We start from the raw sequence: 72,089 nt of genomic DNA on the forward strand, positions 1-72,089 counted from the left end.
TATTACAGATCTGCTGGTCAGAAGCCTCTGGTGGGGCAGGACTCCGTTCTTTCCTGGAGTCTCGGGGGAGAATCTCTTCCTTGCCCCTTCAGTTCCACCTGGCCATAGGACTGAGATCTACATCTGTGTGCTGGCTGTCAGCTGGGGACCACTGTTACCTGCAGGAAGCCTGTTTGGTCCTCGCACATGTCCTCCTAATTTTCATGACCCCTGGATCCTTATCATGCTGCCGTCTTTCTGGTTCTCAACAGCCAAGGCAAGTTCTTGGATTGTAATGACTCATGGAATTAGATTTGTCCCACCTGGAAAATCCAGAACAGTCTCCCCATCGGAAAGGACTTAACCTTTATCATACCTGCAAAATTCCTCTTGACAGGCAAAGTAGCATATTCACAGGCGTGGACATCTTTGTTGTTGATGTTCAGTCACTCATTCGTGTCCCACTCTTTGTGATCGCATGACTGCAGCACTCCAGGCTCCCCTGTCCTCCGCTGTCTCCCAGAGTTTTCTCAAATTCATGTCCATTGAGTCAGTGACGCTCCCTAACCATCTCATTCTCTGCCGCCATGGATTTCTTTGGGGGAGGGGGTCATTATTTTGCTTACCCCTGAATACTAGCACCAAACAGAGACTTTCTTCTTGATAGAATCAGAGAGGGAGGAAGGGAAAGAAGAAGGAACAGAGGGAGGCCGGGAGGGAGGGAAAGAGGGAGTTGTCTGCTGAGTCTATATAATTTATAATCCTGTCTATGGGCCACTTAAAATAATTCTGTGAATGAAGCCTTGCTCGATAAGTCTTGCCCTGCCATGATCACAGCTGATAAGCTTTGGAAGTGCTCACATAGCCAGTCTTGCCCTGGCCATGTGAGTTTCCATCTGAAATAGGAAAGAAGCAATGGAGTGTCTCAGAGAGAATCCTCAAGAACTTTTCACTCAAGGCTCACATTTTCCTTGCAGACTACCTAGAGATATCCCCAGCCCCCCACAATGCTCTCCTGGCTCAGAGTTGATTCCTTCTGGGTTCAATTTCTATTTGGTTGCAAAGGAGTCCCTTCCAGCACTCAGAATGCCTGCAATGTGTCATTGCCCTGCACTACATGGAGGCTTTAACAGCAGACCTGGGAAAGACTGAGCCATGCTGCTGGGAGGCGCTGGGTGGCTGGCTTCTTTCTCTAACAGGCCTGGTCTCTCGCCCTTTGCTAATTACTTTGATCCTTTGCACTTTGTAAAAAAGCCCCACAACACCAATTGGTCCCCTCTGGCTTTAACCTTGCAACCCAGTTGGCCCTTGTAAAAGTGGGGGGTGGGGGCCAGAGGGAGGCCAGGCAGGGGCAGGCACAGGCTCCCCAGATCTGCGCAGACTGCCTTGGGTCTGTTCCTTTAATGATCGCTTCCCAGGGCTCTCACAAAAAAAAAAAGAAAAAAGACAAATAAAAGGCTTTTTACAAGATGGCAGGGCTGTGTGTGAGATTGACTCCATCAACCACCAGTTCATTCGGGAGTTTCTTTGCCTGTTCACATAACTTTCCTTCCAGATCTCTCAGCAACTGGCTGCCTCTGTCTTATTCACTCCAGCTTCCCACAGCTCTGGACAGCCTCCTTTCCCACTTCTGGCTCCAGCCTCAGGCCCTGCCCTTGGCAAATCCTCACTTTTATCCTCTTCTGCTCCTTTCCCCATTCTATGAAGCTACACTGGTGAAACAGTGTGAATTTGCCATCTGGGGAGACAGAGAATTGACTGGCAGGAACTCATGAAGCTGAATGTAAAAAAGAAGACTGTTGACTGAGATGAGGATTAGGAAGGGAGCCCTGTGGGCAGGCATACATAGGAAACAGGGGTTTTTTTTCTCCTTGGAAAAAGCATAAATGTGGCCCAAACCCCACCTATGTGTCTTTAAGAGTAGATTCTCTATCACAGACTGGTTGACACACATGTGTGTATCAGAATTAGGTTCTGTTATAACAGTCCTAAAAGTTGCATATTATTTACTTTCAGAAAAATCTACTTTCCTTAATGCAAGGTGATCCCCATTAGAGAGTATGTATAGGTCAGCTTTTGCTGCATGACAAACTACTCCCAGACTCAGTGACTACCCAAATCAGTGTTTATTTAGTCTATGAAGTCAATTTAGTCTTCTGGTCAATTTTTCTTTTCAATTAAAAAAATATATATTTTTAACTGGAGGATAATTGCTTTACAATGTTGTGTTGGTTTCTGCCATACAACAAGGTGAATCAGCCATAGGTATACATATATCCCCTCCCTCTTGAGCCTCTCTCCCACGCCCCCCACCCCACCCCATTCTACCCCTCTTGGTTGTCACAGAGCACCCGGTTGAGTTGCCTGTTTTATACAGCAACTTCCCGTTAGCTATCTATTTTACACATTGCAATGTCTATGTTTCAGTGCTGCTCTCTCAATTCCTCCCACCCTCAGCTTTTGAGCTGAGTTCAGCTGGGTAGTTCTTCCAGCCTGTGTATGTGTGTGTGTGTATGTGTGTGTGTGTGTGATTGTACGTGCACTCAATCATGTCTGACTCTGGACTGTGGCCCACCAGCTCCTCTGTCCAGGAAATTTTCCAGGTAAGGATACCAGAGTGGGTAGCAACTTCCTCATTCCCGACGCATGGACCGAACCTGCGTCTCTTGTGTCTCCTGCATTGGCAGGCAGATTCTTTCCCACGGTGCCACCTCCCTCTGGTCTGTGGGGGACTCACAAATGTGTGAGTCAGCTTCTGGGTTGGCTGGATGATGGCTGGTCCAGGGGACTTTGCTGGGACTTCCTTGCCAGTCCTGCAAGTGGTCTTTTACCCTCCAGTAGGTAGCTCAGGCTCACTCTCATTGTGGTGGTGGCCTTCCAAGGGAAGTGAAGGCATAGAAGGCCTCCTGAATCCTTGGTCAAGAATTGACACCTTGTCAGCTTCTGTTATACTTTACTGTTCAAAGCAAATCACCAGGCCAGCTTAGATTCAAAGATGGGGAAATACTCTCCAGTGCTTGCTGGGAAATGCACAGTCACACTACAAAGAGCATGGATACTGGGAAAGGAAAAAGATTGTGATCATTTTTGCAGTCTAACCCAGTTTATTTCCCATTGTCATTCCCTGGAACTCTAGTCCCAGGAAAGGATCAATAGGGACAAAAGGGTATGAAAGAATGTGTGATCAAAGAATTTGTGAAAATTTGGTCTCAACAAAGTAAATAAGGGACTTCCTTGCTGATCCAATGGCTAAGACTCCAAGTTCCCAATACAGGGAACCCGGGGTTCCATCCCTGGGCAGGAAACTAGATCCCACATGCCATAACTCAGAGTTTGAATGGTGCAACTAAAGATCCCGCAGTCTGCAGCTAAGATCGAAGATCCAGTGTGCTGTGACTAAGCCACATAAATAAATAAATATTAAAATATTTAAAAATCCCAAAACCAAAGTAAATAAGCTTTAATGCAGGACTTCTCAGAGCCTTTAACCATCACGGTGCCTGATGAGTGAGCCTTCAAGACTGGAAAACAGCAGACAGTCCAGTGATTGACAAATTCCCAATTGGATTGTTCTTTTGGAGGGAACATCTCCCAGAATTCATAGCTGTAAATTGTATTTTGGGAAATACAATTGCAATATCATAACTCATGAGAATTTGCATCAGATATGTCGTTCCGGGTAAAGATGAAAGGGGAGCCTTCACAGGAAATTCTTTCTCACCTGGACCACTCCCTGAGGTCAGCTATCATTACTGAGATGCTGTTAAGAACTGGAATGATTCTATGATTGTAGGGATTTACTCCCAGCATATTTTTGCTGGGAGAAGAGCTGGGCAGTGAAGTTCATCAAATTGGTGATAAATAATGCCATCACCAAGACTCATCCCACCCAAAGACAAATGTTCTGGAGGGATGATTCAGAATAATTCCTTCTGGTCGCTTTTCCCCATCTGTATTTATTTGCTTTATGTGGTTGACCTCACCCAAGTTTCTGCCATTTTTTATTTACAACTTCACATTACACCAGAAGCATTTTTTAAAGATCAGTTCAGGAGGAGCTCAATATTCTACCATATGGATGTAATATTTTGCCTAATAGCAGCCCCTCTCCTAATCTGGGTATTTATTCTTGCCCCTCCTATTTCATTATTTGGAATCAGAGCTTCTGTAAGAAGGGTTTCGTTGGGTTTCGTTATTTTGTTCTGTTGGAGAGCTGAAAGGGTCATCGGGGAACCGAAGGCATCGGACTTTTTATTTTCCTGTTTGTTTGCTTTTCGTGGCAAGGTGAGCATGATTGGAAGTGCAGTTAAGATCAGGTCAGTGCTCAACATTTCCATTGCTGGGGTCCCAGTTGGCAGGAGGAAGAAGAGGCTTCTTGCCGTGTTTTCAGATAAATTGCACTTGCGGTCTCGCCAAACTGCAAGCAGGATTCAGGTTTGGCTGGAGTCTGCGGTCTCTCTCACAGCTGTTAAATCCTCTGCAGACCACAGGCCAAAAATGACTGTGTTCAGGGACTCTGAATCACTTATTTCTCTCCTATTTCCTACCTACCTTGTATCCAGAAATCATAGAAGAAAATCTATTATTAGTAAATGGGTTTTCTGGTTTTTCAAAGTTAAGAGAGCTCAGGAGAAGGAGGGGAGAAGAAAAAGAAAACATAGCTGGTGTTGAAATTAGCTTGTGTTTAGTTACTTTTTCCCCTTTGGACTAAATTTGACTTTTTCCACAGTCCCTGAAGCGTGAGTTCTGTAGTAGTTTTCCACAAGTCTGATCTGAGGAAATTAGATCTTGGGACACAAATTGTGAGTCCAAAGAATCCCCTCAGGCTTGAATCATGTAAAGGCGGGTCATGGAAATCTCCCAGATTGCTCCTGTGTTCTCAGATGCCCTCGGGACTCAAGGCCAACAGTTTGAGTGCTCTGAGCCTCAGTTTCTGCATCTGTGAAATGGGACTGTGTTGTCAATAAATTAGGTGAGCTAGCTGCACTAATGTGCCAGGCTCTATTCTAAGTGCTTTACAGTGAAAACTCTTTCATTTCTGGGAACAACTTTATGACATAAGCCTCATGGGGACCCTCATTTGACAAATGAGAAAACTTAAATCAGAGAAACTGTAAAACATATTGTTCATTATAAATCAACTACATACAGACAGACAGACATACACAAAGTACTGAATTCAATTCCTGGTGCCCAGTGGGCACTCAGTATATTAGGAGATTTCTAAGATCCTGAGCCATCCCATTCATCATGATATATTACCATAACGTCTTTCTTTTTTTTCCTAAATTTAGTTATTTGGCTGTGCCAGGTCTTAACTGCAGCATGTAAACTCTTCGTTGCAGCATGTGGAATCCAGTTCCCTGACCAGGGATCGAACCCAGGCCCCCTGCATTGGGAGCACAAAATCTTAGCCACTGGACCACCCGGGAAGTCCATCTCATTGCTTGTTTAACTCTCTGATGTCTTCCATAGACAGTAAGCTCTTGGAGGGCAGGGATTGTAAGCAGTTCCCTCATACATTGTCCCCAGAATGCAGTCCAGGTCCTGGCTGGGAGTGGATGTTCCATAAATGTTCATCGAATGAACAAATTCTAAAGTAGTAGCAGCTCGGTTCCCCACTCACAGCCTGGTCAAAATTACACCTCATCCTGCCAGATCCTTACCTGATCAGGTGTTCAGGGCTTTGCTGGAAAGGAACTCACCCAAAGTACCAAAAAAGGAACATGGGAACATGGATCCTACTGAGATCTGGGCAAGGGAAAAAAACAAACAAACTCACAAACTGTTTAAACAGGGCCTTCCATTACTCTCTCTATTCTTGTTCCTGAGAGGAGAAAAATGAGATGCAAAGCCCCCATCAACTATAAACTCATGGAACAAGTCAGATCAAATATCAAATAATGAAGGTGCCCTAACTCATGAAATTCTTTGCAGAACCAGAAAGATAGTTGTAAGAGCAAGCAGAAGTTTTTGAAGACATGGCAGAAAACATATGCTGAGAAGCATCATTCACTTTTAAGCCAGCAGATGCTAGACTTGAGATGCAGTAGGTAAGGAGAGCTGATTTGGAAGAGCTGGCACAACAATACAGGAGAAGACCTGAGTTTTAAAGTGGAGGTCTCCAACGTAAGTTGGTGGCATAATGAGTTGAATGTTGAATTCAGCAAATATTGAGTTGAATTATATACACGACAGTCACCCTGTGACAGGCTGAGTTCACGAAAGTGAACAGGACATACTTTCTCCCTTGCTCTCGGGGGCTTATATCAGATGGGGAAATTTAAATGGAACTCAGACAAACTTACAGTAAACCTAGGAGTGCAGGTTGACATAATCAAAGGAAAACAAAAAAGTCTAACCACCAGGTTGGAAGCTGATCTGAAAATACAGACATAAGTTTAAAAGCAATTGGTTATTCATTCAACAAACAGATGAGTTAAATTTTCACCATATTGTGAAATGGGAAAATTTGTTCTTAAGGCTTTCCTACCTCGTGTTTCAGCACATTTTTATAGCCTCCTGATTTCTCTCCCTTTCACCTCACCAACTTCTCAATTCTCTATTGCCCTCCCTCCCCCTTCCCCACATTCCACAGTGTAAAAGTTGAACCTCAGCTCCTTCTAAGGAGAAATGGAGAAACTAATGAGGGTGCAGATGACAAAAGACAGCTTAACACACTTTGCAACTTTAGGAGTTGAGCGTAAACCAGCATTTGTGTTTAATCCTGTATTTGCTCCTCCCAAAGAAACGAATCTTTAACTGCAGAATTTCCAAAAATCGAGTTTTGTGCTGCGGGAAGACACAGGAAATGCAACCTTTTATAGCTACAGATTTCTTTTAAGGCATTTAATTCAGAGGCAGAAGTTTCAGCAAACCATTTATTAAGCTCCTAATACACGCCAGGTGCTTGAACAAGTGCCATGTTGCTTATTCCTCACTGCAGTCTCAGACCTGGGCTTTGAGACATCAGGAAGGGTTTACAGAATAAGGAGAGGCACTCTGGGGGGAGATTTCGGCTCTTGTGTAGGAATGGAGTCGTCACGGATAAAGGCACATGGGATGGGCATGGGGGTCTCGGGAAGGAAGGGAAGAAAATAGTAGCAGAGCATGGAAATAAGAAACAGACAGTGGAAAATAGCAATTATAAGGGCTGATATATGTTAATCAGGGGCCAGGTCCCAATGCCCAGCAACTGCCCTAACTCTCACAGCAGACGTTGGGATGCAGGCGCAGTTGTCATCATCATGCTTGCGGGTAGTTGAAGAAACAGACTCTGAGACATAAGGAACCGGTTGTGGGTCAGTAAGCAGCACAACCAGAATTCAACCCAAGGCTGCTTATTTTCACCCATTTATGAGTCACAGGACCCTAGCATGAGCCATGTTGGCCTTCTTCTGTAGAAGAGGAAATGGGGAACTCCCAAATGGTATTTAAAAGGTATCCTCATTCTGTGATGACCTGGAAGGGTGGGCAGGGAGAGTAGAGGGAGGTTCAAGAGAAAGGGGATATATGTATACATCCAGCTGATTCACGTTGCTGTTCAGCAGAAACTAACACAACATTGTAAAGCAATTATGCTCCAATTAAAAAATAAATTAAGAAAAGAGATACCCCCAGGTCTGTATTCTGGCATGAGAACAAGTCTAGGTGTCTGATTAGAATGATACCTCAGCTCAAAAGGTAAAATAAGAATTGGCATCTTGGTTAAGCTTGCAGAGAAACACTACAGAGTTTCTCCCATAGACCTTCCAAAGTGAAAGTTAGTCGTGTCCAAGTCTTTGCAACCCCATGGACTATCCAGTCCATGGAATGCTCCAGGCCAGAATACTGGATTGGGTAGCGTTTCCCTTCTCCAGGGGATCTTTCCAACCCAGGGATCAAACCCAAGTCTCTCGCATTGCGGGTGGATTCTTTACCAGCTGAGCCACAAGGAAAGCCCAAGAATACTGGAGTGGGTAGCCTATGCCTTTTCCAGCGGCATCTTCCTGACCCAGGATTCGAACCGGGGTCTCCTGCATTGCAGGTGGATTCTTTACCAACTGAGCTATCAGGGAAGCCCATAGACTTTCCAAAGCACTTCACAAATGGTGCCAGGTGGGAGGTCAGGAGAAGATAAAAGTCTTAACCAAAGTCTTTAAGAAGGCCTGAGTGAGACTTGGGTTCCCAGTAGCCATTTGCCTCCTTACACACTAAACCAGAGTGTTTGAGGGTGTATGTTTGTTTTTTAATATTTATTTATTTATTTGGTTGCATTGGGTCTTAGTTGCAGCATGTGAGATCTAGTTCCCTGACCAGGGATTGAGCCTGGGCCCCCCGCATTGGCAGCTCAGAGTCTTTAGCCAGTGGACCACCAGGGAAATCCCTGTATGTTTGTTCTTTCCCACTGAAATACAGACAGGGCAGGAAAACAGTGGTGGGGGACCCAGGCCCAACATCAAAGCCTTTCATCCAGGGTCCTATGTTCTACCCCTCACAAACTAGCTTTGCTCATAAGTGTTTGTGAGCCTTCAGCCTACCAGTCTAGGTGACTCCATACTGAAATATTGTTAAACGTGAACAGAGTTTATTTCCAGCCATTCATGTATATCAGTGCTTATCATTCAATGCCTTTAATTCCTAACAATGACATCATCCTCTTTCCCAAAGCAGAATGAAGCTCTGAGTTGGAAAGTGACTCCCAGGGAAGCCTCCATGGATTGGGGTAATATTCAAGCTGTTTCCTTGGGCCCCAAGTCTGAGGCAGACTAATCAGGGAGGGTGGATAATCTCTGGTATTGTCAGAGATTCCTATCTCTTAACTGAGATGAAAAGACCAGACCAAGAGACCCATTTCCCTGGCTCAGTGGTCAGTAAGAATGCATCTCATCTCACACGAACCATGGGAGCCCCAGGCCTTGGGCAGACTCCAGTGTACTGTGTCCTCCCTAACTAGGCCCCCGATGGTATCACAGACTTCCAGTAGAATGACAGAAGCCCTTTAAAATCAAATGACACTCATTCTATATGTGGGATCCTATAGCTCAGGGAGGTTAAGAGCAGTATCACAGGCCATAGAGTCACCTGTTCAGTTAACAAGTGTTTATTGAGTTCCAGCTGGGCTCCAGGTCTGTGATAGGCAGTGGTGAGGAGGTGATAAACAGATCTGACCCTGGACCTGCCCCCTTGGAGCTTACTGGCCAGTAGGAAATGCAGAGATTAAATCAACTATAATAAAGAATGAAGTAAACTTGTATCAGGGTGCACAGGGCAGCAAAGAAGAAGTTCAAGTGCCCAGGGGTGCCCTGTCTGGGGTATAGTGGGGATCCTTTCAGGAAGGCCTTCCTGAGGGGGGAGATGCATGAACAGAAGTGTGCAAGGGAGGGAGCCAGGTGATGGAGTGGAGGCATTCAAGGTCAAGGGAATGGTCTATGTAAAGATTGAGGGGCAGGAAGGGGCAGAATGTATGAGGGCCCAGAACAGGACCTGCATGGGCTGGACAAGGGAAGCTGACAGATGAGGCCAGGAGAAATCAACAGCCACTCTAGAACTGAAATCCAGGGCTCCTGGCTCCTCCGTGGAATATAATAAATGACAGAGGGGAAAAATGCAAACAGATCTAAAATGTGGACCCTGCCAATGTAAGAGATGGGAAAGTGTATTTTGAAGGTCTTCCCACCTCCCCCTTCAGGATTGAAGGTATTGATGAGTACACAGTGTTACAAGGGAAAATTAGGGCAGTTGACATTGAAGGCCTCTGGGTATTCCTGACTGGCCCTCTCTGGCCTGAGCAGGTGAAGTCTACAGGGAAGACTTGCTCCAACTTAGTGCCACTGCTCAAAGCAGCAGTGACTACACTAGAGAGAAACTGTAACATCCTGGCCACAACACCTAATCACCTTGAAGGTTACCTGGATGAACAGACTGCCACGCTGGGATCAGTGCTTCTCACTGTGTAACAGGGCTGGGACTAGAGTAAGGACAGCAAGGCACTCACCTTGGGTGTGAAATTTAAGGTAGTGTCCAAAAAGCCATCATGGAGATAAATAATATTTTAGTGCAGTATTTCAAAAATCAAAATGAATGCCAAGGACCCACAGTGAAAAATATTTCAAAAGTTTAAGTAAAGACCAGATCCAACCCTACTCATGTACAACTCAGCCTCATTTGACTCACCATAATCCTGGCCCTGGTTCCAATAAAACTTTATTTACAAAATCTGGCAGGCAGTCTACAGGACGTAGTTTGTCAGTTTCATTTTGTTAAAATATCACACTAAACTCTTATTTGCTTACTGAGGTTTTTGGTGCCCCTTAAATTTTGTGTCTAAGATCAGTGCCTCCCTCTTCAATGGACATGAAATTGAGCAAACTCCAGGAGATAGTGGAAGACAGAGGAAGCTGGTGTGCTATAGTCCATGGGGACACAGAGAGTCAGACATGACTTAGAGACTGTACAAGAATGGCAATTTGCCATTGCCTGTGGTGTGAGCTCAGGCAAATAACTTCCATCTCTGATCCTCGATGTCTTCTCATGTAGTACATGCAGTAATGGTGGTCCCAACCTCCAGAGCTGTAGTGAGGGTTACCCTCGTAAAAGACATTCGCGCAGTTACTGGCACTCGATTAATAGTGATTGCTTGTGTGGCTATAGTAAATATTCTGTTTATTGATGTTGCTTTTATAAGAGTTCTCTCCAACGAGAACCAATTCTGGGCCCTCAGGGGACTTCAGAGGACCTGGCATTCTCTACGGAGGGGGCAACTTTCTCACTTAAGAACAAGCCTCCTTTGGGTAACTGGGGCAACTTGGAGCTGCCTGCAAAGAAACTGTTCAGCCAAGGCCAGAACCAGGTGCCTCGTGGGCTCCCAGAGTTCAAAACCCCATCATAGGGTGGCCCAGACTCTTGCTATGAATTTGAACTTGTCTTGCAAAACTGAAGTGTTTCAGGACCCAGGCACGCAGTGTTGTAAAAAGGGGCAATTAAACCTATAAAACCAAGGTTTACAGGGGAATTTATAGTGTCGGAGGCTTTTTATAGCTTTTTAGATTAGTTTAAATAGAGGAAAAACGAACAGAGGAAAGAAAAAGAGAGGACTTGAAATTTGAGGAGACTTAAAAGTTCAGAAAGAAGCTTTTAGGAAGCACAGAGGGGTCATAATCAGAGGCACATTTTTCCATCTTTCTGTCTCTTGCAAATTGGAGCAAAAAAAAAAAAAAATCAAGAATAGCTGTCTCCTATCCCTCCTTTTTTGCCTTGTCTTGGCTGTTTGAGAAGACCTGCAGGGGCTGGGGAAAGTCCTGAAGAGGGACTGGAGAATGAATGTAGGATTTTGAGAACATCAGTAGGTCCCATGGTGACTTCTCTAGACCTTGGGAGGAAACTAGCCTCGCTCCATCAGGCAGGTCCATGCAGTAAGGAGTCGATGTGCAGCCATGGGAGTTTGTCATAGGAGATGGGAAACATCCTCATTAGCCGTAAGGTGACTTTGGTCCTCAGAATACAGACCACGTGGAGAAAGTACACACTAGGTCAAAGTTCTTCAGACCATGGTCTGAGAATCAGAGTTCCATCTGGCCACCACCCTCCCTCTTCTCTTTCCTCCACCCACAGTGGCCTCCTTCCTCTTTCTTGAAGCATCTGTGTTGTTTTATCCTTGGCTAAAGGCTGTTCCTCTAGCAGGAAAGCCTTTTTCACACTTTTTAGATTTCTCAAATTCTAGAAGGTCCACTTCTTTTTTTTTTTTCTGTTAATATTTGTCTATGTTGGCTCTTAGTTATGGCTATCATGATCTTTCTTGATGGCACCTGGGCTATCTAGTTATGCCACAGGGGCTTAGTTGCCCCGCAGCTATGGGGTTTTAGTTCCCTGACCAAGGATCGAACCCATATCCCCTGCATTGCAAGGTGAATTCTTAGCCACTGGCCAACTGGGGAAGTCGCTGAGGTTCATTTCTTAATGATAGAGTTCACCAAGATATTACACAAAACAAGCATGGTGCACAAAATGTAGATATAGTACACTGTACAATGGAAAAATACACAGGCAAGATTATAATGTTTTCAAATTTATCAAATTTTTGAGAAAGGACATGCAAGCCACTGTGAAATATCTGACTCCAGGAAGAAATGTGTGTGTGAAGACAGAGGAAAGAAGACTCGCTTTCCCCCCGTTTTGTAAACTCTAACTTCCATTCTGTGATCATGCAGAACTTACTCAAAATTCAGGTTAATGTTTTAAAAAATATTTAAACTCCCTTGTGGTGATCTGTACTGTAGTTTTGAAAGATGTCACCATTGAGGAAAACCAGGTGACGTGTACACAGGCTTTTTCTGTCTTATTTCTTCCAACCATATGTGACTCTACAATTAGGTCAAAATAAAAGGCTTCCCTGGTGCCTCAGAGGTAAAGAATCTACCTGCAGTGCAGGAATCACCGGCAAGAGACACAGGTTTGATCCCTGGGTTGGGAAGATCCCCTGGAGAAGGAAATGGTACCCCACTCCAGTATTCTTGCCTGGGAAATCCCATGGACAGACGAACCTGGTAGGCTATAGTCTGTGGGGTTATGAAGAGTCAGAAACAACTTTGGGACTAAACAAACAAACAAAAATTGAACTCACTTCCTCAAGAGATTTCTCTGTGTCCTCTGCTGCCCAGCGTAGTCCTACCTAAAAGGGACCCACTCTGACCCGGCATATGAGTTATTTAAGCCCTATATCAGTCAGAACCGTTGGTAGGCTATGTAGTTGTTTAGTCGCTAAGTTGTGTGCTAAGTGGTGTCTGACTCTTTTGAGACACCCCCCACCCCCCCGCCCCGCCATGGACTGTAGCCCTCCAGGCTCCTCTGTAAGTCCATAGGATTTCCCAGGCAAGAACACTGGGATGGGTTGTCATTTCCTTCTCCAGGGGATCGTCCTGACCCAGGGATCTGAAACCATGTCTCCTGCATTAGCAGGCAGATTCTTTACCACTGAGCCACCAAGGAAGCTGTTGGTAGCCTATACTGGTTGTTAAATATTTTGAATATCACATCCAGATATTTACACTCTTATGGTAACGTAGACTTCTCTTTCAAACGCACTTGTCAAAATTCAATTACATAGTTGAAAAAGTTTTCAAATTACAAACTCCATGAGCTTTTCCCGGGAAAGAATATTGGAGCAGGTTGCCATTTCCTTTTAGAGGGGATCTTCCTCACCCAAGGAAAGAATATTGGAGCAGGTTGCCATTTCCTTTTAGAGGGGATCTTCCTCACCCAAGGATTGAAGCACCTGCTGCCCCCCCCTCCCCCCGCCCCATTCACACTGCAGGCAGATTCTTTCCCACTGAGCCAGGGAGGCCATTTTAACAACAGATGCCAATGCTAAGTCACTTCAGTCATGTCCAACTCTGTGCGACCCCATGGACAGCAGCCCACCAGGCTCCTCTGTCCACGGAATTCTCCAGGCAAGAATACTGGAGTGGGTTTGCCATTTCCTTCTCCATAACAACAGCTATTTGAGCTCAAATAAGCAGCCTTCTTTTCAGTCACTAAGGATTTTCAAACAAAGTTCTACAAGAGATCATTCAATTGGTTTGATTTGACCCAGGTAGTATGCAGCACTCCTATTGGACTTTTTAGATTACCATTTCAGTATGGAGGATTCCTATTGGACCTTTTGACCACCATTCAGTATGCAGCATTCCTGTTGGCCACTCTGACAGATGCTTACGCCGGTGCTTCCAACCAGCGTTTCCACAATGGCTTCCCAGGTAAGTTCTCATCTCTTTTTCTTCCTTTCAGTTACTTAGAATGCCGATTTACCGTATTTGCATCTTTTATCTTTAGATAGAGGGCTTTCTTTGGGTGGAATCTGTCATAGAGAAGATCTGTGAGAGGAAGTAAAGGTCATGTTTAAACTCAGTCTCCTGGGCCCATTGTAGCACAGTTGCTAAGTGTGGTCTCAGAAAAGTAACTGACTTTTTTGTGTTTTCTGGCATCCTCACCAGTAAAATTGGCTAATAACAGTATCTGCGTCATAGGGCTTTTGTGAGCATTAACTGAGTTAATACCAATCAAGAGCTTGGAACCACAGCCAGATATACGTTAAGCATTTAACAAATGTTAGCTAAAAGCGTTTGGAGAGTCTTTATGACATGGTAACTGGTTGATTTTCTTCCCAAAGCTGATTTAACTCAGTTTGAATTTTTGGTTCTGCCACAAAAGTCAAATTCAGTTCTCTTGGTGAAGAAGCTTAAAGACTGCTATTTCCTGTCCTAATTATAGGCTTCAGCTGATGTCATCCTTGTTTTCCATTAAACATACTCAAGAATGTCTGGGTTGATTATTTCTTTGGCCAGGTCCTTAAAAATTATTGAATATTTGTTGAGTTCCAGGAATTCTACTAAATGCTTCAATACATTATTTAATAATGTTTAATCATAATTCTGATTCTGAAATAACCATTTTTAAAAATGTATCAAGAAGCAGTTATTGTGTTAAGGATCTTAGCTCATTTCACCCTTGGAAAAGCCCATAGAGTAGATGTTATTATCTGTATGAGATTGATTAACTTTTTCAAGATTATAGAGGTAGTCATTGATACAACAGTGATTTGAACACAGATTTGGCTGATGCCAGAGCTTGTAGTGTATTTCCAGACTTCCCCCCTCCACTGTGCTTATACAATCTTAATTAAACAATTATTGTGTGCTACAGTAATACATAAATATCATACTCAAAGTTATCCGTGATTTTTTGGGTAGTGGGAAGTTTGACAAGCATGGTTTTGGCAGATTATACCTAAAATGTGTATGTGTGCCTGTGTGTGTGTGTGTGTATCTTTTTCTCACATGTATGATATTTCTGTGTTGTTGTTTTTAATCAAAAGTTAGTTGCTGAGAGTTATAGGTACATGTCCACTTTAGGTGAATTTCTTTAAAAACTATGCATAATTTTGGGAAATTAAAATTTTAAGTAGAGGCTTTTTGAAAATCGCTCAGTCCTATCTGACTGTTTGGGACCCCGTGGACTATAGAGTCCATGGAATTCTTCAGGCCAGAATACTGGAGTGGGTAGCTGTTCCCTTCTCAAGGGGATCTTCCCAACCCAGGGATTGAACCCAGGTCTCCCGCATTGCAGGCAGATTCTTTACCAGCTGAACTACTTACATTAAAAGAATATGTGTCACTCATTTTTTGGAAATTTTTTAAAAAATATTTATGTATTTTGGGGCTGTGCTGGGTCTTATTGCTGCTCAGGCTTTTGTCTAGTTGTGGCAGGCAGCAGTTGCTGTCTGGTTGCGGTGTGCAGGCTTCTCATTGCTGTGGCTTGTTTTGTTGCAGAGCACGGTCTGTCCGGCACAAGCTCAATAGTTGTGGCACACAGGCTTAGTTGCTCCCTGGTATGTGGGATCTTCTCAACCCAGGGATAGAACCCATGTTTCTTGCATTGGCAGGCAGATTCTTTACCACTGAGACACCTGGGAAGCCCCATTTCTTTGGAAATTTAAATGAAAATTTAAGTAGAGGATGTAGGTATTAGACACTATAGTGAAAAAATACATAGCACTCATTCTTTGTAAATTAGATAAAAATTTAAGTAGAGGGTTTAGCTAACTTTTTAAATTACAGTTATTCTCGTGGGGGAAAATGATTTTTTTATTATGTTAAATCATCATCTCGGTATGTCATTTCACATCCCCCACATGCATCTGATTTTCACACTTGGATTCTCTCATATTGGGTGCATCCTCTATATGTCTTAGTAAAGAGATGCATTAGGGGGTGGGGCTTATTACACTTTTTGATATCCAGATATCCTCTAGGGCTCTGCAGTTACTATGGAATAAAGTTCAGAATATATACCCTGGTAATTCAGGCTAGCCAATACACAAGTTGATTTTTCTTCTTTGTGGTTTCTAATAGCCTTCCCTTCATCCTGCACCACTTTTTTCTGGGCAGGAAACGCAAAGGGACAGCAATCAGGAAGAGGATTCCATCCTTGCCTTCTCCCTTTCAATGGAAGTGGATAATTCAATCAGTCCACAGACGTAAGGCCTCATCAGCCAGCAAGGAAAGGCAGTCCTTAAGCTAAGTCGATTCAGTGTTCATTGTTCTCTCTCTCTCTCTCTCTCCTTCTCTTCTTTCTTTCCTTCTAAGCTAAATCTAATGGAAGACAAATCAATCCACACCAAAAGGAAAAAAAAAAAAAATCAGGCTTATTTTCACCAAAAGAAAATTTTGTTTTGTTTTTTTGGATCAGAAACACAGGTCTTCCCAAATCAAGTTAAGTGAGTCCCAGATGTGGACTCATTTCAAATGAAAAACACACCCCCATCATCTCAGGCAGAACTCTGCTTGAGGAAACCGGTGATTGCAATGCCTGACACAAGAGAATTTCTCCAGAGAGTTTGTCCCAGCCTGTGGAGAGGAAGAGGAATGGGGAAGATGAAGGGCTGGCGTGCTTCTCCTCCCCCTGGGGAGAAGAGAGACGGGATTCAGGTTAATGAGGTTGGAGGGTCGATGTGAACCAATCAGAGGAGTGGAAAGCATCTTTGAATAGTGCCGAGGATGGCAAGAATGGAAGCTGCCACATGCTGAAGGCTGGGTTTATTAATGAGAAGGCACTGAAGCCATATTACACAGCCTGGACATGTACGGCCTGAAACAAACAAAACCCAACGAGAAATGACAGTGACGCTCACACTTGTGGGCATTCTGGAGAATTCTTTTTCCATGGGAGAATGGTAGATGGCAGCTGGAATGCTGGGGAACAACGTGATGTGCAAATTAATATATTTCTTTTAAAGGCCAAGAGGAGAAGAGGGCCTTCTGACAGCCTTTGATTCGACCATTAATTTTCAAAGACTGATCGAGACACTGACATGTCACATGGACCTGCTTCTAGTGTTAGACCAAAAAAAGAATGTTGAACCATGTAACCAAAGACATCTCTTGGTGAAAGATCCTCCTTTTAACAACTGTAATTCGCATTTTCATCAATGTCATGCTGTGCGTAGATGAAAACAGTCATTTAAATGTGTTTCTTCTGTCTTCTCCTAATAAGCTTGATTTTACATTTCTTGCCATCTGGTTTGTTGAACAGAAATATGGAAGTACTTTTACTCTCTATATGCTTCTTACAGGGTTTTATCTAAGATGTGGTCTTTTCCTTTTTACTAAACTGGACTCTAACTCACATTTTTCCCCTTAGACAGGCTCTTTGGCTATTTTGGCAGGGCTCTTGCCCTTCCTTAAGCCGAACCGTTTAGCCCAGTGTAATTACTTTATGATGAGCACCTCAGCCATTTCTTCCGAAGCACATGCAGCATCCTACCTCACTGTGCATCCCCACAGCATCTCAGCAGAGTTTATTAAACTCAATTGAGCCGGATGAGTTCACATAGCTCTCCAATAATTATATTTCTCAAATTGGTCCCATAATAGCAATAATTGCAAGCATGCATTGAATGCCAGCACTCTGCTTAGCGCTTTAAAGACACTTGCCCACTGAAGCCTAATCTCAACTCCATGAAGTTAAGATTGAGTCCATTTTACAGAAAAGGAAACCAAGACTCAGTGAACAGCAGAGCCGGGATTTAAAACAGTCACTGTATTCTAAGTTCTCTGCACTTTGCTTCTATCTTATACTGTGAGTACGGTGTGGACTCCAACAGAGCACAGATACCTGGGAGGGAGTAATGCGAACTGCCAGGGAAGGTTACAGAGGGCTTTGTCATAGTACCAGGTCTGTTATGAGGTTGCCGGACCATGGTCTTGGATGGAGGCGTGGGACATGGAAACATGAGTGAGCGTGGGGCAAGGGGCACCTGAGGACATGGGCAAAGGGCTGGAGCGCTGATGTTTCTAATGAATACAAGCCAGTGTCCAAATTATACAGCTTTATCGTGTCTGAGATATGAAACTGTATTAATTTCCTGTGACTGCTGTAACAAATAACCACAAATTTGGTGGCTTTAATTTAAACTAATAGAAATTTATTCTCTCTTAGTCTGGAGGCCAGAAGTCCAAAAATCAAGGTGGCAGCAGGGCTGGATTCCCTCCAGAGGCTCTAGAGGAGAAGCCTTGCTGGCCTCCTCCAGCTCCTGGTGGCTGCTGGCTTTCTTAGCTCATGGCTACGTAACCCTAACCTCTGCCTCCAGCTTCCTCTGTGTCTGTGTCTTCATCTTCTTCTCATCCTTCTCTTCTAAGGATACTTGTCCTTGAGGTTAGAGTCCACCTGGGTAATCCAGGATGAGTCCACCTTGAGATATTATTTTGTTAATTATTTTTTCTTTTTTTTACTTTTTTAAAAAGCATTTATTATTTTATTTTAGATTTTATTTTTTGGCCATGCCACATGGCATGTGGGACCTTAGTTGCCCAACCAGGGATTGAACCCACTCCCTTGCAGTGGAAGTGCTGGGTCTTAACCTCTGCACCACCAGCAAAGTCCACACCTTGAGATCTTGAACCTTCTTTCATTGGTGGCGGTGGTGCTTTAATCGCTAAGTCATGTCCAACTCTTGAGACCCCATGGACTGTAGCCTGCCAGGCTCTTCCAGCCATGGGATTCTCCAGACAAGAATATTGGAGTGGGTTGCCATTTCCTTCTCCGGGGGCTCTTCCCAACCCAGGAATCGAACCTGGCTCTCCTGCACTGCAGACAGATTCTTTACCAACTGAGCTACTGGGAAGCCCTACTCATATTGATAAAGACCCTTTCCCCCCACCCCTCGCTACCAACATCCACATCCTATCAGACCCATCGTCAGTTCTCATTGCCTCATCTTAATCAAACCTCTCAGCATTTGTTCCAGTTGATCACTTTTTCCTTTCTTCATTTAGTTTCTAAATTTTTGCCCTTCCCTAGTTTTCTCTTTCTCCACCAGAAAAATAAAAAAGACCCTTTTTTCCTAGTAAAGCCACACTCATGGGTTGTAAGAGGGTTAGGATGTGGATGTATCTTTCTAGAGGTCCACCTTTCAACCTTCTACTACCCATATAGCAAATATTAAATAAAGGGAATCACTGAAACCTTAGGCGAGTAAAGAGGAATTCTGTTGAAAAGAAGGCAAAGACCATGGGTTAGAATTTATCCCCTCCCCTTGGCAGTTAGCCCCAGGCCTGGAGGCTTCATAAATAGCTGCCTTTTGAGGGCCAGGGCAGCCCAACAGAAATGGCAGAAGCTTCAGCAAGCCCTGGTTTAAATATAGACTCTCTCATGTTCTAGTTCTGGTTTCATGTAAATCACTTTGCTTCTTTGAGTTTCAGTCCTCTGCAGAATGGGACTGATCCTAATGCTTGCCTGGTGAGGTGAATGAGGAGAGTAGAAAAGTACGCGTTCTGTGAGTCACAGTCGTTCCTACATTCATCCATGCATATTTAGGGGGCATGTATTTTTTTCTAATTTATTTCACAGGGCTTTATTGAGCACCTGCCATGTTCTGGCCATTACCCAAGATGATGGGAATATAGCCATGAAGACCACCCGTTTCTGCCTTGATGGTGTTTGCATTCTCATGAGAGAGAACGAACAAAGACAATAAATATATACAAACACATGTATTTTTTGAAAGATCAGCCCAGAGAGTGATGAGGACTATAAAGAAAAATTTTCAAACATGATGTGTGGGATGGGGTGGGGTGGGGGGCGGTTGCAAAGAGGAGTCAGTTGAGACAGAGTGATCAGGAAGGCCTTCTACAAGATGATGGCAGTTAGCCTGCATGATGAGAAGCAGCACATCAAAGAGGAGAGGGAGTGGTGGTCTACGCAGTTGGACCCGCGAGTACAGAGGTCTGGTGGCCTTGATGATGGATGCATTGAATTGTTGATGACACTTAAAACCTTGTCTAATACTGTCTTTTTAGTAGTAGTGGTTATTAAAGCAATAGCCTCTCCTCCCAATGTGGTGGTCATTCACAAATTTGTTAAGCAAATATATCTGAATCTCTGTATTTCCTGGCCCCCTAGTACCTGAGTGGGGCATATGAAGCGGGGAAGAGGAGATTTCCCTGTCCACTTCTGGACAGGAGATTTGATTAACTGGCACCCTCCAGCGCTCTCTGACTTTAGGAGGGAGACTGACAGTTTTGAAGATGGTGGCTAATTCATTATCCTACTATAAGTGGCTACCAGAAATGGAGCCAAGGTGGCTTGGGTCCTGCTGACCCAAGATCCATATGTCAGGTGAAGTGAAAGTAGTGTGTGAGAATAATCTCTAGTTGTTTTCAGTCACTGAGATTCTGAGGTGGTTTGTTACTGCAACATAATCTAACCTACAAATCACCGCAGATGGTGACTGCAGCCATGAAATTAAGAGACACTTGCTCCTTGGATGAAAAGTAGTGATCAACCTATACAGCATATTAAAAAGCAGAGACTTTACTTTGCTAACAATGTTCCATCTAGTCAAAGCTATGGTTTTTCCAGTGGTCAGGTATGGATGTGTGAGTTGGACCATAAAGAAGGCTGAGCGCCAAAGAATTGATGCTTTTGAACTGTGGTGCTAGAGAAGACTCTTGAGAGTCCTTTGCACTGCAAGGAGATCAAACCAGTCAATCCTGAAGGAAATCAATTGTGAATATTCATTGGAAGGACTGATGATGAAGCTGTACCTCCAGTACTTTGGCCACCTGATGTGAAGAGCTGACTCATTGGAAAAGACTCTGATGCTGGGAAAGATTGAAGGTGGGAGAAGAGGGGGATGACAGAGAATGAGATGGTTGGATGGCATCACCAACTCGATGGACATGAGATTGAGCAAGCTCCTGGAGATGGTGAAGGACAGGGAAGCCTGGCAGGCTGCAGTCCATGGGGTCACAAAGAGTGAGACATGACTGAGTGACTGAGCAACAACACCACCCCTGACTAATGTCCTCTCTTTTGCTGAGTACAACCTTACATCTTCCCACTGTAGTCCCTCTACCTCTACCCCTACTGGGTGAGAACACAACACTTGGCTCAACCCCACGCTGCTGACTGCACAGAAAGGTTCTTGCACCTCTTTCATATGGGGCTGCAGGGAACCCAGAGGAGTTGTATGGGCAGCAGAAGCTCAAAGGAAACAGGAGATTTCCAGGAGAAGCAGCTGCCCCCTTTAGCTCCCACTGGCTGGATATGACCTCACCAGGGGCATGGGCTCTGCAGTTCCTCATACTCCCTCCCCCAACTTCATGAATCCCCTAGACACACCCTTCATGGGCTTAGGCAATCCCACTGTTGCCAACAAACCTGAGGGCTACAGCCAGCAGGTCTTATCCCTGGACTGTGCAAAGCACCTCCAGGGTATTAGCGTTATTCATCTCTGGGGTGGGAATAGATTACAAGCGCATCTGGTGATGGGAATGAAATGCAGAGCGAGTTTGGAGCGGCACCTTTCATCCTTCCAAACCAGACGTCTGCACGGCAAATGCTCCCAGGAGCCAGGCACCTAACCAAGATGAGTGAAGTGGGCCACGTGGGGCCAGCAGCAACATGGAGCATGTATGCCTCTTCTAAGGGTCACCACAGCTTGGGTCACTGCTGCCAAACTCCCCAGTTCTTAGATCTCTGAGCTCATAGAAATATCTGGTTACAAATGCCCTTCACTGCTTCCCTTGTAGCTCCATTGGTAAAGAAACTGCCTGCAATGCAGGAGACCTGGGTTTGATCCCTGGGTTGGGAAGATCCCCTGGAGAAGGAAATGACAACCCACTCCAGTATTCTTGCCTGGAGAATTCATGGACAGAGGAGCCTGGCAGGCTACAGTCCAGGGGGTTGCAAGAGTTGGACACGGCTTAGCGACTACACCACCACCACCAAAAATTGCATAAATGTTGGGGTTCTCACTGGTGCCATTTGCAGATATTTCTGGAGGTGGCCCTGCCCAGGAACAAGATGGACGTGCCCTTGAAGTTGGGCACGGTCATGTGACTCACTGTGGCCAATGAAATCTCCCATGACTGCCGGGTGGAAACTATAAAAGCCAGTGCAGCATCCCCTCCAGATTCTTCTCATTGCCTCAGTTACAATGGGAGCACTTGAGTGCTGAGAAGTCTGCCTCCATTCTTGAGTTACTATAATAAACCAGCAAAGGAACCACCACTGACCCCACCACCAGCAGAAACACAATGAACATGTTACAAGAGCAAGAAGTAAATGTTATTTTGCTCCGAAAATGTGGGGGCTATTTGTTGCTGCAGTATAATCAAACTTACCATGACTGATGCAAACACCAAACGGATGACACAAAACAAGTCTGTGGCCATTTCTCTGATTTGCAGTTTTGGATGAAGTGTTTTTCTCCTCTTTTTCTCTTTCCTTGCTTCAAACGTTTCCTTCTGTCATAAGCTCTCTTCATTTGGTACATCCAGCAAACATTTATGGAGACTTCTGTAAGGGAAAGCTGCTCTAACATACCACAGTAGCAACAGCAGTGAAGCCATAATTGTAAGGTAGTGGAGGTTGTCCTCAGACAACTAGCCCAACCAGAGGAGCACAACCTTTTTGGTCCACCAGGCAGAGGCAATGCAGACCTCAAAGCAGACAGGCGGCAGAAGGCCTCCCAGCCCCAAACCCACTCTTCTAAACCCTGCCGTGATTTCTTAGAGATTTCTTACAGGTCAGAAGGCTCCGTTCTATAAGAAGCATACTAACCCTCAGACCCCAAAATGACGCCTTGTGACGTTCTGCATAACACAGCCTCCAGGCAAACCAGTTTCCTTTGAAATCAGGCTAACTTGATTTTATTCCCTGCTTAGCTACTTATTCGATATGGGACTTTACTCCTCAAGTTTTTGTGGAACAGGGTCAAGCACACCTCCAGTTTGGCAGAGTTGTAATGAAGATCAAGCATAACATAGAGCAAGCACCCAGGGGAACAGCCCATAGTTGGTGCTTAGTTAATGGCAACTTTTGGGGAGACAGAGATATGGACAGAGTGAAGCAAAAGGGATATTTGGCATAACTTTAGAAGTTACGACTCTGTGGATATGGAGGGTTAAGCCTCTGGGTTCTGGAGTGTGGCTGCCTGTGTTAAAATCCTCTCATGCCAACTGGGCAACTGTGAGCAAGAAACATCACCTCTCTGGGCCTCAGTTTTCTCATCTGTGAAATAGGAATGATAATAACATTTGATTTCCTAGGGTTGCTGAGTCAAGTGCCAGGCACGTAATAAAGATAAACTACACATGCGACCTTTATGTCCTTATTATGTAAAAAGCTGACAGCAGCATTCCAAGTCCAGGTTGGAGAGCGGCCAGTGTGGTCTTGGGTGAAACCTCACTTCCCCGGGCTTCTGCAAAGAAGCCTCCTCCAGGCTGGCCCTCTGGAATTCACCTTTTGAAACAAGCACTTTACAGTGTCCCACAAGGCTTCATTGTTTTCCCCTCAGCAGGGAACCCGTGTTCCTTCTGCACGCATGCACTCGACTTTGAAGCATTTGGTTGCAGTCGCTCACAGGCTTTTCTTCCCTGGGACAGCATGGCAGGACTGCCTGGGAAACCCGATCTCCCCAACCCTCAGTTCTAATCGTGTTGTTTCTTAGACTCAGGCTCCCCTATAAATCATTTTTAATGACACTTTGAGAAGAAAGACGTCGCAAAGCAAATCTTACACGACGTTCTCATCACCAACGGCATTTAATATCCTAAATCATATGCTTTATGGCGTTGCATCACGGGCCTCAGGCGAATGAAGGCCGTCTATTATTTTTTGCTTCTGGTGCACCTCTTGTGTGCCTGAGGGTCACTCACTTTAGGGAATTCCTGGCGGTTATGCTTAGGGGATTTGTTTTGGGGGAAGTTAGGATGGTCGCACGGTCCAGCAGGAATCTGGGGGGACTTTTTTACACAATGAGGTGGCCTGTGTGGTGGTATCCAGAGCTGGTAATATGAGAAAGTTATGAGAATATAAGCCAGGCCTGATCTGGGGTTCCTCGCCATTCACCTGAGGGGCCCCTTCCCTTCCAGGGAAGTCGATATGGTGAAAATCAAACCAAAGCGACAGCAAATAAAAACAGGCCCTACCCCACCTCTTCCCAAACCCCCGCCAGACTGGGGAAGAAATGTGAACATCTATGCTCCAATTCACTTCCATCTGACAAATATTCATCTGGATATTTCAGTGTGCCTATGATGTGCGTGGATTAAAACACACAGAGGTCAGTACCGTGCTCCTTAGTGTGTGCATGTTAGTCACTCAGTCGTGTCTGACTCTTTGTGACCCCCTGGACTGTAGCCCACCAGGCTCCTCTGTCCATGGGATCTCCCAGGCAAAAGTACTGGAGCGAGTAGTCATTCCTTCCTTGCATGTGTGCAAGTCGCTCAGTTGTGTCCAACTCTTTGCCACCCCATGTACTGTAATTCAGCAGGCTCCTCTGTCCATGGGATTTTTCAGGCAAGAATACTAGAGTGGGTTGCCATTTCCTTCCCCAGCGATCTTCCTGACCCAGGGATCAAACCCGTGTCTCCTGCATTGTCAGGCGTATTACTCCATTCCTTCCTTAGTGTAACACAATCTAATTCACCCGTCAGCGTCAAAGCACAGCATACAGGGAGCTGGACCAAGCTGCTGGCAGAGTGGCTGCCGGGGGACTGTTTAAAGCTACAGCCTTCAGGGAGCCAAACACACACAAATCTGCAAGCGGCGAGATCAGAAGCTCGTGAACATGCCTAGAACAGTGGTACAACATTCATTTGTATGGTTAGCAAATGAATGGCTTGATCAAAGAACCAACAATAGAACAAAGGGCTCCGAATAACCCAAAAGTGCAAGACAAGTGTCTGCCTCCTTCTGACCCCTCCTTTCATTCCTAGACAGGTGCTGTAGGAAGGGGATCTGGCATAACATCTCATCAAACTCACCCACTGTGAGGGGTCATCTACATGACACATCCACTGAGATGTGTCAGTGTTTCATGATAAGATATCTGGAAGACTTGCCTTCCTCTCCCACCTCTCACTTCCCAGGAATGAACCCACAGGAGGGACCTCTGCATGCCTGGCATGTGTTCACCTGGCCAGGAGGGTGTGGCTTCCAGGAGGAAGGTGGCTTAATTCCTGGTCACAGGGTGTACTCTTCCCTCCTGCTCTGATGCTGTGGCTCCTGAAAGAGGGGTCATAAGAATATGGACATTAGCTGGGCTTCTACTATCTGCAGACACAGAGCTCAGGCCTATGCATGCATCGGCTCTGAGCAATTCCTGTATCACAGAGGGGCTAGGAGCAGAAAATCAGGTGACAAGGGTAGTGTACTCAGCACAGTGCTGGAACCTACTAAATGCTTAGCAAATGGCCGTTTCTTTGTCACAGCCTCAGTTACAAGTGAGGAAATGGAGACTTGAAGAAGCGGAGAGAGGGAAGCAGCTATGAATGGAGGCTGGGGAAGTAATAGTATCCAGGACATGTGAACTTCCTAATCAGGGTAAGGAGCTTAGCCTAACACTGGAGCTGGGTAACGTTGGGTAAATTATTTCACCCCTCTGAGACTCCAGTAGCAACAACAATAATAGATTGAATCATATGAAATTGACAGTTTTATACTTCAGCAATGTTTGAATGTCAGCAATTTCATAAGCTTCAACTGAATAAAAAAACAACACTCTCATAGTGCTCATGTGAAGATCAAAGGATATGTAAAAGCGGAAGACAGCACCCAGTAAATGATGATCCCTCAATACATGGAAGTTGGTTTAGTTACTGTCTCCACGGCTTTTTTGGATAAAAGAAATGAAATCTATTCATATCAGCATTGGAAGCAAGGCCACTACCCTGTTTTCCACCCCTGGACAAGCCTGTGTTACGGGGGCCTCGTCTCCGCCTCCAGGGGTTGGTGATATGGGATCAGCAATTTCCTCTGTCCAGCCACTTGGGTAAATGATTTACTAGCTGCCCTCAAAGCCCCCTTTCCACCACAGGGCAGAGCTCTCCAAGCCCGAGCACCCTCCTTTGAACCAGAACTCTGAAATTGTTGAGGGGAGCCCTCAGGGTTCTTTCTTTTCTTCTTGGGTGAGGGGGACCTGGGGGATGGCGCAGAGGGCAGGTGTGCATTACAGATCCGAGCATAATGAGGGAGAAAGAGGCCATTTCCAGAAGTCTGTGTTAATTAGAATTTGGCTTCCCCGAGGCTGAGTGTCACTCAGAAACATCTTATCTTCATGTTCATCATTATCAGTTTCATTGATGTATCAACAGCAGCAGCTTTAATTTTTCTCATCAGCTACACCTGCTGCTGCTTTTGTTCACTCCTCTCCTTCGTCCTCTTCCTCCTCTTCTTTTTCCTCCCCTTTCTTTCCACCCCCCCCCCCTTCTTTTTCTTCTTCTTTTCTATCAGACAGAGCCACTGTACTCAAGACTCCCTTCCACATTCTGTTGCCATCTTCCTTTTCTGGGTCCTCATTCTACTTGGGATTTCTCCTCTCCCCCACCTCCATCAAGATTCAGCAATACCCAGAGCTTCAGACCTTCCCTGGTTCTACTGTCCTTTCACCCCTGCCACCCCTGCATCACAAAATCCTACCTGCCCTGGATCCAGCAGACTCAGTGGCATCCCCTAGATTAGAATCAATTATGGACTAATTAATGGACTTAAACCTCAAAACCTGCAGCTAGGCAGGAATGATTGTAGAGCAGATTGAACCATTATTGGGATCTTCAGCAGGTAAGGGGAAGGGTTGAACAACAGATCCAAATGGAACAGCAGAGAACCCCCTACTGTGCTGTTCTAACAAAACCAAACCAGAGACTACCCCAGAACTTGGGAGCATTTGCCTTGTTCATACCCTTAACCACCAGCTGCCAACACTCAACAGGGATTGGCTCCCAGAAGTTCCATATATAACGTGGCCATAATTAACTGGATCAGAATTAGCCCAGTGTGGACAAATCAGAGTGCTTTTCCACGAAGCAATGATGATGATGATGATGATTGTGTTAGTAATGATGACGTGATGACAATGATGGTGGTGATGGTGAGGAGGAAGAGACAAAGTGGTAATGGTGGAGGTGATGAGGTGGGTGAGGAGGACTGATATCACTTAGTCTGTCAGCCACTTGGATGATTTACATATATTACACCTTACAGTGCTATCAGGTAAGGAGGTAAGGAAGTGATGAATAATATTCTCATTATATAGATGAAAAAAGCAAGAAAATTTCCCACATGCACAGAATTGCTAACTGGTGGAGCAGGGAAAGCCACTCAGCCCAGAAAGAATAATGGAAACTAGTGTAAGAAACAGAGATTGAATTCTGTCCAGGGTCCCGGTTCTAGACCTTTCTTCACCCTACTTAAACCTCTGCTCTTGGGTTCTTTGAGACACTCCATTCCCATTTTTCTTAAGCTTCAGTTGATTTCTATTACTTTCAGTCAGACAAGTGCTTGTAAGTAGAGTCACTGAACTTTGTCTCCAAATAGAGCACGTGGTGATTCTTTCAATGTGACTTTGAGCCGGGGCTGGGATTAAGGTGAAACAAATGAGACATCTAGGGCACACATTTAAGGAGGCACTCACTGTCAGGGTCAGGCAGGTGAGGGGAGCATTTGCACAGACCTGAGTGTCTCCTTAAATTCTGCAGCCTAGGCGCCTCGCTTCCTTCACTATAAGCGCTGCTTAAGCAACTCCCTCTCCTTTTCTGCCGTGGCTTACCCAGCTATAAAATGAAGACATTGAACCCGGGATTACAGAGAGCCATATTAGGTGTGATATTCTGATTCTCTGGCAAATGACATACTTGCTACAAACCTCACATCCCACGTCTGTGGCAGACATCACTAATCAATAACAGCTTCTTGATGAGCCTGGACATGTCCTCAGAATCCAACTCCATCTAGAGCCACGAGGATCTCCTGGTAAATATTTAGAATTGGAAAATAAGAGGAAACTTCTCAAGGACACAAACAGGGTTTTACCTCTCTCTCTCTCAGTCTCCCTCTCTCAGTCTCTCTCTCCTGCACCTGAAATGGTACCTGATACAGATGAAACAGTGCATATATTTCCAATTCATACATAAATTCAGCTGAAACTTGAACCAGAACATGATGGAGAACTACCTACACAGGCAACAGTTACTTCTTATATGAATACTCACACAAATATGGATTTGCATGCGTGCGGACACACACACACACACACACGTACACACTTTCATGTACAGTGTCACAGCCCATGTGTTCATTGGGGCCAGATTAGGCTCCAAACAATGAAAAGACATGTTCTCTCCAGCTCTCCTAAACTTCAAAATAATCGTTTAAAATCAAAATGAGTCTAAGAATCTAAGAAGTTCTGGCACTTGTCACCATAATTCCCTTAACTTTTTTCAATATCAAATAGCGTCATTAAAAAATGAGAGAGGGATTTGGTGTCTATGATTTGCTCATACTCAGACATGCCTTGACACTTGTAGGTGATCTTGTAGCACTGAAAACAGTCTCCTGTACACGTGAATGTGCACATGTCCACGTAGAAACATACACCCCATCACATGTTCACACATGTTCACAGTTTCACCCTTAAACTTGCACCCAGTCTCTCTGCTTTGTTCATATACATATACATATCCGTGAGCACACACATTCTGAACATGTTTGCACATGTGTCCCCTTATGCACATGTATGTATGCACTTGGCAAGGCACATGTACTCGCAATGCATAGGATGACATTTGTATCCACCTAAATGTACATGCAAGTTTCCCAGGTGGCTCATTGCTAAAGAATCTGCCTGCCAGTGCAGGAGATGGGAGAGATGTGGGTTTGATCCCTGGGTCGGGAAGATCCCCAGGAGAAGGTAATGGCAACCCACTCCAGTATTTGTGCCTGAGAAATTCCATGGACAGAGAAGCCTGGCGGGCTACAGTCTGTGGGATCACAAAAGAGTTGGACATGACTTAGCGACTAAACAACAACAGATGTACACACACAGACACAGATACCCGAGCACGCTCTTCTAGGTCCCCACTTGAGTGTAGCTGTACACATACATGCACATGCATGCACATTCACACACACAGATGCCCATATCCTCATGTGCACACACACGCACCCATGTTCATACACGCTGACACTGATACATGCAGACACACATTCTCCTACAACCCGCCCCCCCCCAGCCCCACACACACACAGTCTGCCTTCCCTCCAACAGAAGGCCCTCAAGGCTGCTGCTCTGTGGGCCTGTGCTGTCAGGGAGCCTGGTAAGAATCACTGGGGCAGCTCGACAGTGATAACAATTTCCAGAGCCAACAGCAGAGAGCTTAATCCACAGTGAAAAGCTGACAGGGCCGGCGCCTCCGCGTGCTTCCTGCCAGCTCCTACTCACTCAGCCCAGCGTAGGGAGGTGGCAGACTCTCGGAGCCCTCCAGCCATGTCATCTCCTCTCTAATGATGCCAACGTTTTGACAAAGCTGAGCAACACAGCCGGTAGGTGTGAAGTTGGAATTAATTTTCTTTCGGAAGGTCAAGTGCATTAATGAGCTTTCAGCTGGCTGGTATTGTTCTTTTCTTTTTGCAAGAGGAGAGAGAAGAAAAGGAGAAAGGGACACTTAACTGGAGCTGTTTTCTTCTTTCTCTTCTCCTCGCTTCAGGAGTCTTGGCCCCTTTTCCAAAGCCCAATAAGTAGAGCCCTGTGGGCAGACAGATGGGCTCAGACTTGGCCTCCCACAGAACAGTTAATTCCCCTACTGCACGAGGAAAGTCTCAGCCTTAGACCTGCCTTGAGGGACAGGGGATAAGTAAAGAAGAATCAAATATACATCTCAGCCTTTAAGGCATTTGAGTAGATGCAAAGATAGTAAAAATAAATGGGTTTCATTGTATATTCCATTCCTGATTGATTGTAGTGGCTGCCTGGAGCTTTGCGGGAAAAGCAATGAGCACTGGAGCCTCTTCAGGCTCTATGGGCAGGAGGGTCCTGATTGATTAGCGATGTCTGCCTTGGACATCATGTAAGGTGTAGCAGCATAAACAGAGGTATTTTTTTAAAAAGAAATACCAGAGCTATTAAAAAAAATGCCAAGAATTCAGAGGTATTTAAAAAGCAGAGCTATTAAAAAAGAAATACCTAGAATTCAACATATTAAGAATAAATAGGAAATTCATTAAACAAGTATATTTAAAACCTAAGTGGAAAAAAGTCCACAAGAAAACGTAGGGAAGAAGCTACATGTAAACGGAAATTGTAAACTAATTGTAAACTACCAGGAAGGTGACATAAAGATTCTTGTGACCCAGATGGGGCTTCTGCTAAGCTCTAAAGTATAATTCTCATTTAAAGGATTGCTACTGCCCTCAACCAGTTCCTACCATGGAAGAACCTGGGCTGTATATTAGCACAGCCACTGAAAAAAATTGTCTGGAAAGACACCTGTTTGGGCCTTTGTTGTTGTTGTTGTTTGTTTTTTTTTTTTCATAATATTTTTCAAGATTTATTTTTGATGTGGACCATTTTTAAAATCTTTACTGAATTAGTTGTGATATTGTTTATGTTCTGGTTTTTTGGACATGAGGCATGTGGGATCTTAGCTCCCAGACCAGGGATTGAACCCACACCATTGGAAGTGAAGTTCTAACCATTAGACCACCAGGGAAGTTCTTTGGCCTCTTTTTAAAAATTAAATGGGACTATGGGAGAAAGCTCTGGTAGGGTAATGAGTGTGGTCACTCATCTGTTTTCCCCTCCAGAATTCATACTTGCTAGGGGCAGAGAGGGGGTGTGTGTGTGTGTGTGTGTGTGTGCAGACTCACTACTCTGCACGTGCGTGCTAACACATACTCATGCCCAATAACCACATATTAAATGAATAGATGAAAGGATCACATCCAACCCTGACTTCTGTAGAGCCATTCACAGTGTCCAAATGTTTCCCAGGCTTCTGATGACACATCGCCGTCTCGTCTTTAATTCTTGGAGATGAAGAGTATTCTACCTCCCGTGATAGGGGCTGAATCTGTCAGGATTCCAGTTTGGGTTCTAGCTCTTCCTAGCCGTGTGACTTTAGGCTAGTCACGTCACCTCTCTGAGTCCTAGTTTCTTCTTTTGTAACATGGGACTAATAATAACATCTGCCTCACAAAGCTATTGTTGAAAAATCAGGAGAACCTGCAGTTTTTCTTGTAAACCAGGGAAATTTTGAGAGGGAAAGGTGGAACTATAAATAATCGCCCTGGGACATCGAGTATAAGATGTCCCGAGTCACCAGGCTGTCTGGTCACCCCACGCCAACTAACCTCGTCCACAGTGCCTGGCACATAGAGTTCCATACTGTTAGGTGACATCATGAGAAAACCACAGCCAAATTTCTGCTTTGCTCTCTCTCTCTCTTACTCTTCTGCGATGTGGAGTGACAGAAAGAGCTTGGCTTCAAGGTTCTTGGTTCTGTCGCTTCAGCTTTAGATATGCACCTGCTCAGAGGAGATGGTAACTGAGGCACACATGAAAGATTAGTAATGATTTTGCTAGGCAACATATATAAAGATGGAGAGAGGAAGATTTCAGACATAAAATAAAAAGAACAGCTTAAACAAAAGTTTAGTGTCCAGCTCATGGGGTTGGGTAGGGCCCAGTTGGAAGCAGATCATCAAGGACCACAGATCTAAAAGGTTTGTGAGTCTGAGAAATCAGGTTCAGAAGATGGCATGTGTGGGCTTTGAACACATTTTTTAATCTGTTACATTACCCATAAGAGACCTGCCAAAAGAGGACTGTGAATCAAGACACCAACATGAGAACAACTAATTTTCCTGGGAAGACTTTCAAAGTCCAGTGACCCAATGACTAGATCATATTTTAAAATGATGTCATAAAAATTCCTTTATTAAAAAAGAGGATGGGAGATAGCCACCACCACTCCCTTTTTTATTACCATTATTATAGAATGTCACCAGCCGAGAAGGCAAACTTTAGCAAAACAAGCCTCTAAAGAAAAGAAAGCCCCTTTTCTAATCTGGGAAAAACTCAGTGGGATTTTAACTGAGATGAAGTTCCAGTCTCCCATCTCAGTGACCCTCCAGCAGTTGCTTTGCAAGCATGACATTTGCTCACGTCCATCCTCCGCATTCCGTTCATCTGTTCTTGTCTCCCAAACAGGAGGACACTGACGGGGCAGATCCCCAGCTCAGTCGTGATCAGAAACATCTGGGTGCTTCCCAAACCCTGCGCCTTCAGAGCAGGATGCCCCTAGGACCTGTCTGACTTGCTTTCTTCCAGCTCAGAAAGACACCCGCCCAGGAATCTGAGATTGCCGTTCATGTAAATTGCACCTCTTCCAGAGGCTTTTAAAAAATTGTTTTGTTTGTTTGGCTGTACCAGACCCCAGTCGCAGCATGCTGGATGTTTTTAGTAGGGGCATGTGGGATCTTTAGTTGCAGCATGCGAACATGAGCCATGTGGGATCTAGTTCCCCGACCAGGGAGAAAATCCAGGCCCCCTGCATTGGGAGTGTGGAGTCTTAGCCACCGGACCCCCAGGGAAGTCTCCACACCTCTTCCAGAAAGACAGCTTCTTGCACCCTGCTTAGCCATGGCTCGAGCTCCCCCTTCTCTCCCTGACAGTTGCAACCTGGAACTCGGAAGAGCTTATGCTGTATTTCATTCCATTCATGGCTCACCAAGGGCAAGTGTTTGATGAGTGTGTACTAAGTTCAGATTCTGTATTGCCAGAGTCCTGTCTCTGTGTTAGACCGACACTGTCTAGGCACTGGGGATGCTGCAGTGAACATGGCAAAACCTTGACCCAGTGGAGTGGACATTCTCACACTAGATATACTTCTCTCATTTATCTGCTTGGTGAGTTCTTCCTGTAAGAACCGAAATCCAGCTCAAAGACCTTGACTCCCCACACATCCAGTTCATTCCATGACCATTCTCCTTGGGGAAAAGCCAACCCCATTCTTCTTCACCCTTTCTTCCCTGGCCTCTTTCATACTTGCAACATTCTGCCTCCCAGTATTGTGAATAGCCAGTATGCCTGCCCAGTCATTAAAATGGGTAACTTGCTATTGAGAGCAGGCTCTGGGGTCTGATGGCCTGGGTTTGAAGCCTCATTCCTCTACTTCTGTCTGTGTAAACTTGGGTAATTGACCTAGTTCTCTATGTCTCCAGTTGCTCATCTGTAAATAGGAACCATAACCACACTAACTCCCAGGGTTGTATGTGAGAATTAAAGGAGACAGTTGATAAGTCATGCATTCCGCACAATGTGTGGGCATAGTAAAGGCTCAAAAATGTCAGCTATTTTTAGCCTTTTATTGGTGTTGAGAAAATACTAATTGATTACTGTGACAGATATTTCTCTTACCACTGGTGTGCCTGTAGTCGTCTATACTTCCCAGCCTCTTTGCAATTAGAAAGAGTCATGTGATTAGTTGCGACCAAACAAATATTGACAAAGGTGACCTATGTTACTGCAAGGAAACTTCTCTAGAATTAATACTATATAGTTTATTTTGTCCTGCTGCAGAAACCAAGGAACTCCACGTGGTGAACTTCCTTCAACTTGGATCCCTGAGTGACAGTATGGACCCCTGAGCGACTGCAACAGACAGGAAATATGTGTGAGAAATGAATATTGTTAACTTAAGACACAGAGGTTAGGGACTTCCCTGGTGGTCCGGTGGTTAAGACTCCACATTCCCAGTGCAGGGGGCATGGGTTTGATCCCTGGTTGGAGAACTAAGATCCCACATGATGCGTGGGTGAAAAAGAAAAAGAAAAGATACAAACGTTAAGTGGTATGTGTAAAAATCCAGAAGAACCTAGCATGCTTTAACTAATATAAGTACCAGCTATACTCCAGGCTCTAAGTCAGGCCCAGCAGTCACAGTCTTGAGTCAGAGTCATATTCATGGACTTAAAGGAGCTTGCATTTTGGGGACTGCATATGCTCTTGCTTGAATGAATGAAGAGTGACCATGGATGCTTAAGACCCAACCTGTGGCTGCCTTTATGCCAGATACTCATCACCCTGAAGGCAGACTTTCACTTCCATCCCAGCAGCCCAGTATATGCCTGTGGGCACCTTTTGAAGTGAATGCCAGCTTCTTGGTGATTCTCTCCTTGGAGCAAACATCTTGCCTTCCTTCCAGATATACCCTAGGTGAGGCATCACATGACCTTGCTCATCAGGTCCAGGGGCAGTCACCAATAAGAGTCTTTCCTGGAAACCAGTAACTGGTGAGAGGCAAGGCATGACAGCGGTGGCATGGTGGGGTAAAGGTCCATGAGCCTCCATGAAGACCCAAGAGCTACCCTTTTCCCTTCCTTTCCTGGATCTTTATTGTCCAGCTATATGCTGACATCCTGAGATGCCTCCATGTCATCCTAACAAATGTCTTTTATTTTTCCTTAGCTAGCTGAAATTGATTTATGTAGTTTTTGACCAAAGGACCCTGAAAGTAAAAGTTTCCCTGTCATATCTGACTCGTTGCAACCCCATGGACTATAGCCTGCCAGGCTCCTCTGTCCATGGAATTCTCCAGGCCAGAATACTGGAGTAGGTAGCCTTTCCCTTCTCCGGGGATCTTCCCAACCCAGGGATTGAACCCAGGTCTCCTGCATTGCAGGTGGATTTTTTACCATCTGAGCCACCAGGGAAGCCCAAAGGACCTTACCTGGATGCTAATGTGGGCACATAGTAGGACTTCAGTTAATGCAATGTGATGAAAAATGATATGTGAGAGGCAACAAGAGAGGAGAGGGAAAGTCAGGGAGATAGAGAAGAAGAAAGAGAGGAGAGAGAGAAAAAGCTTGAAAACACAAATGTCAAAAATGCTCCCCAGATGATTATGAAAAGCGCCTGTAGTTAATGACTGTCGGAGGCTTCAGGGTCTTAAAAACCCAGGTTCCAGTTTTGACATAACCCTTGCTTAGCTGTGTGACCTTAGGGTAAGGAGCTTCACTTCTCTGAACCTCTATTTTTCCATTTGGCAAATGAGTCCATAAAGCCATTCTGTCTTATTCTGAAGATATTATAAGGGATGCATGTGATGGTACCTACTGTGGGTCCCGGCATGTATTAACCACCAGAGAAACATGAATTTTCTTCTCTCCTCTCATCAGGGAACAGTACTTTGTTTCCTCCTCCTCTGCCTCCCTCAACCTTAAGAAGTCCAGAAAAGGGACTTTCCTGGTGGTCCAGTGGTTAAGAATCAGCCTTCTAGTGCAAGAGATGCAAGTTCGATCCCTGGTCCAGAGCTAAGATCCCAATGCCATAGGGCAACTAAGCCCACATGCCCTAACTAAGACTGAACACAGCCATATAAATACATATTTTTAAAAAAAATCCCAGAAAAGGTAAGAGAGCTCCTTTTGGAAAGGTCTGTCTTTTGGCAGCCAACTTTGAATTTCTCAGCTATTATTTGGAGCTCAAAGTTCACACATCTGTGATGGATGAGCAGGGAACACTAACACCTCGTTAGTGTCTGAAACCACTGGTTGGAATCAAGAAGGAGGACAGCCCAAGGTCCAGCACCTTAACTATGGAAATAATACACGCGTCCCCCAAAATGAAGAAAGGTGAGTGGGGAAGGGAGTCGCACAAATCATTGCAAGGAGTTATTTGACCTGCTTGAAAATTTGAATTGCTTGGTAATGGCCAACCTGTTGGGTGGTATTTTATTAACATGAATAGATTTTTACAGGATATTTCTCACATTGCTTTCCGAGAGTCTCAGGAATTCATTAAATATTAAGAGGTAGCACTCTGGATTGTTCAGTTAAAGATGCCCTCTGATGAGGCTTCCCACAAGTTAGAGACCTGGAGGAAGCAGGCAGGCACAGAATAGATGTTTGCTGTCAGCCTCGGCAGAGGAGATAATAAAATAATAATCACTGTGAATGTTTACTGGCTGCTTACTATGTGCCAGGCCCTAAGCTAAGCACTTGACTTTTTTTTTTTTTAATACACTTTGTAAAGAAGGTATTATTAGCATCCCTGTTTTACAGATGGGGAAACTGAGGCATAGATTTCAAAGCTAGTGTGAAGGGGGAAGAAATGGAGACATATTAGCCAAACTTTGAATCTGGGTACATGAGGACTTTTCCAGATCTTTTTGGTAGCTCTGTGACCTCCAGCAAGTTACTAAGCTTTTCAGAGCCTCAACTGCTTCTTTTACAGACTGGAAAGTATCCCCATGTTATAGGCAAGGAAATAGAGACCCAGGTCACAGAGCTAATAAATGGTATGTCCAGAACTCATTCAGTGATCTTGGGTTCAGTCCTATTGTTTATTGGTGCATGATGAACAACTTCAGAATTCAGTGGTTTAAAGCAGCCGCCTCATTTTGCACATGATATTATAGGCAAGAATTTGGGAAAGGTTCAGCTGGGTGGTTCACCTATGATCCATGTGGAATTAGCTGGGGATCCACTTTCAAGATGCCTTTTTTATACTCCCATACACTTCACCTTCTCCATATGGTATCTCATCCTCCAGATCCTCAGCATTTGTCTTGGGTTTCCTCACAACACAGTGGTGTAGAGTCACTGGACTCCTTACCAGGATAGTTGGTTTGCCTCAAAATGAATGTTCCAAGAGATGAGAAGTGGAAGTGTCCTTTGAACTATAATCCATTGGTCAAAGCAGTAACATACTACTACACTCTCTGGATTCAATGGAAATAGTCATAAGCCCCCACCTCTCAATAGAAGGAATGTCAAAGAATTTGTATTCGTTTTAATCTGTCTCATTGATATATAAGTGAAAGTCACTCAGTCATGTCCGACTCTTTGCCACCCCATGGACTATACAATCCATGGAATTCTCTAGGCCAGAATACTGGAGTGGGTTGCCTTTCCATACTCCAGGGGATCTTCCCAACCCAGGGATCAAACCCAGGTCTCCCATATTGCAGGCAGATCTTTACCAGCTGAGCTACAAGGGAAGCCCTATAGATATATAAGAAGCCAGTAAATGATAACTCTTACTTAGAAAAAACATCTATAAAATAGAGCAGTTAATAGCTACCAACCCACCCACCCAAGAGGGTGGATTTATTAGGAGGATTAATTTCATGAATGTAGAGTTTAGTGCCAGATACTTGGCAAAAAGCAGGTACAGAATGAGACTAGGTTCCCTCCCTCTAGTGACTACTGGGACACACCCCACCCCCCACCCCACCAGCCAGGGAGGTAATGTTATCTCAAGTGTAGGGGTGTCAGATAAATTACAACACATCCAGTTAAATTTGTGTTTCAGACAAATGATGACTAATTTTAGTATAAGTATGTTTCATACAATATTGGAGACATACCTACACTAAAGGGGATTCCCAGGTAGTGCTAGTGGTAAAGAACCCATCTGCCAATTCAGGAGACATAAGAGATACCGGTTCAATCCCTTCATCAGGAAGATCCCCTGGAGGAGCGGATGGTAACCCACTCCAGTATTCTTGCTTGAAGAATCACATGGACAGAGGAGCCTGGCAGGTTATAGTCCATAGGGCCGAAAAGAGTCGGACACAACTGAAGCTACTTAGCATGTACACAAGCACTTATACTAAAAAAGTATTTGTTGCTTATCTAAAATTCAAATTTAATTGGGCATCCTATTTTTTATTTGCTAAATCTAGCAATCCTACCAGCTTATAGCTAGAAGAGCTGAGACCAAGAACTCTCATTTTAGCCTCTGACCTCAGGGCCCAGGAAGACTGAATGTGAAATTTGAATTAGGAGCCATACATGGTTTGTCCAGACATGTAGCTGTCTTTCCTCCAATCATACCAAAAAAGAAGCAGAAGAGAAAGAAAACAGAAGTCAAAAGGCTTGCCAACATTCCAACCATCTTGATCCCATCTGTAAGGGTGGGGGTTCAGTATTTATTATATTTCTCCAGTCACGGAGCTCACTGTCAAGTCACGGAGCCCTGGAGAAGTGGCTTCACTCAGTTTTCTCATCTGTGAAATGGGAGTGATAGTAATACCAATTCAATCCAGATCGATATTGTGAGAAATAAATAAGGCAAAATGATAAAGTGGTTAGCGCAGTTCCTAATCCTTGGTAACCGCTCAATGTTAATTTTTATTAATATCAGTGGAGAGGCAGACATTCCAAATGCTGCAATAGCTGAACCCATAGAAGTATTAATAGAAGCAGTCAGCAATGAAGGAGAGAGAGAGTGGGGGGAAGCTTCGCAGAAGTTACACCTGAAAAGAGTTGTGATAGATGAAGTGGCCTTTGCCGAACAGACAAGAAGGAAAGGCTCCTATGCAGAGGAATCAGCATATGTAAGGAGATAAAGAAAAAAAATAAAATGTAAAAGGAGCTCTACGTAGCTCAATACTGATGTAGAGTGAAATGGAGTTAATAGCAAATGAAGCAACTGACAAACAACTAATCTCAAAAATATACAAGCAACTCCTGCAGCTCAATTCCAGAAAAATAAACGACCAAATCAAAAAATGGGCCAAAGAACTAAATAGACATTTCTCCAAAGAAGACATACAGATGGCTAACAAACACATGAAAAGATGCTCAACGTCACTCATTATCAGAGAAATGCAAATCAAAACCACAATGAGGTACCATTTCACGCCAGTCAGAATGGCTGCGATCCAAAAGTCTACAAGCAATAATTGCTGGAGAGGGTGTTGAGAAAAGGGAACCCTCTTACACTGTTGGTGGGAATGCAAACTAGTACAGCCACTGTGGAGAACAGTGTGGAGATTCTTTAAAAAACTGGAAATAGAACTGCCTTATGACCTAGCAATCCTACTGCTGGGCATACACACCGAGGAAACCAGAACTGAAAGAGACACGTGTACCCCAATGTTCATTGCAGCACTGTTTATAATAGCCAGGACATGGAAGCAACCTAGATGTCCATCAGCAGATGAATGGATAAGAAAGCTGTGGTACATATACACAATGGAGTATTACTCAGCCATTAAAAAGAATACATTTGAATCACTTCTAATGAGGTGGATGAAACTGGAGCCGATTATACAGAATGACGTAAGCCAGAAAGAAAAACACCCAATAAGTATACTAACACATATATATGGAATTTAGAAAGATGGTAATGACAATGCTGTATGCGAGACAGCAAAAGAGACACAGATGTATAGAACAGTCTTTTGGACTCTATGGGAGAGGGAGAGGGTGGGATGATTTGGGAGAATGGCATTGAAACATGTATAATATCATATAAAAAACGAATCGCCAGTCCGGGTTCAATGCAGGATACAGGATACTTGGGACTAGTGCACTGGGATGACCCAGAGGGATGGTATGGGGAAGGAGGTGGGAGGGGGGTTCAGGATTGGGAACATGTGTACACCCTTGGGGGATTCATGTTGATGTATGGCAAAACCAATACAATATTGTAAAATAATTAGCCTCTAATTAAAATAAATAAATTTAAGTTAAAAAAAAAAAAAAGAAAGAAATTCAAAGGGCAGAGTGATGGGAGATGAGCCCAGAAAGACAGCCCCAGACAGGTTCTGGGTACCACATGAGGGTGTGGCTCTTTCTGGGACCCTAAAATGAGGCTCAGTAGAAGAAGGAACCAATGAGCTTTGCATGTGGACCCAGTTCATACCATCGTAGTGGGGAAGATCAGAAGGCAAAATTAACATCGAGATGGGCTTCTACATTATTCCAAATGTCAAGACTCGGATTTGAAACAGTAAGGGTGAGCATGTGCACAAGAGAAATGCTGAGAGAGAATCTTCTGATATAAAGGAGAATAGAGGCTGGATTTCCAGCTTCCAGCCAGAGTGAGAAATTTGACCTGCACAGTAAAACACTAGAAAAGCACATTATGCCCAAATATCTTCTTAATTCACAGCTCGAGTGTGAAACTGATGCCTGTCATTGAGGAAATGGGAATTTCTATACCCCTGAGAAGCGCTGGAGCAGCCGCCAATACTGGAGCAACCACTGCTGCTCTGATTTTCCAGTTGAAGGTGCTAGGAGCTCATCCTAAAGGAAAGCAAGAAGAGGTAGCCAAGAAATTTGTAGTCTGTAGTTGTTCTACAAATGGTTCTAGCCCTAAGGCTAAAAAGAAAATCTTAAAATTTAACCTCCTAATCATCATGAATCTAATAAGATCTGCCACATATTGAGTCACTGATCTGTGCCAAGCATTGAGTTAAGTTTTTAAAATATTGCTTTATTCACACCACAATCCATTGAGGATTAGTAAAATCATATCCATTTTACAAATGAGAAAACTGAGGCTTTTAGATTACTACCCATTCATCTAGTGAATGGGTGAGACCCAGGGACCCAGGGAACTGTGACCGTAGCCTCTGCACTCTTAACTACCACACCAGAATTTAACATTTCCCAAACAACAACCCATCATGTGTACACCACCTATCCTATAATTTACTTCACATTATTTTAAATTAAGTCCATGTTGACTCATATCCCAGAAATTTGTAAACGTGAAAACAGAATGAGTGTGTGCTGTCACTTCAGTTGTGTCCAACTCTTTGTGACCCTATGGACTGTAGCCCACCAGGCTCCTCTGTTTATGGGATTCTCCAGGCAAGAGTACTGGAGTGGGTTGCCATTCCCTTCTCCAGGAGATCTTCTCAACCCAGGGACCATTCTAGAACCAGGCATTGAATGTGGGTCTCCTACATTGCAGGCATATTCTTTACTATTTGAACCACCAGGGAAGACTCAAAAAAGTTGTGCTTAGTATCTCAATTCTGTTTGACTCTTTGCGACCCCATGGACTGTAGCCCACCAGGCTCCTCTGTCCATAAGACTTCCCAGGCAAGAATACTGAAGTGGGTAGCCATTCCCTTCTCCAGGGGCTCTTCCTGACCCAAGGATGGAAACCGGATTGCAAGTGGATTCTTCTGAGCCACCAGGGAAGCCCTTATATATATGTACTAGTCAAGGCTATGGTTTTTCCTGTGGTCATGTATGGATGTGAGAGTTGGACTGTGAAGAAGGCTGAGTGCCGAAGAATTGATGCTTTTGAACTGTGGTGTCGGAGAAGGCTCTTGAAAGTCCCTTGGACTGCAAGGAGATCCAACCAATCCATCCTAAAGGAAATCAGTCCTGAATATTCATTGGAAGGACTGATGCTGAAGCTGAAACTTTGGCCACCTCATGCAAAGAGTTGACTCATTGGAAAAGACTCTGATGCTGGGAGGGATTGAGGGCAGGAGGAGAAGGGGACGACAGAGGATGAGATGGCTGGATGGCATCACTGACTCGATGGATGTGAGTCTGAGTGAACTCCGGGAGTTGGTGATGGACAAGGAGGCCTGGTGTGCTGTGATTCACGGGGTCGCAAAGAGTCGGACACGACTGAGTGACTGAACTGAACTGAACTGACATATTGAGCACAGTATATAAGAAATCAGCACAAAACAGTACTTTTGTACTGAAGTTTTGTATGAAGTTTGAGATCAGGCAAACTGGTCTCTGGGCACAGAAACCAGAATAGCAATTGCTTTTTGGAAGCAGGGAGTGAGTGGATGGGCAGAACAGAGTTGTGAAGAAACTTTGTAGGGTCACGGTAATGACTACATTTTGATTGGGATGTTAGTTATATGTATATATAAATTTGTCAGAACTCATCAGACTATAAACCTAGGATATGTGCATTTTATTAGATGTAATTATACTTCAGTTAGAAAAACAGAGGTCTCCAGTTGGGGCTTTGACATTATCTGCACATGAGGTTGAACGTAGACTCACGTATATACACCTCATATAATTCCATATAACCTTAAAACAAGGATGCCCTTTCTAAACATTGGCTGTACGTAAGGATTGGTTATTTTGTATATAGCATGATTGTTTTGTGTTGCTTATTTGTATAAATATTTTCATGCGTTAGATGTAAATATTTAAAATACGCTGTGTTTTCTGTTAAAATGAAATGTCTTGCTAGAATAAGTTCCAGAATCTCTCACTTAAGATGTTTCAAAATCTTGTTGTTTATATGTCTTCTTTTGTTTCAGTTCTTTTATCCAGAAGATGTGTTGATGATGAATACATCCGAGGTTGGCATCGTATCCACATAGAAATGTAAGTGGTGGTAAAAGCACCTTTTTAGATAGAAGATGTTATAGGAATGCGGTTAATAATGTAGCATATAAAACACCTTTCTTATTTAAGAGCAGTCTCCTGATAAACCAAAACCTGCGATCATTCATTTATTCATCCACTCAAATGATGTTCACTGAGTGCTTAGTTTCATCTTTGACTCCTTTGTTTCCCTTTGCTTATCTCCCTGCAGGACTTGAACATGTTTTTGTATTCTACTTTTATCTATAGTATTTGTTTGTATCTCTTTGTGTTAATTTTTAGTGTTTGCTCTATGAATTTTTATATATGTAATATTCAATATTCATAGAATATGTTATAATCTTGAATATGTTATATATTAATATTGATACTATACTTATGAAATATATTAATATGTTACATCATACTCATATTTTAAGTGAATATATTATCTTATATATTCAGCATTTATATAATGTATATGTATATAATAGTCTACTAGTATCAACAGTTTATGACTACCAGTAAACACAACCTACAAATCTTACCAGTTATGTCCCTTTACCTTTTTCTCTTTATAATATAGTTTTTGTTGGAGAAGGCAATGGCAACCCACTCCAGTACTCTTGCCTGGAAAATCCCATGGGCAGAGGAGCCTGGTAGGTTGCAGTCCATGGGGTCGAGAAGAGTTGGACACGACTGAGCGACTTCACTTTCACTTTTCCCTTTCATGCATTGGAGAGGGAGATGGCAACCCACTCCAGTGTTCTTGCCTGGAGAATCCCAGGGATGGGGGAGTCTGGTAGGCTGCCGTCTGTGGAGTCGCACAGAGTCGGACACGACCGAAGCGACTTAATAGTAGTAGTAGTAGTAGTAGTAGTAGTAGTAGTAGTAGTTTTTGTAAATATAACCGATACGTACGTTGAGGACCACAGTAAACCATATTTCAATCATTGAACACAGTTTTGAAAACCAAGAGGAGAATAATCTATTATATATACCCAGATTTTTACCATTTCTATTGCTATTTCTTTATTGCTGATTCTCCAAGTTTCTTTCTGTTGTCATTTCTTTTGTATGTGAAGAATTTTCTTTGGCAATATTTTTTAAAATTAGGTGTGCTTGGTAATAGAGTGGAGGACGAGCTTACCCTTTCTTGTCTCACTCACTATATTAATTTCAACAATTCCATGTCTTTGAGAAGCTGGGTTTTTGAGACTGACCATGTTAAAAGACAAAACCAAACAAACAGGTACCTCACAGATAATCAATGTGGAAGATGAAATTGACAGTTATCAATTTCCAAGGTTTGAGAAATTGTAGTAGGGTGCAACGGGCATACATATCCCATTAGTAAGTAATTGGGTTTACTTAAGCATGAAATAATACTTTTTTTCTTTAAATTCATGAGTGTTATTTTTTTTAAAAGATACTAACTTGTTAGGGCGTACATACTAACTTTTCTGAAGTGAATAACTTCATAAACACAATTGTGAAGGACATAATGAAAAAATTACCAAGATACTATGAACCAAGAAAGTTTGGGAACATCTGGTCTAGGAAAAAAGACCTATTCAAACCTAGAAGCAGACAGATGAATTAAACCGGAGAGAATTTGGAAGGCAAACACGACTTTGCACTTCTGTAGAGTGTAAGGGGGGAAAGAAACACAAAAACACAAACAAAGCCAGTGTGCTGGTCCATTAAAAAAAAAAAAAAAATCCGATTTGAGCTTTGTTAATGCAAAGCTCTTTATCTGAGGAGCTCAAAGAGCTTTATTACAGGTAAATATCCTTGTCTCCAGCTGCTAATAGGAGAGGCCAGGCCCAGGGAGATTAGGAGAGAATGCCTATTTAAGGTCACATAACAGTCAGTGACAAAGTGGAGACTCGCAGAGTGGTCTGTAATGGGATTTGTCCGCTGTCTGTTGTATCAGCCTGAGATGCTGGGCGTGAGATGGCTGGGCTCCAGTGCAGAAGCTTGCCAGGGATTGGGCATCTTAGAACTGCAGCCTGCCACTGCAGAAGGGACTTTGTGGGTCCCTGGGTAGGACCCCCTTTGTTTGCCAGACCCTACACGGCCTCTGAGAGAGCAAGCAATTGTCCCAAGTCTGCACGGCCTGTTTGTGGCAGAGCCAGAAATAGAATGGAGGACTCCTAACATCTCCCTGATTCTCTCCTGGAGTTTTCCTGGCTCTCAAGCGATTTGTCTAGGAAAACCTATTAAGGAAATTCAATTTCTCTAAAGCTGGCTGAATGGAACTTGAGTTGGATCAAAGCTGGTATGGATTTGGAAGGAATTAAGAGAGAACTGGTAAAGTACACAGACAGACTCAGAACCCTGATTCTGTTGCAGACTACTGCGGGACCAGGGACAAGTGACCTTCAGTCTCTGTGCCTCTGTGATCTATAAGACATGCCAAGGGGTCTGGGCCTCTGGATCCCTAAAGTGCTCTAGCTTTAGTAAAAATCCACTTATTGGTTGTAAGCTATGCAGACCTCGGTCTTCCATTCTGCAAAATGGGGGCCCCGTTTGTTCCCCTCTCGTGGAGTTGTGGTCAGCTGCCGAGCGCCTGCATGTAACATGCTTATTTTAGAGACTCCTGCCTAGAATTACTCAATCAGTGTTGGTTTCATATTCAAGATAGCCACAAACATTCTAACATGAACTATTTGGGCTGGGCCTACCCATTTGCTATAATTTACCATTCTTTCATAATTTCTTCTAAATTCACACCAACATTCAAGCTTTGGATCCAACTGGGAATGCCAGAGAAACTACAGAATATGCAACTAAATTTGGATTTTAGATAAATAAAAAAGTGATTTAATGCAAGTATATCCCCAGTATTACAAGAGATATACTAATATTTGTCATCATTTCTCTGCATTTAAATTTACCCAGCATCTTGTAGTTTTACGTGTTACATCATTCAGTCCTAGCACTGTGCCAGATTTGTGTCTCCAATTGTGGATCTGGAAAAACATTTGGCCCATCTTCCAGGCTTCCTTTGCAGAGCTAAGGCAGTTAGGATTTCATTTTTTCATGTAGTGAACACGAAGCCCGCAACATCCTCTCACAGTAGCTCAGCCATGCTGAAGTTCAGTTTTCCAAAATTTACCGGGACAATAGGTTAGAATTAAAGGAGGAAGGGTATTTATACATAAACGTTGACTTTGGTTGATAGGCGTTATGTTGGAGCCTAATTCCAGAAACTCCTGGAAAAAAGAACCCAGATACAGAGCATCAAAAATGTGAAGCCAGAACCACCCATAATTATAAGGGCATTAAGATTCATGTAGATAAGATAGATGGAAAGAAGATCTGTAGGTGTTTAAGTTCCAAGGGATGCAGCTAAGTAGCCAGATCTGGAGGGCATGCCAGCTTGTGAATTCAAAATGCTGAAACTTTTCTACATCAATATATTGTCCTGTCAAGTGGGGTAATAATACCTGCACACTTCCTCCTTATCTCCCCAACCTCTCTACTTAACCTTTGAAAAATAGGTCTCCAGACTGGGAGTTAAAAGGACTGTTTTCTGGTTCTGGATAGCAGTAGACACATGATAACTTTTGCTGCCATTATACCAGGTTAACACCCCCCAATAGATAAATGCCTGGCAGTGTCCCAAAGTCAAATGTTTAGTTGCATCATATGGCTCTTTGAACGAAGGGCAGTGAGTTCTTGCAAAATTCACTTACTCCTCAACCAAGTGTAGAGCCTGGCTGTACTTGCTCATTTCTTAGCACCATTCATTGCTGGGAGAAATATCAATAACCTCAGATATGCAGATGACACCACCCTTATGGCAGAAAGTGAAGAGGAACTCAAAAGCCTCTTGATGAAAGTGAAAGAGGAGAGTGAAAAAGTTGGCTTAAAGCTCAACATTCAGAAAACGAAGATCACGACATCTGGTCCCATCACTTCATGGGAAATAGATGGGGAAGCAGTGGAAACAGTGTCAGACTTTATTTTTTTGGACTCCAAAATCACTGCAGATGGTGATTGCAGCCATGAAATTAAAAGATGCTTACTCCTTGGAAGGAAAGTTATAACCAACCTAGATAGCATATTCAAAAGCAGAGACATTACTTTGCCAACAAAGGTCTGTCTAGTCAAGGCTATGGTTTTTCCAGTGGTCATGTATGGATGTGAGAGTTAGACTGTGAAGAAAGCTGAGCTCCAAAGAATTGATGCTTTTGAACTGTGGTGTTGGAGAAGACTCCTGAGAGTCCCTTGGACTGCAAGGAGATCCAACCAGTCCATTCTAAAGGAGATCAGCCCTGGGTGTTCTTTGGAAGGACTGATACTAAAGCTGAAACTCCAATACTTTGGCCACCTCATGCGAAGAGTTGACTCATTGGAAAAGACTCTGATGCTGGGAGGGATTGGGGGCAGGAGGAAAAGGGGACGACAGAGGATGAGATGGCTAGATGGCATCACCGACTCCATGGACCTGAGTTTGAGTGAACTCCGGGAGTTGGTGATGGACAGGGAGGCCTGGCATGCTGCGATTCATGAGGTCACAAAGAGTGGGACACAACTGAGTGACTGAACTGACTGAACTGATTAGCACCATTCAAACTCTGATTTTAGAGAAGATGAGGCTATGAATCTAAAAGGAGCTGCAATATACATGAGGGCAGACAGGGTTAAACCCATATTTCATGGGGAAAAATGAAGAGGCAAGGGGTGTAAGTGGAAAAAATCCCCTCTCTGAGCCTCAGTTTCCTCATCTATCAGTTCAGTTCAGTTGCTCAGTTGTGTCCAACTCTTTGTGACCCCATGGACTGCGGCACGCCAGGCTCCCCTGTTCATCACCAACTCCCAGAGCTTGCTCAAACTCATGTCAATTGAGTCAGTGATGCCATCCAACCATCTTGTCCTCTGACATCCCCTTCTCCTCCTGCCTTCAATGTTGCCCAGCTTCAGGGTCTTTTCCTGATAAGTGAGTCAGTTCTTTGCATCAGGTGGCCAAAGTACTGGAGTTTTAGCTTCATCATCAGTCCTTGCAATGAATATTCAGGACTGTTTTTCTTTAGGATTGACTGGGTTGATCTCCTTGCAGTCCAAGGGACTCTCAAGAATCTTCTCCAACACCACAGTTCAAAAGCATCAACTCTTCAGCACTCAGCTTTCTTTATAGTCCACTTCTCACATCCATACATGACTACTGGAAAAACCATAGCTTTGACTAGATGGACCTTTGTTGGCAAAGTAATGTCTCTGCTTTTTAATATGCTGTCAAGGTTGGTCATAGCTTTTCTTCCAAGGAGCAAGCATCTTTTAATTTCATGGCTGCAGTCACCATCTGCAGTGATTTTGGAGCCCAGAAAAATAAAAGTCTCTCACTGTTTCCATTGTTTCCCCATCTATTTTCCATGAAGTGATGGGACCAGTTGCCATGATCTTAGTTTTTTGAATGTTGAGTTTTAAGCCAACTTTTACTCTTCTCTTTCACTTTCATCAAGAGGCTCTTTAGTTCTTCTTCACTTTCTGCCAGAAGTGTGGTGTCATCTGCATATCTGAGGTTATTGATATTTCTCCCGGCAATCTTGATTCAAGCTTGTGCTTCATCCAGCCTGGCATTTTGCATGATGTACTCTGCATATAAGTTAAATAAGCAGGGTGACAATATACAGCCTTGACGTACTCCTTTGGAACCAGTCTGTTGTTCCAGGTCCAGTTCTGACTGTTGCTTCCTGACCTGCCTACAGATTTCTTAGGAGGCAGATCATGTGGTCTGGTATTCCCATCTCTTGAAGAATTTTCCACAGTTTGTTGTGATCCACACAGTTAAAGGCTTTGGCGTAGTCAATAAAGCAGAAGTAGATGTTTTTTCTAGAACTCTCTTGCTTTTTCTATGATCCAATGGATGTTGGCAATTTGATCTCTGGTTCCTCTGCCTTTTCTAAAACCAGCTTGAACATCTGAAAGTTCTTGGTTCACATACTGTTGAAGCCTGGCTTGGAGAATTTTGAGCATTACTTTGCTAGTGTGTGAGATGAGAGTAGTTGTACAGTAGTTTGAGCATTCTTTGGCATTGCCTTTCTTTGGGATTGGAATGAAAACTGACCTTTTCCAGTCCTGTGGCCACTGCTGAGTTTTCCAAATTTGCTGGCATATTGAGTGCAGCACTTTCACAGCATCATCTTTCAGGATTTGAAATAGCTCAACTGGAATTCCATCACCTCCACTAGCTTTGTTCGTAGTGATGCTTCCTAAGGCCCACTTGACTTCACACTCCAGGATGTCTGGCTCCAGGTGAGTGCTCACCTGCGGCGGAGGCGTGGGTCAGCAGTGGCCTAGTGCAGGGTCAGGGGCACTGAGTGCAGCAGTGTGTACGTGGGACCTTTTGAAGGAGGTCGCCATTATCTTCACTCCTCATTTATAGAATGGGGCTAACTCTACACCTTTGCAGGGTTATCCTCAGCACTTGGATGAGATGTTGTAATACAGATACACCTCTTAATGCAATGCGCAACTGCTTTAATTGCCATAAGGAGTGAAAAGTGGAAGTGTTAGTCGCTCAGTCATGTCTGACTCTCTGCAACCCCATGGACTGTAGCCCACCAGACTCCTCTGTCCATGAAATTCTCCAGGCAAGAATACTGGAGTTAGTTGCCGTCTCCTATTCCAGGGGATCTTCCTGACCCAGGGATTGAACCCGGGTCTCCTGCATTGCAGTCAGATTCTTTACCATCTGAGCCACCATGCAATGCATAACTGCCTTAATTGCCATAAGTAGTGTATAAATGTAAATAAATATTGTAACGTTTTCAGATCCCTTTGAAACCTAGCCATTAAAGAATCTGTCAAGAGTGAAGTAAGTCAGAAAGAGAAAAACAAATATCGTATATTAATGCATATATATGGAATCTAGAAAAATGGTACCTATGAATCTATTTGCACAGCAGGAATAGAGATGCAGATATAGAGCATGGACTTATGGACACAGTCAGGGAAGGAGAGGGGGAGATGAATTGAGAGACACACATACACGACCATGTGTGAAATAGATGGCTAGTGGGAAGTTGCCGCATAACACAGGGAGCCCAGCCTGGCACCCTGTGATGTCTTAGAGTGGTGGCATGGTGGGGAAATAGGTTGGAGGGAAGCTCAAGAAGGAGGGGATGTATGTATACATATGGCTGATTCACATTGTTGTACAGCAGAAACTAATACAACATTGTGAAGTAGTTATACTACAATTAGAAATAAATTTAAAATAAAAACTAAAAGAATGTCAAATAAAATAGTAAATACAGAATCTCTGTCATACTGTTGATCCTGTAAATGTAGTGTGTATCTGTTTGTAGATAGATAGATAAGGATGTATATACATATATTTGCATATATCTATATATATGATATTTTTGGAGTGTCCCAGGTGGCGCTAGTGGTAAAGAAGCCGCCTGCCAATGCAGGAGACATAAGAGACACGAGTTCAATCCCTGAGTCAGAAAGATCCCTTGAAGGAGGGCATGGCAACCCACTCCAGTATTCCTGCCTGGAGAATCCCATGGACAGAGGAGCCTGGAGGGCTACAGTCCATGGGGTCACAGAGTCAAAGACGACTGAAGCAACTTGGCACACAGTATGCACGCGTGACATTGTCTCTTCTTTTAGATACACAATTTCTTAAGTATATTAAATCTATTATGTGGAAACATGTTGAATAGATTAGGGCATTAAATAGATTAAACAAAAGGAAGGATGCAGATGAAGTCCAAGTTCATTTCCTCGGCTTCTCTAGTTTTTGACGTGGCTACAGAACTAGCAGTTGGGCATAAAATAGTTGTATTTACTGAGCCTCAGTGCTTCTCACCTCCCTCCCTGCCTGCCTGCCTGCTGTCCTTTCCACCTATGCTTCTTTCTTGGCAATCGGAGGCTCTTTCCCAGCTTGAACCCTGGGGGTTTTCCAGAACCTTTTTACTTAGACATATATTGACCTAGGCCTTACTTCCCTGAGTAAATTATGCCACAGGCAGCAATCTTCAGGTCATAAATTAGCCCACAACCGCATGCAACTGTCTGCTAATGATGCGGATGGCGAAACTACGTCTTCATGGAACTGGCTGGACAAGAGTCCTCTAAATTTTGTTGGCTGACAGCTCCCTCTCTCCCCCTCACCTGGCTGGCTTTTCAGTGCCTCTCTGTCTGGTTTCATCTTTATCGTCCCTCATGTGTTCATGCCAAAGATAAAAGGACTCCATCAAGGAAGCCAGGGAAAGAAGGGTTGACATCAGCACCCAACCCATAAGAGGTGTTCGGTACATATTTGTTGAGTGAACGGATGCACGTAAAGAGCGGGACACGATGTTGACTTTGATGGTTGTTGGTGTTCTCATTATCCTGGCAGTTCCTTAAGGTCAAGCCAGAGTCTTAGCCTTAAGGACAGCCTGGTCTTAAAGAAACTATCCTGGTTTCTCCAGGGTCTGCGATAGGGCTTGTCATTCAAAACACCATCAATCCACTGGGGAATGGATGGATGCTAGGGGCATTCTGGGAATCAAAGTGTCTTCCTTCTATGGATCACTTTTTCTTTCTTCATCAGTGTCTTCTCTTTGTAACCCTCTCTTGAGCTGTTTAGGTGTGCTGAATTGGGGTCAGATACATGTATTGGCTCAATGAATATTCGAGTCCTTGTCTCTCTTACCTTTGAAATTTAAAGGAATTCCTTTATATCTGTGTTATCCTCTTAATCCAAGAAATCAAGGGAAAGAATCCTTGAATATGGGTTTCACTTGATGAATTTTGTGAATATTAATTATTGTTGTTCAGTCGGTAAGTCACGTCTGATTCTCTGTGACCCCATGGACTGTGGGATGCCTGGCTCCCTTGTCCTTCACTATCTCCTGGAGTTTGCTCAGATTCATGTCCATTGAGTTGGTGATGCTATCTAACCATCTCTTTCTCTGCTGCCCTCTTCTCCACCATACTCCTGTAATCCTCACAACTATACAAGATGTGGGCCAGAAGATACTGACAGAGAAACCAAGGGTCAAAGTGATTAGATAATTTGACTGAAGTGGGAAGAACTGGTCACAACATGGATTTCAACTCAGATTCGCCTAACTCCAGGATAGACTGCTCAGCCACTGCCCTGTTCAGAGTGGCAGTGGTGTTTTGTTTTGTTTTGTTAAGTCCTTAACTAGGGATTTCCCTGGTGATCCAGTATGGGACTTTACCTTCCAGTGCGGTGGGTACAGGTTCAATCCCTGGTCAAGGAGCTAAGCCCCCACGTGCCTCAGGGCCATAAACCAAAACATTACAAAAAAGAAGCAATGTTGTAACAAGCTGAGTAAAGACTTTGAAAATGGTCCAGGTCAAAAAAAAAAAAAAAAATCTTGAAAATAAATAAATAAATAATAAAAGTTCTTAACTTGACTCCATCGACCTGCTCCGCCCCCAACCCCACAAGGAAACCAGCCATTGATTGTGTCGGGGAGCTTGTGAGCCCTTTGAAATAACATTCACACACTTCCCTGTTTGCCTACAGGTTTTTCTGAAAGAGACTTCATAGCTCTCAATAGATTACCATGGGGATGCATGATACCCAAATTACAAACCATTGGCTAGAGCAGAAGCAGAATGGATGGGAACGTGAGTATTAAGAAGCATCGAGCAACATCCGAACTCTCCCACTGGTGAAACCAGTCCATACTCTACCACTGGATACATACTTCTCTTCGTTTTTGAGATCTGGTCCTTAACTCCTGTTTTGGCTAAAGAAAACTCCTGTTTTCTTTAGCCAAAACTGAATAATCACGGAGCCACTGGAAGCTGTAAATATTAGAGGAAACAAAAAGCAAAGTCAGTGGGGCCCAGCATTCCTCAGGCCTGGAAGAGCAGGAGTCACCCAACTTGCCCCAGGATCAAAGGAACGAGGCAAACCCTTCATCACCCGGCTTCCACATCAGCACTGTTTAGGGCAGGAAGATGTCAAGGGGGAAGGTTTTCTTTGAAGTGTCAAGATAAGAACCATCTCCACCTCCCTCGAGTGTGAAAGTGATTCCTCCAGGAGCCAGGGGAGGGTGTGAGGCATTTGGCTGTCTGTACAAGAGCTGGGAGGAACTTATCAGTGAAGGCAGACACCTTCGTGGCTCCAGGCTGTGTCTGGACCCAGCCAAAGATCTCCTGTGAGCATCAGTCCTTAAAAATATATGAAACGCTGAGCCACACTGCCGTGTTTCCAATGGTGTCCCATTTAGGGTTGTGTCTACACTGGCTTTAGCGTTAACAACGGTTGAGTGGCTAGACTCTTATACTCACGTGGACTAGTTAGATCTTGTCCCTTCTGCTGGGCGAGCGTGGGCAAGTTACTCACCCTCTCTGAACCTCAATTTCAGTGGGATTTACAATAATAACCCCTATATCTAGGGTTAATTTGGGAATGAAGTGAGACTATGCAAACTAACCATTTCCTTTCCTTAATATCCGGTACATAAGCACATTTTTAAAATGTTAGCTGATATTTTTCTTTACCGTCTGGCTCAATGCATCTGGTCCAGGTGGTCTTTAGAGTCAAAATATCTGAGGATGTGGTATTCTTCTGAGCTGAAGAATGAGATCTCACTTGTCTTCTTTTCCAACATGATCAGCATGATGTCATAGCCAAGAGCATACTGCCAGCATTTAAATCCTAGCTTTAGCATTTCATAACTTTGTGAACATTGGGAAGTTACTGAGCTTCCCTGTGCCTGGGTATTTTATAGATGTTGATTATTAGAACGTAATGAGTTATCATATTAGAAATTAGAACAATGCTAGGAATATAGGAAGTGTTCAGTGAGTATCAGTTTCAAGCTCTGCCTCCTCCCTCCACTAGCTTTTATAGACACCAATATCTATTTGTTAAATGAAATTTATTGAAAAACTGAAGTGTTCCCAGCATTGGGTTGTAGGATTTTAAAAGCATTCATTGGCCTGGCACTGTAATTAAGATTACATTTTAATTAAGGAATTAATATATATTCATGAAGTCACTCATTCAATCAGAAAATCCGAGGGCCAACTATAGGCTGGGCACTTACTCTATTATAGCAAAAACTTTGATATGCCATCCTTTGGCCTTCATGGAGATTCCTTTCTATGCCTGGAATATCCTGGAACACAAGTGATTGACCTTCTTTTTAAAAGAAACCTGCTAAGGTTTTCAAATCCTTTAGGTCTCAGTTTAAACACCACTTCTTCTTGAAAGCCATCGCCAATTCTGGATGAAGTTAGGTCTCCTATTGTGTGCCCCAAACACCACACTTTGTCTATCACATTTTGAATGGTTGGTTTAATGTTTGGCTCCAACAGTCTTTAATTCCTTGAGGGTAAGCTCCATACCTGCCTTTCTTTTGCTATATCCCCAACATCTAATGGGCTCCCTGGCACATACGAGTACTCAAAAGTATTTGTGCAAAGATGAAGAAAAGAGGGAATGTCCAAAAGTGTACTTCTCCTGTTGGAAGGTATTATTTATTATCTTAGGTCACACCAACTGTAAATGATACCTCCACTTTGGAGAGTTTTATAACAGTGAGTTCTGAAACTGTTAGAGCTTGTAAGATTCTCTGAGACAGCTAGTCCAGTCTCTTTGTTTTTCTGGGGGAAACTGAGCCTGGAGAGATAAAGCCATTCATCAAACTGTACTTAATGGGCAGAATTGGGACAAGAACTCAAGTCTTTTAATGCCCAGAATCCTTTGCAAAAAAAAAAAAAAAGAGAGAGAGAGAGAAGGATTAAATCAAATTCTCTCATTAAACTGTACTATTCGCCTGGCATGGAAAAATCACGACTGTCCCGTTGGAGATGAGGAACACTGAGGCACTTAATTGGGCAAAGTAGCTTTCTCATTAAAGGCAGGCACTGGGGGATAGTAAGAAAAAAATTAAAACATGGGCTCAAGAAAGCTCAGGCTCATATCCTGTATATTTTAGGATATTCATAATGCCTTCATTTTTAAGTACACAAAATGGTATTTCTTATAGAAATGTTCTACATTATATGAAATAATGTGTGTGTTGTACAATAATTTGATTGACCTTTGTCCCTGGTTTGGAGACTCTAAATCTTTGGAATTTCCTTAATTATAGGGGTGTCTTTGTTATACATGGGGCCCCTGAATCACACCTGAGTTTGTGCTAAGCATTGACTCAGAATAGGGACAGGTTGACCAGAAAGACAATTAGAAGGGTGAAACTTTGAACCGGACTTACTTTTCATATTTATTTATTTATTTGATGGTGCTGGGTCTTAGTTGTGACATGGGATCTAGTTCCCTGACCATGGATCAATGGAATGGAACAAGTAGCAACAGCAATAAAATGCCATGTACTTAAGAGGCACTATCTCATTGGTTCATGAAAGCAACCCAAGGAGGTAGGTATTATTATTGTGTCTATTTTAGCAATGAGGAAACTGAGGATCAGGGAGATGAATTCACATGTACAAGGCCACACAACTGGAATGTAATAGAAGCAGGACTTTAACCTCTTGGATTCCAGAGCCCAGTCTCTTAACCATTAAATTCTCTTGTCCCTTGACTGTGCTGCAAAAAGCATCAAGTTGGCCCCTTTCTGGAATCCACAGAGTTTTTGCCTCAAACAGAGCCTTGGCAGGACTCACCATACCCTGAAGGGGAGTGTTTCTTCATAACCCTGTGGACAATGTTAAGAAAAATGAACCAGCAATGATGCAGAACCCTCTGGAAAATCAGGAAGATGCTATCTACTCAACTTGCATGTGCAAGGTTATCAAAACTTGGTGAGAGCTAAAGCTGCAGGAGAGCTATGAGAAGAAAAGCAACCACGGCAAACCTGCCCCTAGAAAGGAGGAGGAAGTCATAGGGTTAAACACATCAACCTCTTCCCCACTCCCTCCACCTCTCCAGCTGGAGCCTCCCTCTGGCTAAACCCAAATGGAAGCCAGAGGGCAAGGGGCCCACTGAGGCAGCTCATGCAGATTAGTTTCTTGGAGAAGGAATGGATCAGACCTGGGCAAACAGCATAGCTCTATTCACGTGTTCCCTATTTCCCACACTTGGTACAGGTGGAAATGAGCCATTCCAAAAGTCAGATGAAAATGCATGAGATATATTGTCCTCCTGGGGTTTCTGGAGTAAACCTAAACCCCAAACGCCACTCCATAGGCTTCTGTCACCTTCCCAGAGCTCATTTCCAAAAGGAAATAACACCTGCCCCAAAGCTCCACCTGCCAAGGCCACCTCTCTGAACCTCCAGCTGCCGGGGGCTGACGGTAAGTCACAGAAGCGTAGTGATTTCTCAAGGGAAAGATGAGCAAAGTGAATGCAGAATTCCTCCACACACGGGATGAAAACCCCTGTGTGGGAAGGCAGATGAGGAAAGCTGGGAAGGGGGTAGGAGAGAGTAAAATAAAGCCTTGCAGCCACAGCCTTTTCCAAGAACAGGAAGCGATCTAAAGAATGTTCTCTTTACTGAACACAGTCCACAGTCAACCAAAGAAGTTCTGGGCTTTCCCTTTGCCTTCATTATATGCTTTTTGATTTCCTGGGCCAGCAGACTGCTATTAATTAGTTGTTGTGTAGGTTAATCCAGCTTTTCATTCATGGACTTATTTTCTCCCGCTAAGAGTTTTAAGTTCGAAATGTCACTAACAACCTAGGTAATTTAGTGTCCAAACCCTCAATGGTCAGGGAATTATAACTAAGGAATAATATGTTCAACCAATTTAATTCTAGAAGCGGCTCATTAACATATCAAAAGACTTTCAAATGTGCACCCTCTTTGACCCTAAAATTTCCTGCCTAGCAAATGTGGTTTTTTTTTCTTTTTGGCCCTAAAGAAATAATTATGGATTTGAACAGATATTCAGTTAAAAAGCTGCTCACTGAATTATTGTTTAGTCAGTAGCTCAGATGGTAAAGAGTCTGCCTGCAATTCAGGAGACCCGGGTTCAATCTCTGGGTTGAGAAGATCCCCTGGAGAAGGGAAAGGCTACCACTCCAGTATTCTTGCTTGGAGAATTCCATGGACAGAGGAGCCTGGTGGGCCATAGTCCATGGAGTCACAAAGAGTAAGGCTTGACTGAGTGACCAATACACTTATATATTATTGTTTTATATATATTTACATATATATATTTCAGATTATTTTCCATTATAGGTTATTATAAGATATTGAGTTTAATTCCTTGTGCTGTACAGTAAATCTTTGTTGCTTGTCTCTTTTTGTATAGTAATTTGTATCTGTTAATCCCATACTCCTAGGAATGTCCCTCCCTTCCTCTCCCTTTTGGTAATCACAAATTTGTCTTCTATGTCTACAGTTCTGCTTTTGTTTTGTATATAGATTCATTTGTATTATTTTTTAGATTTTACATGTAAGTCATATAATATTTGTAAGAGTATGGGTTTCTTTTACTCAAGTGTAACAATGATATTAGAGCCAGCATTTGGATCTAGGGACCCTGGCTCCAGAGCTTGTCCACTTGGCTAAAGTGTCCCTAAAAATGAGATTCTCTTAATAAATTATGGTCCATCTATAAAATAAAATACTGTTCTGTCATTAAAAAGTATGTATATAGCTATGAAAAGATAATCCAGAAAATGTTACAGATGGTGAGAAAACAATATAAAATGTAAATATGCTATGATACTTTGGTGGGGAAAAAGTGTGGTTGCATATATAGAAAAAAGTATAAAAATGATATTTAAAAATGTTAATATATTATGGCAATGATGACATTTGGGGTGATTTTGTTTTTATTCTCTTTAGCTGTATTTTCTATGTTTCACATAATAACATGAATTGCTTGATTATTAGAGAGCACAAAATACAATAAAAGTTATATTTTAAAACATACAGTTTGTGCTTCCCCAGATTGCTTGCATGCATGCTAAGTCACTTCAGTTGTGTCCGACTCTGCGACCCCATGGACAGCAGCCCGCCAGGCTCCTCTGTCCACGAGATTCTCTAGGCAAGAATACTGGAGTAGGTTGCCATTTTCTTCTCCACCTTCCTCAGATTACTAGAGACCATATTGAACCTTGTAGAAAATGCCAAATGAGAGACACAACAGTGTATGGTAAAGTAAAAACATTTCCTATACATACAGGAAAATGACATTTCCCAGAATCCCTTGCAGCTAGACTGCTATCACATGACTGAGTTTTAGCCAATGGAAACTGAGTAGAAGTCATATAAGCTATTTGTACACCTAGCCCATAAAAATATTCCATGTGGTTCCCTAGTCCTTTCTTCTCCTGTTAGGATCTCAGAAGCCATATGTTCCACAAGGCATACCTAAAAATGGTGGGAAACTGTCCCAATTTGCATTATTACTGAGTGAACAGGGTGGCCAACATCCTGGTTTGCCTGAACTTCAAGGAGTTATGAGTGCAAAGATTTTTAGTTCTGGGAACTGATAGCTTTTGGGAAACCTGGGAGAAGTTGGTCACTTAAATGGGCAAGAAATAAGCTTGTATTCTGATAAGCCTCAGAGATCTTTTGGTTAACCTGGTATAGCTGCAGATTAACCAAACTACTATAAATGAAAAATTCTGCACTTAAAAGGTCAAACATCCAGCCTAATGCTTAGCAATCTATGTGCCGTTTTGATTTTTTGATAGTTCCCTTTAACTTTCTGAACAATTGTTTTTTGACCCATATAAAAGAGATGACAATAAAACCTACTCTATGGTGTCACTGTGGGAATTTAATAAAATACAGTTCTTAAATTGTGAAAATTCTTTGTAGCTATCCACCACTGTGCAAGTGTGAGCTTTATAGTTAATAGGACAGTTCAGTGGACAATAAGAGTTCAGAAATTCCAGAATGTGCCAGTCACAATGCTCAGGACAACAGTACAGAATCCTTCAAAAGACAAAACAGTTTGACCTGAAAAAAAGCCTTCAGTCACTCATTTATTTCACAAATATTATTGGCTTCTCCTATGTGCCAAGCATGCTGGATGCTAGGAATGTAATTATGGATCCAAATGTGTTCACTCATCAGACAGATATTTTGGGGGACTCCTACTGCATGTCACATACGCTACTGGACTGCTATCCAGGCACACCTTGATTTACAGCGTTTTGAAGATACTGCTTTTTTTATATAAATGAAAGGTTTGTAGCAACCCTGTGTTGAGCAAGTCTGTCGGCACCATTTACAACTGCCTTTGCTCACTTCCTGTCTTCATGTCACATTTTGATAATTCTCACAATTTTCAAGCTTTTTCATTCATATTATGTTTGTCACAGTGATCTGCCGTCAGCGACTTTTGGTGTTACTGTTGCAAAATGATTATGACCTGGTAAAGGCTCAAGTGATGATTAGCATTTTTTAACCATAAAGAGTTTTTAATTAACATATGGAAACGGTTTTTTTTCCAGCCATAATTCTATTGCACACTTAATAGGCTATAGTATAGTGTAAACGTAATTTTTATGTGTACTAGGAAACCAAAAACTTTGTGGGACTCACTTTATTGTGATGTTCTGGAACCAAACCCACAGTATCTCTGAGGTCTGCCTGTATAGTGATTAAACATGAGATCAAGCTTCCCAGGTGGCTCAGCGGTAAAGAATCTGCCTGCCAATGTCAGAGTCTAGGGTTTGATCCCTGGGTCAGGAAGAGCCTCTGGAGGAAGAAATGACAACCCACTCCAGTACTCTTGCCTGGGAAAACCCAGGCTCCAGTCCATGGGGTCTCACAAGAGTCGGACACGACTTAGCAACTGAACAGCACCAAAGAACAACAACAAACATCTTAGCCTCATGAAGCTTTTGTTTTTCCAGGAAAGGCAGCTCTTGAAAAAGTCATTACAGAATCAATTCATTAATGCACGTGGGGATGCATGTTCTAAAACAGTCGAGGAGAGAGAATGATCTAGCAGGCTGTTCTGCCAGAATCCCCGGGGAGCCTTAAGACTTGTTCCATCTTGTCAGCGCTTGAACGTAGACAATTGCGCTGAACACATTCTGGCCTTTCTCTCCTCAGTCGTCATCCAAAGGCCCTGAAGCTTTTACATTTGGGCCTTTCACACATTCCTTTGTATTAAGATTTTTTTTTCTCTTAAAGACGAAAAGCAAGGAGGCAGGAAACACACACACCCCACACCATTCTTTTTTCTTCCAATGATTACATAACTGCAAGAAAGCCTTCCAAGACTGGCCGCGTAACTCTACCAAACCTATAAACGTCTTGAAGTTTAGTTGGCAAAGAAGTCTATGCCAACAGTACATAAAACCCTTCGTGGCTGGGTGTTCCAGCCATCTGAATTCATATAAAAATGTCTGGGCCCTTAAAACCTACTTAACAGAAGCTGCTAGCTTAGACATCAGCTCTCCCAAACACTTACAGATTGCAAATCTTCATAGGAAAAGTAGGGTCATCGTGGGGAGGGGAAATGGGGAATTATGTGGAGAGGGATCCAGCGGGCAGGGGTGGGAAAAGAAGAGGTGTAAACTCCAGTTGTGAGGATTGCTTGGGGGAGAGAGGGATTATTTCAAGGAAATTGCACCGGAAAATGTAACCTTGAGTAGGCGGCTGATGGTAAAATCAGTTTTTAGTGTGGGCAATAGGCTAGGACTCGGGAGGTAGAAAGAGTGTAAAAAATGAACTCTTGAGTCAGAGACTGCCAGTCCCATGCCAGGCATCTTGGGTGGTAGAACAGGGGCATAAGGTCTAAAAATTGGAGGAGACACAGAGAAGAGGTTTGGTGAAAGGAGAGAAGTGTAAGGAAACTATTCTCCGGTTGCTGGAAACCTGTGTACTTCAGCTGCCCCCTGCCCCTCCCTTGCTGTCAACCTCACTACATTCTAAGGATTTGGAAAAACCACCATGGGAACAGGATGAAGGCATATTCTACCAGAAGCAGAAAATGGTGCCACATCATTTGCTTCTTTCCTCAACTTAAGTGGTGTTGATGGGACCACCTAATGGAAGGGAAAGCCATCAATTTGCTCAGAGACCCTCTGGCTTTCTCACAATAGGAACAGAAAGTAGAAGTGAGACTGCCAATCAAAGATAAAACCAGAGAGAACTTACAAGATTAAAGATAGGGTGCGTTAGAGCTCCATACGGAAGCTGGGCAGCCGCTGTGCATTGACCAAGAGCCTCTGTGTAGTTTCAAGCTTCCAAATCCACTGCATGCTACCCGGACCTACCTGCTGAAAGGCATGAACATCGTGAGTTAGTGCTTCTGGCCGCGTTCAGAATGTTGGAGCCTGGACCTTCAGTCCCTCCCTCTGGGGTTTAGGCCAGACTAACAAACTCGTGTCCGACTCTGCGACACCATGGACTGTAGCCTACCAGGCTCCTCCCTCCATGGGATTCTCCAGGCAAGAGTACTGGAGTGGGTTGCCATTTCCTTCTCCAGGGGATCTTCCTGACCCAGGGATCGAACCTGGGTCTCCCTCATTCCAGGTAGACGCTTTAACCTCTGAGCCACCAGGGAAGCCCAGCAAACACGAGGGTTTCCAAATTGGGTAGAGGGTAGAAAGGACTGTGAACTAGATCCCAGGGCTGCCCAGAGGGGCTCCTGTCTAATTGGGAGGATAGTAATGAACACACCAAGATACTAGAAGAAAGCGTTCTTCTTTTCCTTCCAAATTGAATCAGACCTCAGTAAATATTTATGCTCAGTATAGAAGGAAAGATTAACAAGTTTTTTTTTTCTTTTTAGATAGCCTTGTCAATAAGATGAAATATAACTAATAATAACAGCAAGAATAAGTAGTTAACAAGAAAGCACAGAACGATATTTACACTGTTGTTGTTCAGTCATTACGTCATGTCCAGCTCTTTTGCAAGAGCAATGGACTGTAGGCCACGAGGCTCCTCTGTGCATGGGATTTCCCAAGCGAGAATCCTAGAGTGGGTTGCCATTTCCTTCTCGAGGGGATCTTCCCAACCCAGGGATTGAACCTGCGTCTCCTGCATTGGCAGGTGAATTATTTACCACTGAGTCACCTGGGAAGCCCTGTTTACAGCTTACTGCAATTTATGTTTTAAAAAAGAGGGAAGAAGGAGTTCCATGGTGGTCCCGTGGTTACGACTCTGCACTCCCACTGCCAAGGGTTTGGGTTCTATCCGGGAATTAAAATCCTACAAGCCTCATGGTGTGGCATAATCATAATAAAATTTGAAAAATAGAAAAGAGGAAGGAGGTGTATTTACATACTTTCTTGTATTTCTACAAGGATGAATAAGAAGTCAATGTAACTAATTGGGTCAGAGCAGGGGGAACCAGGTGCCTGGGGGAGGGGGTGGTCAGGGATGAAAGACTTTTCACTCTATTTCCCATTTTACCCTGTGTGTGTGTGTATTTAGCCACAGGAATGATTTTCCCCTTCAAAACTAGTTTTTAAAATAAGAGTTAATATTTACTGAGACTTAAAGATGAAGAGTACAAAGATCACTGCCCATAAATATCTGATAGGCTGGCAGGGAGATGGCAGGTGTATGGTTAGCTGTGAAGCCTGGCTAAAGCATGGAGTATGGAGATGCTATAGAGTACAATGGTCAGCAGAAGTTGACAGAAGCAGTTCACGTCCAGCTAGGATTCAAAGCCTGGTTCATTCACTTAGCTTGATGTGCGAGCTTAAATTAGTTGCTAAGCCTCTCTGAACCTCTCTTTTCTTGCTTACAAAATTAGAATTATAATGATAAATAAGAATGGGAAGGAGAAGGAGAATAAAGAGGAGATGGGAGAGAAAATGATGCTGATGATGTTGGAGAAAAGGAAGAGAAGGAGGAGGGGGGAGGAGAGGAAGGGAAAGAGGAGGAGAAGAGGAAAAAAGAGAAAGAAGATGGGAAAGGGGAGGGAGAGGAGGAGAAAGAAGGAGAAGAACAGGGAGGAGGAAGAAGAAATGATTTCGGTGGATTGTTGTGGGTATTAAATGACATAATGTTTGTGAGGTTCCCCGCACAGGTTTTGGCACAAGTCATCAAATCACCTAAGGCAATGATTAATAAGAGTAATAGTAATTATGGTAGAGTTACAAGGAGAGACTCAAAGAGTGATTAATTCTAGTGTAGAGGATTGGGGAAAGCTTCCTGAGAATTAGGCCTTTGAGCCAGTTCTTAGCACACAGAAAGATAGGCTGGATTTCAGGATCTGCAAGAAGAGTGTCATACAGAACAGCTCAGGCAAAGACTTGGAGCCTGGTTGGTGCAGCTGAATGCTCTCTGTTGGTGGTGGCGCAGAGGGTGAAGCCTCTGACTCAGGTGAGTGGAGTGGCAAGGGAAGCGAGATTTAAATTGCAAATGCCAGATCATGGGGCATGTTGGCAGTTAGGATAATGTTTTCTTGCCTTTCTGTCTCTCTGTTGTAATACCTGGTCATCTTCTTGTCAAATCAAATCCATCCACACTTTGGAGGAAGGTTTCATGTGAGCAAGACAAACATAAACTCATTCACAATGTAGAAGGCATATATGGTGCTTCTTTTAAAGACAACAATCCTGTGATCTTTCTTGTGTTTGCCTTTATTAATAACACATGAGATAATTAAATATCTTAATTGCTTATGCTGCCATTGATCCACTTTTCAGCTACTTCTATGAAACACGTCCTTATGAATCAGTGATAATATTAGTTCATTTGAGTTCGGTTTGGTTTGATTTGGTTTTTGTCATGAGGGTAGAGATATCCTTGTGGCTAGGATTTGCCTTAAGATGCTGGGTTGCAGTAAAAATTGAATGTGGACCATATGACATTGGGGCAGCATTTTATTATGGGTGCTTACTGCTCTAGAAGTAAATTAAGTTACTTCTTAGCTAACTTGTATGTATTATACAAGAAATGCTCATTAAGCATTTTAGGGATGCAGTCCTAAAGCGTGAATTTCTTGCTGTCCTTTGACATCCTGAGATTCTATTCTTTTTTTATTAAATGTTAGCATTTGCAGTTACTGTGTGTGTGTGTTAAGTCGCTTTAGTCGCGTCCTACTCTGCGACCCTATGGAGCGTAGCCCAGCAGGTTCTCCTGTCCCTGGCATTCACAAGGCAAGAACACTGGCGTGGGTATCGACCCTGCATCTCTTAGGTTGCCTGCACTGGCGCTTTACCACTAGCACCACCTGGGAAGCCCAGTCTCTCAATCCATAGTGTGCTGGTAACTTTGTGATAACTAAGAACTATACAGTAAGAAGTTGAATGAATTTGTACAAGACTCCAAATGTCAGAGTTAATAACTGATTTCACTGTATAGGTTCATCACAACAGTCTCATTTTCCCAGTGTCTGATTTTATGTTTGACATATAAACCTTTGAATGCCGTAAATTTAATCTATGAAAAATACTGATTTCATCTACTTTCTATATTGATGCAACTTGTAAGATTTGTTTGTTTATTTTTTGAAGGATTTTTTTCCCTCCTAGATAATGACAATAATGATGGTGAATATATATAAATATATACATCACACATAAATATATATGCATATGTGTTCCCAGATAGCTCAAATGGTAAAGAATCTGCCTACAATGCCAGAAACCTGAGTTCAGTCCCTAGGTTGGGAAGATCCCCTGGAGAAGGGCATGGCAACCCACTCCAGTATTCTTGCTTGGAGAATCCCATGGACGGAGGAGCCTGGTGGGCTACAGTCCATGGGGTCGTGAAGAGTTGGATACAACTGAATGACTAACACTTTCACTTTCCTATATGTATTTATCTCTCTATCTATTTTCTCTACCTATTCTTTCTTTCTTCCTGTCTGTCTGTCCATCCATCCATCTATCTCAAAGCAACCCACCAGCATGGGCAGGATAGATTTCCATAAAGGTATAGATCTAAGTCCTTCATTAACACTTCTTTGCAAAGCTGAGACCATTCACAGTCTTCCCAGAGTCTGGAAAGTCTCTGGCTTCCCATGCTCAAGGAGTCTCCCTGCATCTTTTTGTCCTGGTCCTATAGTTACAGATTTCCCAATGGCTCAGAAGGTAAAGAATCCGCCTGCAATGCAGGAGACACAGGTTCCATCCCTGGGTCGGGAAGATCCCCTGGAGGAGGGAATGGCAACCCCCTCCAGTATTCTTGCCTGGGAAATCCCATGGACAGAGGAGCCTGGTGGGCTTCAGTCCGTGGGGTTGCCAAGAGTCAGAGCATGCATGCACCCTACAGTCATGGGACTCTCCTCAGCCCCTGGGGACTTGGCTGTTCTGCCACACAAACATTTGGTGTTTGCCTTTAGCTGGATGGGGGGACTTTCTTTTGCCAAGTTGAGAACTTGAAGGGATTCATCTGACTTTGTTTCTTTGGTGTTAATTCTTAGCAAAACATAGTTCCTTATTCCTCGGGAGAGTATTGTTAAGTGTGTGTGTGTACACATACATTTAGCATATAATTTACAAAGTCCTTTTGGACATCAAATGACTCCTGCAAAACAATATGTTGATGAGTTAAGTGTAAATGAAACACAACCATGTGGCTTGAATTTTCTTCAAAATACCCTAGGGTTTAAAATCAGGGGGAAAGGTACTTGAAGGAAAAAAAAAATACATTTTGGGTCTTGCTGAACCTAAATCATTTGAAAAATAGTTTAAGATGTTTGCTAAATCCAAAACGCAGCTTTGCTCCCACCATATGGCAATGTCAAAGTGGCTCTTCAGATGAGCTTAAGCCTAATTTTAATTTCTTGCACATGTGGTAAAAACATCTTTGAGGGCTCTCTTAAGCCACTGTTCAAGGGAATACTTGGAGCGTGGGGTTTTTCTGTGCATTCATTTGCATAACAATAGCCTCAGGCCCAGCTTCCTGGCTGTCTTCTGGTTGCAAAGGACTTCTGCTCTGTTTTACCTGTTTCTTGGGCCCTGGCATTCCTCTGGATTCATCTTTTCTCACCATGCTAAAGGCTTTGAGGGCTGGCCCCCAATTCCCACCCATTCTTACTGGTTTCCATTGGGAGGTTTGCTTTTGCTTGAGAGTACATATGTGGGCATTTGAAATATTATTCCCAGGTCGTCCCAGAATTTCCTCTGAATCCATTCCCAAGTAATCTCTGTAGGATGCTCCTTATTTGAACAGATTGGGCAAATCCCCAGGAACTGGGGTCATTAGGCATAGCTTCCAGTGATCCAAAATATCTCATGATCCTTTGGGGCGTCTCTGCAGCTGTATGGTGGTGGTGGTTTAGTCGCCAAGTCATGTCTGATTCTTTTGCGACCCCATGGACTGTAGCCTGCCAGGCTCCTCTGTCTATGGGATTTCCCAGGCAAGAATAGTGGAGGGGGTTGCCATTTCCTTCTCCAGGGCATCTTCCTGACCCAGGGATCGAACCTGAGTCTCCTGCGTTGACAGGTGGGTTCTTTACTGCTGTGCCACCTGGGAAGCCCCTTCAGCTGTATAGATCCAACCAAGTAGTCCAGAATGGAGCTGAGAAAGGTCTACAACAGTGGTTTCCATTGATAGTAATGTTACCAATTAAGAAGAGTGCCAGAAGTTTGTGGGGGTATTCTTTAACTGTCTCAGTGATTGCAGGGTACACTACTGGCATTTAATGGGCAAGGGTCAGGGATTTGAGATGTTCTGCAATAAACAGAACCCTATAAAAGATTACTCTGTGTCTCACAGAACTTTCAAATCCACCACTAGACATTTTCATAGGTGAAAACATGTCAATAATTATCTGAGCCCAAAGCCTAACTCTGTTTTATAAATATAATCGCATATCTTTTTTTTTCTCAGTTTCGATGTATCCTGAATTTTTCTGAACTTGCCACTACCATGTAATCCAAGGAAAAACTGAACTTGGCTACGTTCAGGACAAGATGGAAATGCCATTAATAGGAATTGAGTTGCCTGCACAGCGCAGCATCACACACTCATAGCAATCAGCCACAGTAGTTACTGCATTCACAGCACTTCTACATAGAGGATTATTTGTCATTCATCCTCTGTGTCCTATTTCTCATTTATACTGCAGTCATGTATGTGTGTGTATGAATTATGTGTGTATGTAGGTTACGTTATCTCTAAATTATATACATAGTTTTTATAATCTATCATTTTCATTCCAGCCTAGTAAAGGGAGGTTACAGAACGTTCATTACAAAAGGTGCCATTAATTTTGATCTGATAGGAAATCTCCTGGATGAGGGCCCGTACTGCCAGATAATGAAGCATGTGGAACCCAGGGTTAATAAGCCCAGGTTCTCATTCGTGGCCAACACTAGCTTACTGTACAATCTTGATCAAGCCTTGCTTACTCCCTGAGCCTCAGTTTTCTCATGTCATCACTGGGTCATGAACTTACCTTCCTCAAATACAGTGAGTGAGAAAAGACTATAGGTCTGCCTATCCAACTTGTAAAAAACATTCTTCACTGTTAGTGAAATTATGGCCTCTATCATTTTTTCATAAAACATGCAACAATTTGAGGCAATGTTTACTTTTTTTATATGACCTTTTTACTTTTATTTTTAAAAAACTTTTTATTTCATATTGAAGTATAGTCAATTAACCATGTTGTGATAATTTCAGATGGACAGCAAAGGGGCTCAGCCATACATATACAATGTTTTATTTTACCTTTATTTACCATTTTACATTTATTTACCATGATGAATGTCTCTGGATTTTGAGAGTACATGTGTAATGATTCGTGACTACTAAGACTCAGCTGCGTAATGATGAAGAAGGGAGAGGTAGAAACTGTGGAAAAATACACCAACTATTTCTTGTCAGAAAAGGTGGACCCACTGCCCAATTCTTGCCAATGTTACTAAATGTAGTGATTTTCTGTCCCTAGATCTTTGTTTCATCTAAGATTCAACTGTCAAAAGCAAATAATAGTTGATTTTTTTCAAAGGTCTTTAGAAAAAATTTCAAGATTTCGTTTCATGACACGTCTAGGTGACTTCTCTTCCTTTAACATCCAAAAGAACAGTTTCATCGATACTACATCCGTCCCTTCCCTTCTTTGTATGTTTTTTTAAAAAGAGAACTAGTTGGTAACAGTGAAATGTGAAAGCAGTGATTTGTAACATGCAGTCACATTGACTAATGGGAACATGGGAATGCCTGTTTTGCATTTAGATTTCTGATATCATCTCGTTGTAGTGTCTGGAATATCCTTTTTGGTCAAGGCAATGCCAGAAGTCTTGCTGGGAAATGGTGAGAAATCTTGAAACTGCCAGATGCTTTGTTGCTGGGTGAGCCAAAGTGGCCCTGGGAAGGAAGACGCCAGGGTACGAGGCCAAGTTGGGTGTCCCAGCCTGGGTATCAGGAACAAGCCTGCCTCTTTCCCAACAGATGTGTGCCTGGGGCAGGTCTCTTCACTTCTTAGCTGTAAAAGGCAACTATGAGCTAACCTATTTCAAAACATCAAAACATCTACCATTGCCTAATTCCTAAAATCCCCCTCCAAGCCCACTGACCCAAAGGAGAATTCCAGATAATGTTGTATAATGATAGGTCCACCACAGGACTAATTGATCACATAGGTATTAGATGTCTATCACTTTGATCCACTCACTATCCATTCTCCTTTCTTTGCATAACAAGACCCAGCAGTTTTTCTCTTAGCATCTCTCTCTCTCTCTTTTTAAAATATCTATTTATTTGGCTGCTTCGGGTCTTCCTTGTGGCATGCAGAATCTTTAGTTGCAGCATGTGGGATCTAATTCCCTGATTAGGGACTGAACCTGGGTCCCCTGCACTGGGAGTGCAGAATCTTAGCCACTGGACAACCAGGATAGTCCCTATCACCCCTCTCCTGTTGTATGGTAAATGTGGGTGGACTACCACCACTGTATTCTCGAGTAGGGGCATGACCTAGTCCCAGCCAATCAAAGCATGCCCTCCTCCTGGCTAGTGATTGGCTCAGGAATGGACATGTGACTCAAATTAGGCCAATGAGAGTCATTCCTGGGAAGAGTGTTGAAAAAATGAGCAAAGCCTCTTTCTTGGTCCAGCCTGAATTGATAAACTGAAAAGATAGAAAAGATAGAAAAGATAGCTTATATGCAGCCATCTGTCTCACAGTGAAGACAGTCTGTTTCAGAATGAAGCCAGCTAGCAGGAAGTAGAGCTGAGGGGGAGACAAATAGATTCAGCCAACATGGCTTATGCCTATGGATGCAATCATGGCTGGAACTAATAGACTTAGCTTATATGAGAAAATGTTCCTTAAAAAATTTTCACATGACCCTGAATATGATTTTTTTTTTTTTCTGGCAACCAAAGGAGCCCTGAATAGAGTGGCCAGGTTATGAGCACAGATGACTATGGATTTCCTCAGCTTCACCTTTAGTCAGGAAAAGATTTCAGGCTGTAGGGGACCTTGATTCTTGCCTCAGAGTTGCAGTACTGATGATGTGGCTGAGCAAATAGTTTACCCACTCTGTGCTTCAGGTACTTTTTCAATCAACTAGTAAAACTTGGATAAGGTGGTGAAAGACTCAGAGATGATACCATGATCATTTGGTTACAAGAAGTAGAAATCCGTTGAAATTAACTGAGGAGAAAGGAGAAGGATCTAGAAAGCCCTCAAATTGCACATAGTAATATAATTGGGACTCACAAAGCCTGATTTCCACTGTCCTTTCCTCTGGGTGCTCAGGACATCTCCAATCACAACTCTTACTTTCTTTTCTCTCTTTGTAGAGGGCGATTCTTTGCTGTTAACAGTCTCCCCCAGCTTTCAAGTCTCAGCAGAGCCAAGTCAGTTATCTCAGAGTCGCCGATTCCAAATTCCTAGGACAGAGAAGTTGGACTGACCCAACCTGGGCTGGGTGTCCAACATATAATCACCTTGCCAACATATGCCAATATACAATATGGCATTCCCTTCTGGAACTGTGGAGGGCAACTCCTCCAAGGGAAGACTAGGTAAGAAAGAGCCTTGAATAATAAACCATGCATGGTGGTGGTGGTTTAGTTGCTAAGTCGTGTCGGACTCTTGTGACCCCATGGACTGTAGGCTGCCAGGCTCCTCTGTCCATGAGATAGTTGGTGCTTAAGACACACAATTACTTACGCTCACTCTCCCCCGATCCTGCTCCTCCTCCTCCTCCTTCTCCTCCTCCTTCTCTGTCTCTCCCTGTCCCTTTCCCGTTCTCCATCTTCATCATCTTAATGTTAATATCAGTGGTATACATGTTAGTTTTACCATAATCATGATTCCCTAAAAAGTTCTTCCTCAATTTTGAATGTGAAGCAAAGAGAAAATAATTTACTCTCTAAACATGAATTCTAGAAAAGATCCCCTTTAATGCCTAATTTCATCTTTTAATTTAATGATATCTGACCCACTTCCCTTGCAGAGCAGTGGGAAGACAGTAATGGATTTGAGTTTTGACAATGTAAGCATTGTCATTACTGAGAACATCCCCCTTTGTTCCCCACCCCCCAAAGTTACTAATGACAACATAGTATTCTGTTTTTCTAGTACCCAGAAAAAAGAAGTACCGTCATAAGGCTAAATAATTTCTCAAAAGAAACATTGCAAAACTCCTCCTCTTTCTTTTTCAACAAGAGATTTTTTCTCCAGTACATTTTAGTAGGTCATGTTATAATAGACCCCAATAAGGGTCCTAAAACCCCTCTTGTCCCTTTGAAATGGCCTAATCTGCAAAACTCAAAACAGAGACCTGCTCCTTATTACACTATTATTTAACCTGGATTCTGTCCAGACTCAGCCCTTCCAGACAGCGGCAGCGTCCAGTGCAGTGGGCGATGGGAGGCTGGCCTCAGAATAAACACCCTGTGATTTCTGGAATTCGGAGGCAGTCTCCACTGTCCTTGCACTCCCTTGGTCGGCAGATCTTGGGTGCCAGGCAGCTTTATTACAACCTGGCACAGCCAAGGCAGCCACTCAGCCTGTCAACAGCCAGCAGCCAAGCAGAGAGCCTTCCATCAGGGGGCCTGACACCTATCCAAGTCCCCCAGTGGTTGCGGTGGGCACTTCCCCAGTGAGAACGAGGCCTGGACAATGGTGCTTTTGTGCTGGTGGTGACCTGGGTGCTGCCCATTCTTGATCTGAGGAGCCAGAGCACAGGAGATGGGTGAAACTTGTTGATGTTCAGGATCCCCGTGCCAAGGGCTTTTCTGTGGAGGAAGTTCAAAGTCAAACAGACTGGGCTCAAATGTTGTGTGACCTTGGAGCTGCACTTAACCAGCCATTGTGTCTTTGTCCGGAAAATGGACATCATACCCACTTGGGGTTTTCTCTGGCTTATGTACAAGAGTGTATTAAAGCACCTAGTCCAAGGGGAAGGGCTAGTTAGGGAGTTTGGGGTGGACATGCACACACTGCTATATTTAAAGTGGATAACCGAACTCTACTCAATGTTATGAGGCAGCCTGGATGGGAGAGGGGATTGGGGGAGAATGGATAGTTGTATAGGAATCGCTGAGTCCCTTCACTGTTCTCCTGAAACTATCACAATGTTTTTTATCAGCTATACCCTAATACAAAATAAAAAGTTTTAAAAATAAAGAACAGATGAATGAATGAACACAACAACAACAAAAAGCATCTAATGATAACCTGGGACATATCAGCAATTCCAAAATCGTCAACTATCATTCTCATGAGTGAACCTGAGGTTTTAGGCAGAGAAGCAGGTCCGCACTCTTTTCTCTGTTTTATCACACTCTTTGCTAGTCAGAATTTTGAGCTGCACACAGCAAATGTACATCTGACAAATTTATATTTTAGCCAAAATTTAACTTTTTGCTTTTTTTTTTTTAAATTTAGAAGTATAACATACACACAGAAAATATGCATACACGATCAATTTAACAATGAAATCAAATATGCATATGACCATCACCCAGGGCAAGGAAAAAAAAATATTGCTAGCACCCAGAAGCCTCCAATGTCACCTCCTGATTATAACTACCTACATCCTATCTAGAATTGACCATGAATCTTTTATGATATTTTTCTCTTGCTTTTCTTCATAGTTTTGCCACCTATATATGTATCATTGAACAATGTAGTTTACTATGCTTGCCTTTAAAATTCACAAAATGAATCATAGGTTATGCATTATTTTGTTTTTGTTTTTTTGTAGGGTTGTGAGGTTTGGAAGATTTGCCAGTGCATTTGCATGTAGCTACAATTTATTCGTTTTCATTGCTGTGGTATATTCCACTAATTTTAACTTGTGTTCGACAGAGTTGTTATCAAGCAGCCTGCTAGCTCCTAAGTGATAGAATGTGTCCAACAATGATCACTATCGAATGAATCCTCCCTGTCTCTATGGGTTGGGCATCTCCTCCAAAGGTGGAGTGTTTTTCCTCCCCTTAAACCTCTGTTGGCCTTTTTGACTTAGCTTGACGGATGAGTGAGTGAGTGAAGTCACTCAGTCCTGTCCGACTCTTTGAGACTCCATGGACAGTAGCCTACCAGGCTTTGCAATCCATGGGATTTTCCAGGCAAGAATACTGGAGTGGGCTGCCATTTACAGAAAAAATGGAGTCCTGGGGCTTTTGAGTCCAGGTAGCTTCTACCTTTCTGAAGTCCAGTGACCTCAAGCTCACCACGCTGTGAGAGAGCCTGAGGAACTCAAGAGAAAGGCCATGTGGGGAGAGAGCATGATGGCTAAGTAGACCCCAGCTATTCTACCCATTCCTGCCAAAGCCCCAGTTGTTCAAGTTTTCACATCTATCTTAGACATTCCAGCCGCAGCAGACTGGAGCAGACATGGATCAGAAGAACTGCACAGCTGAGCCCAGCCCAGATGGCGGAGCTGTCAGCAAAAATAAACTGTCCTTTTAAAGCTCCTCCATTTTGGAGTGGTTTATAACACAACAATAGATAACTAAGAGCAACTGTTCCTGTTCTGAACTCAAGTGGGCAGAATTTTTTTCCTCTCTCTCAGACTTAACAGTCCATGTCTTTGCAAGCCTTACTTACATCTTCGCACTTTTCGAGTGACCTTATTTACATCTTCGTACATTTTTAAATACATTTGGCTTTGCCTTATTTTTCGTCATCCTCTTAGATTCTTCTTTTAGGTGTACACTTGTGTCTGTAAAAACAATACTGGGTGTAGGTCCATAGATGCCATTATGAAAGAAAAAGAAAGGAAAAGGTATAAAAACTATCACTAAATGCAAAGATTTAAGGTTATGTTTTATGAGTGTGTCTTGTTTCCAACAGATGAGTCATACAGACGTGTACCAGAATTGCCATGTAAAACTATTCTCAGGAAAAATAAAAACATTAATTTATTTGAGTAAGCAGATACTGGTTTCACTTAAAAAAAAAAGGAGGTA

The 72,089-nt window shown here is 43.2% G+C and overlaps 1 long non-coding RNA gene across 2 annotated transcripts; it reads left to right on the forward strand.

The window, feature by feature from the left end:
• The first annotated feature begins 13,221 nt into the window (after nucleotides 1-13,221).
• Nucleotides 13,222-54,218, forward strand: LOC133228882 (uncharacterized). Of its 2 annotated transcripts, XR_009730401.1 has the most exons (5): nucleotides 13,222-13,712; nucleotides 33,377-33,470; nucleotides 39,701-39,854; nucleotides 41,841-41,907; nucleotides 51,389-54,218. It is a non-coding gene; the product is annotated as an uncharacterized LOC133228882 (long non-coding RNA). The 2 variants fall into 2 exon arrangements; XR_009730400.1 differs by lacking the exon at nucleotides 39,701-39,854 and having other exon boundaries at nucleotides 13,231-13,712.
• The last annotated feature ends 17,871 nt before the right edge of the window (nucleotides 54,219-72,089 follow it).

Source organism: Bos javanicus, chromosome 17, assembly GCF_032452875.1.
Source record: "Bos javanicus breed banteng chromosome 17, ARS-OSU_banteng_1.0, whole genome shotgun sequence".
NCBI lineage: Eukaryota > Metazoa > Chordata > Mammalia > Artiodactyla > Bovidae > Bos > Bos javanicus.